General features: G+C 40.6%; 1 protein-coding gene across 2 annotated transcripts; it reads left to right on the top strand.

Annotated features, from left to right (window-relative positions):
* The first annotated feature begins 2281 nt into the window (after positions 1–2281).
* Positions 2282–42968, top strand: LOC131225518 (ubiquitin-activating enzyme E1 2-like). Of its 2 annotated transcripts, none has more exons than XM_058221051.1 (7): positions 2282–2476; positions 2642–3000; positions 4561–4778; positions 38617–39411; positions 39883–40751; positions 41251–41683; positions 42197–42968. In XM_058221051.1, exons 2-7 carry the CDS (start codon positions 2655–2657, stop codon positions 42791–42793), a joined length of 3258 nt encoding a protein of 1085 aa, XP_058077034.1. In that variant the 5' UTR covers positions 2282–2476; positions 2642–2654; the 3' UTR covers positions 42794–42968. The 2 variants fall into 2 exon arrangements, with proteins under 2 accessions (XP_058077034.1, XP_058077035.1); XM_058221052.1 differs by having other exon boundaries at positions 2669–3000.
* Positions 42969–72089: the final 29121 nt, after the last annotated feature.

Raw genomic sequence — 72089 nt, forward strand, 5'->3', positions numbered from 1 at the left:
TATTACAAGTATGATTCAATACTTACCTCCAATCGTTGCCGGGAAAGCTCCGACGATGGTGAGGCGGCTAAAGAGGGAATGAGAGGGTGGATGTGCATCAACACTCACACCCCAAGCTCTATCTCTCTTTTCTTCCTTTTCCTCATTCTCCTCTCCCTTTCTTCATTTTTATCTTATTTCAAGGCATGAAATTCGTATGGGTTGAGGGGGTGCCCAGATAAGGACCTTATATAGTGCTAGAAGTGGTGCAAATGGCCCTAATAGCCCTCTATTCATTGTATTAACCATTGAGGGGGTTGTTTCCCACTAATGGGACCCATCGGACAACATATGGGTCAATCTAAGCCATGTGATATGTGTCCTAGAAGATGATCTATGTCCGAACATAAGCATATGATGATCGGGCGTGCCGATTAACAAGCAAGGCCGTAACTTACATGGTCATTAATGATCAATCGAGGCCGTGACCATACAAATATATGTAGAGAAATATCTTTATTCAGCACCCCAACTTTGGCCATTAATCGACGGTTCGAAAGTTACAACTTTGTGAAAGAATAAATGGGCTAGTCTTACTTAAGTTATAGATTTTCATCTAAGGTATTTGCACAACCTAAGTACTCGCCCTGTGAGTCTAAGTTGAGCAATTCAAAACACGATCTCGGTTTAATGTCGCGTGATGAACATTAAGCCCGCTAAGACGAACGTATTTATATAGCCTTTTGTTTAATGGCCTATTAATAAGCAGTTTAAAACTTATTTGGATAATCAAGGTATTTCTAAAATGAATTGAATAACGAGATTTCGTATGTATGATGACTAGGGTATGGATTACCCAAGTTTATAGCATGGTTTATTCGCAATTAACGAAAATGACGATTTAGTCCTAATCACTTTAAACCGTTGATTTTTAGGGTAAATGAGTAACTTGATTGATTTGATTTATTAATTAAGATATGACCCTTAGTTGTCTCGGTTTTATGTAAGTCTTTATTTATTTACAGTTATCTCGATTATTCAGTAATAGGTCGGCTATATTTGGGACATAAATGAATAAATCACGAGACTAGACTTGAAGTTTAAGTGATCGGGCGGATTCGTTGGCTTCCTATGGTTGATTAATTAGATTTGTGTAGTTTTTTACTGGTACCACCCACATATAGGCTCACCTCGAGCGTCAATGGTTAGTAAGTAACAACATAAGCTAGTTATATAGAAAAATTTCAAAGATTTTTGGAAATTTAAAATAGCGAAAATCCAAGACATTACACTAGGGTTAAAGATTTGGATTAATGTTTGGATCAGAGTTAAATGTATGGATCAGAGTTTGGATCAAAGTTAAGAGTATGGATCAAAGTTTATCTTCAATCAAACTTATCGACCTGAGGTGGCGTGTCTACATTATGAGATTATCTTAAAGCAAGAAACAAAAAATGAAGCAGACCAAAAGCTTAATACGAGCACACATCTACCATTGAAAACTTCTCTAGCCCACATAAGCATTGGATCAATTTAATATTTGCTGTGACTCGGTAAACTCGTTTGATGACAAATAAACATTATGATAGGCTTTGGGAAGGTTTCAATGGCGGAATTATAATCCCCACTTCTTTCCATGGTGTGATATATGTAAGTTTTGGATTTGTGTCAGTTTTGATCTCATGACCTAAAATGTTCTCCTCAGGTGGATGGATAACGTGGACTTGACACAATTACGGTGGGACTCACAAAACTTAGTGACCCCAGCACACCACTGAGGTATGTGGTGTGTGCCACACCAGGCAGTCCACTTCCATATCCGGTGGTGTGGAACACCCCGCGCAATCCTCTTCCACATTCGACGGTCACACTTTCGGCTGTGTTTTGCCCCACTTAAAAACGGTGGTGACTTATTCTATGTGGCAAGGATGTAATCCATCCAGACCATCCAAATTGTGGGTCCATTGAGGATAGGGCATGTATTTAAAACCATACTCATCTAGCAATCCGACCTATCCAATTACTGGATATCAAACGTATAGTTGAATTAAAAAAGCGAGTGGTCCAAATTTAAATGAAAAATCGGAGCTTTAGTAATATCTTATTAGTGAAAAAATTCGGTTACTCTGATTAACAGCTGGGGCCACGAGTTTTATACAAGTCCAGATTTCTATAAAGCTATGCCACGTGTACACATTTGAAGAGTCACCACCATTTTATGAATGGTGCAGAACTAACACAGAAATCTAAACCCCTCACACCACCTTCACCTCCTGCCCTTTTCTTTCTCCACAATCTTCCATTGTTCTCTATAAAAGGAGGGAGATGAGATGAAATGCAAACGTACCGAAACTCCCTTAAATTCTATCTCAAAACCCTAAAATCACAGACAGAGAGAAGAAGAAGAAGAAGTAGAAAAGAAGAAAAGATAGAAAAAGAAAAGAAAGCTCTCTGTCCTAAGAATCTATCCTTTGCTGCACTACACAAGCTGTCCTCGGTAAATTCCTTGCCTCCATTCATTCACTACATTTTCTAAAATAAATTTCAACTTCTTGGTTAAAAACGAAAAACAAAAATCAAAACCGACAGCAGCGTCGCATTTTTGCTTTGAATCGCTTTCGAATTCCAAGATTCTTGAATCTATCGCCGCTGTCTTGAGCAGTTTATTGCACTATATGCTTCCTACTAGAAAGAGGGCGGCCGGAGACACAGCAGACAACGACGTAGACGACGGAACCGAGACCTTACTGAAGAAGCCGCGGGCGGTTGATTGCTCAATCCCTTTGTCGGACAGCAACACCGGGAGCAGCAACAACAGCAGCAGCAACAACAACCACAGCGCCGTAGATCTTGTCCGACCGTACCCGGTCGTTGCCATGGCCCACAATGATGGGCACCCACCTGAGATCGATGAGGATCTGCACAGCCGGCAGCTCGCCGTCTATGGACGGGAGACGATGCGGCGGCTCTTTGCGTCTAATGTTCTTGTCTCTGGGATTCAGGGTCTCGGGGTTGAAATCGGTAAATACCCATGATTCCCATGTCTTGTTATACCTCTCTATTTTATTTGAATTTTGAGAATATTCAGCGGCAGATCTTATTTGATCCGATGGGCGAGTCTGATTTGATCTGTTGTTTGGATCTTCATTTCAGGAACTGGGTTTCGATATATATATATATATATATATATATATATATATATATATAATCTGCTTTCACATTTTTTTAGTTACTGATTTGACTGTATCTTGAAGATCTGATCTGAGAATTTAAAAAAATACAAAAATTATAATATTTTCTTTTCCTGTTTGGTAGATGCCTAAAATCAAGTTTATTTCATTTTAGTTAATGGTAATTATGTATTAGAGATCTTGATCTCTATTATGTAAGGAGTTCATGTTAACCATGATTGTGCATTAGAGATCAAGGTCTCTAATACATTATTACTGTTAATTTTCTGAAAAGACGAGATGGAGAGAATAGCTCTACCGCAATCTATTTTATTATAAAAGCCCTAATCTGACTCAACTGGGTGAAAGTCCTACAATTTAGACCCAGTGGGACAAAACCCAAAACCCATAAACTAGTACTGTCAAATAAAATGAAATGAACTCATTTTTAGGCGTCTACCAAACAGGGCCTAAGTTTTTAATATATATTTTGTTTCACTGAAATTATCAAATTGCAATAATTAATTGAGTTGTTGAAATAGGCAAGTTGAAATGAAGTTGAAGTGATTGATGAAAATAATTTTCCATTTAGAAATGTTAGTTGTCTGGATATCATTGCAATTTTCTTAACAAGCCCTTTTGGGACTGTTTATTGTCTCCGTCTTCTATCACGGACCAGAGAGCCAATCGGCATTAGGAGGATTGGTATTGGAGTCGTCAATTTTGCGGCAGTAGAAAACATAGGTGGGATCAGAATGGAATTCACAGTTTCAGAATCCATTTGAGAATGTTAAGAGGGATTCATGGACTTTAACGTTGCTTTGTTGTGACTTAATGATTGCAATCTAAATTACACCTCCATGTGAAGATGGCCTTGGTGTTTATTTTGTTTTTATATGCTGCGGCTATTGGATAATGAATCTGTGATCTAGGTCTTTTTTTTTTTTTTTGGGCAAATCCGACTGTAGAGACTGTCAATATATTGTATTAGAAGTCATGAAATTTCATTAGAGGAAGAATGAGAATGACAGGAAAACACTTTAATACATATTGTATTTATCATTTGGGTATTTGAATCTGCCAGTCCATGTTGGGATTTGTAGATGCCGTGGCCAATGGACGATTAAGTCATGATCTGGATGTACTTTGTGTTGTTCTTATGAATGCTATTTGATTGGTATCTGACTGCTGAGATTGTTGGCTTGTGCAAAATTATTTGTGTTTGGTAATAACGTGTGGAAATTCATTAGAGAGGAAGAATGAGGATTCTAGCAAAAAAATTGATAATAGAAACATCCCTTTAGCACCACAAAACTGGGTGTACTTTTTTACTGTTTGATTATCTGTGGGTGTTTTCTGTTTCTTTGCCACTATTCTTCTTCAGCTAAGTCTGCTTTTTTGCTTCTTGCAGCGAAGAACCTTATCCTTGCAGGTGTCAAATCCATCACATTGCATGATGAAGGGACAGTCGAGCTTTGGGACTTATCCAGCAATTTTTATTTCTCGGAGAATGACATAGGGAAGAACCGTGCACTTGCTTGCATCCAGAAGCTGCAGGAGCTCAACAATGCTGTGGTGATATCAGCCCTCACTACATCATTATCCAAGGAGCATCTTTCTAAGTTCCAGGTTTGTTTTTTGTGGTTGCTGAACTTCTAATTCTGTTTGTCTGCTTGTTGCATTGCTGCGTCTTTTGTTGGTTTAGCTTTGATTTCATGCTGCATTTTCAAGTTCTTTGTGATGTTTTATTTGTTAAATCTTTCAAGCTACTGCAAGATCACATGAAATAAGCATGATTCTACAATGCATATGCAATATTACTGTTGGTATGCCATCAACCTGCAAGCTTCGCTTAGCGGCTATCCTTGTTACCGTCTCCTTGTAAGAACAAGTTGGGTCATCATCTACCACTCCTATATGTTGTTCCCTCTCCTTGTGCACCCCTTTTGTCAATCTTCCACTTTTGTTGTCCTTTTCAATAAGCCCTTGCTTATCCCCTTTCTTTCCTTTAGCTTTGGCTAGCTCCTCTCTATTCACCTTCGCCGGATTGTACTTCACCCTCTGCACCAACAGTTTCTTACGAACAAAGCTCTCCCCATTCAACTACTTGATTGCTTGAAGCAATTCCTCTTCCAACTTACATTCACAAGCAATTACACATTCAAAGCAGACAAAAGGTGCCCCTATCAATAAGACCTTGGGTGGTGAGGGAAGAATGTCGTTTCTTAGAGGAAATCTTTCCGCAGAAGCGTGCAACTCCTGGCTTTAGGAGGAGGGTCACATTCAAGATTCGGACAGTGTTATCATTCAGGGACTACATGGGCATGGTGTAGTTCTTGCCAATAGAGACTCAAACATGAGAGAAGAATGGAGAATGGAGCTGGTTCAGAAATTGATAATAGACAACAAAAGACTTAATACACTCACATCAACGAATATCCATGAATATCCAATAGAACCTAGGAGAGAGAAGCTCCGCCCATCTACTTGGAGGACACTATGGAATCCTGGGAAGAGCTCCCGAAGACTCTTCCAACAACAGATGGACTGAGGTTGCCAGGAAACAGTGCAGAGCGAAGACAAAGTTTACATTGCATTCCAGGCACACTGGATTCCCGACCCTGTTCATAGCCAACATCCCCATGGGCTGGGATAGCACATGCTCTCTTGACTGTTCAGAAAATGCGACGAAATCAAGGAGATCGTCGTTCCGCGCTGGAAAGGCTCATCTAATCATAGAGGTTTTGCTTTCATTCGTATGCGCTCCAAGGTGGCAACCGCTAAGGCCACCTCTTCCTTGCACAACTCAGGCTACAATGGATAGTGTATCTCAATTCAACATGCCCTTTATGGCCCAAGATCAGAGGAGGATCTCCATCGGGCTTCTAAAGAAAAGGCACCTCTCACCACTTATTCGTGTTCTCAACATCTCGGGTAGGGGACGATCTCTAGCAGTGAAGCAAGGTCATTCAGAGACACTGTCCTTAGCTAGGGAGTAACCCCGCCCAAAGTCCCATCTCTGTGTCCCTCATCATCACGGACGTCCTCCGAGCCCATCATCACGGTCGACAAATCCATGGTGACAGAAGTAGAAGGGGCATACGCCTTTAGTTTGGTCATCCATTGCCAGCCCAGAGCCCCTCTGAGGGCGGTTCAACAATGGCTTCAATAGAACTGTAGACTCAATAAAGGAAGTTATAGTCTTAAACCCCTCAATGACACCTACTTCCTTTTAAACTTCAAGCTGGGCAGCAACCTTGACCCCACGTCGAGGTCGAAGTTTCTTCCTGAGATCACCTTGTGACCTCCATCAGTTGATGGGGAAGTTTCTCTCTTTTTTGGTCCTTTGATGTTTTGATTTCTCTTTAGAGTTCAAATTGAGCTATGGAACCTCGATTTTCTTCCAGCACTTGGTTCATGCATCGGTGAAGTCATCTAGTTCAATCCGACCATCGAATCAGGTTAGGAGCTAAGATCAGCCCGAATCCTTATCAGGAAGAAGAATTCTTTGCTGTTGATTTCAACCGTCTCTGTGGTTGTGGGAGATGTAACATTCAAAGTCTTTGTTTAGGCCGAGTTGGAAACTCTATCTTCCGCAAAAAAAGGTGAAGAGCCTCAGCCTCAGGCACCGGTTGATGTAGGCAAGGACCATGACACTTAATACTCTTGCGAACCACCGACCTCCTCTCCCACACGTGTGTCTTTCAAAGGTGCATGAACGACCCTCTCAAATAACACGTGCCTCCCTCTCTTGCCGGGGAGCCAAAGGGGATGCATGGCACATTCGGATCCTCATATCCATCTCTCGAAAACAATCCACCATCTTAACAATGGGGAAGATCCACATGTGCCATGCGTGCAAGGAGCCTGAAGTGGGAAAAATCTCTCTCGAAACCCTTCATATCAATGCCTGTTAGGTTCCCATCTCCATGTGTCCTCAGAAGAATGCCTGATGGTGGGCTCAAGGAGCCTTTTTTGAAAGGTTGCAATGTGACTCCCCTGCCCGCATCATGCAATGACGTCACTATCACCAACTACTCTATTAGAGTGACATCTGTCCACTCGTTGCTGGGACCAGAAGTGTAATCCTTAGCCTCGGATTTTTTGTTCGTTTCGCCTCTCAGTTTGACACGTTCGCACCTCGATCACCTCCCCAAATTGGAGTCTCTTAGCCCTCACCCCCTCCCTTTGGCAACCATCCCTCCCTTACAACAACTACATCAGCTCGTCCCCTTTCTTGACGGTTGAGAACCCAGTCTCTTGTCACTTGTGTTCCCTTTGCTCCAATCCAGATTCCCACTCTTCGTAAACCACAACCTTGCAACCAAGCTACTCCTCTTGGTTTGCCTTCCCTTACTTCATACCATATGGGAGCGGGGGGTTCCCTCAATTGAACCTTCCATTGGTAGTCCCTCTGCAATCGAAAGATTTGTACAACCCTTCCTGTCCTAATGCCAGCTAGCCCTGTTCCTCCCTAGGTCGTCCGCTTCCTGCCACTTTTTTATCTGCAGATTGGATTGGGCCATTATTCTAGTAGGCCTCTCCACCACCTCTCATGGACATCCCTCCTATCCAGGCTGTTCACGAAGACATGCTTGCTGACACATACCAGACATCCATGAGCCCTAAAACTTGTCGGAACCTTAATTTGATTCTAGCTAAATGCAAAGATCTCGAGAAGCTAAGGGAAGGACTCATGGACTCTGGATTGCCAGTAGGCATCTCATTTGGGGATAAAGAGGAGGATTATTTAGATCTGATACAATTTGTAGAAAATTGAGAAGCTAAGGTAGGTGAAGACGAGAAAAGCGTCGAGGTCCCCAAGGGGTCTAAGGGAGTTGATAAGCCTCGAATCATCCATCAATTACAAAGGAGGTTCTAGCTCTCAAACCTCCAAAAGAGGTCGGAAAGGTAAGTTCGTTTGCTAATGAAGATTATCTCTTAGAACTTTAGAGGGCTGGGTAGTATCACAAAAAGGATCTGAGTAAGGACGTTCTCCTAGTACAAAGCTAATGTAATTTCTCTCAAGGAAATGAAGCTCCCTCTGATAAGTTCTTTGATTCTCAACTCCATTTGGTCCATTCGAAATAAAGATTACTTCTCCTTGGAATCTGATGGATCCTTTGGGGGGATCCTCATAGCCTGTGATTCTTGCCTCTGGGTTTTGGAGGATTCTCTCAGGGCTCATACTTACTTTCGGTGGTTCACTAGTTCTTAAAAACTCATCCTCCAGATTTAAATGGATCTTTTCCTCTATTATGGCCCTTGTGCTCCTTCCATGAGGTACCTCCTCTGGGATGAGTTGAATGGCATTAGATCTAGATGGAGCTACCCTGGTGTATTGGAGGCGATTTTAATGTTGTTCGTTTTTCTTACAAAAAATCTAATGGATCACATTTAACCAGAGGCATGATGATGTTCTTAGATTGGGTTGGGGGGAACAATCTCATTGGCCTTCCTCATTTAGATGTCAAATTCACGTGGCCAAATGGGCAATTCCCTCTGATCCTCTCTCATTTGGACACATTACTTGTTTCTGTCGATTGGTTAGATGTGTTCCCGCTTGTTCTCTAGAGAGGCCTCCCTCACCGTACCTCTGACCACTGTCCTATTCTCTTGGAGTCCCTTGAGCAGAGTTGGGGGACAATTGTTCAGATTTGAACTTTCATAGTTTCAGGTCCAAGGTTTTATGCCTATGGTCTCTTCTTGGTGGACCTCCTTTTTTCAGAATATTGGTAGTATGAGCTTTATCCCAAGTCAGAAGCTGAAAAAGCTCAAATCTAACCTCACCCTTTGGAGAAAGGAGACAATGATAAATCTTGAATTTTCCTATGGTCTCGTCCTGGTGGACCTCCTTTCATAATATTGGTAGTCTGAGCTTTATCTCGAGTTAGAAGTTGAAAAAGCTCAAATCTAATCTCACTCTTTGGAAAAAGGAGACTAATAAATCTTGAATCTGCCGTTGTTAATGCCCTCTCTTCAATACGCCTCCTGGATGTTTAGGAAGAATCAAGACCATTATCGGAGGAGGACAGAGAACGCATAAATTCTCTTAAGGTGGACTATGTGAGCATCAGTTCCCAATAGGAGATCAAATGGAAGGAAGATCTAGAGCTAATTGGTTAAAAGTTGGTGACAAGAACACTACTTTCTTCCATGCTATTGCTGGTGCCTAGGGCTGCACACGAGCTAGGCTAGCTCGAAAAACTCGCTCGGCTTGGCTCGATCTAGCTCGGTTTGACTTAGCTTGAATGACGACTCAAAGCGAGCCAAGCTTCATATGACCCATCTCATTTTAAAAACGAGCCGAGTTCGATCATAGTGGATCTGGATTTGACTTGACCCAATCTTGGCTCGACTTGAAGCTCGAGCTCGGATTGACTCAAATATATATTAATATATATATATATATATATATATATATTATATTTTAAAATTTAAAAAAATTAAAACTTAAACCCTACCTTACCCGTCCGTCCCTTTCTTACCCTTTCCCTTCCTTACCCAACCCGCCGCGCTTGAGCTCCTCTCTCTCTCTCTCTCTCTCTTGTACTTGAGCTCCACAGTCTCTCTCTCTCTCTCTCCACTCGCCCGAGCTCGAATTAGTGTTTGCCCGACTTGTCTCGGCCGTACAGCCTGCACTCAGCCACTCACCCGAGTTCTCTCTCTCAGCAACAACAACAAGGTACCTATATGGCTCTATCTAATATTATATATTATTAATTGAATATTTGATTTGGGAGTTGGGTCGGGTGTGGGTAGGGTTAGTTGGGTCGGGTGCTGGTTGGGTTGAGTCGAGTGCAGGTTGGTTGCTGGGTTGAGTCAGATTGGGAGCAGACTTGACTTGACTTGAGGTAAGCTCGCCTCGACTTGTTCCACTAGCTCGCCTCGAGCTCGACTTGAAAGGTTTGGCAAACAAGCCAACCTCCAATGGTAAGTTCAAGGCCGAGCTTGTGCTCGAGCTCGAGGAGAGCACAGACGAGTCAAGCCAAGCTTGGCCCACTTCAACTCGACTCGACTTGGCTCGGCTCGATGTACAACCCTACTAGTTCTAGAGCTCGATCCAACAAGATAAGTTCTCTAACAGTCAATGGTTCCAAAATTGAGGACCAACAAGACGTAATTGACCCTATCGTCTCCTTTTACTCTTCCCTCATTTCCTCTAACAATTGCTCTAGACCCTGTCTCGATAATCTGGAGATCCCCTAGTTCTCTTCCGAGCAGGCGAACGCCCTCGATTCTGCTTTCTTGGAGGAAGAAATTCAGGTTGTGGTTTTCTTGTTGGGAAGTGACAAGTCTCTGGGTCCTGACGGGTTCCCATTTGCATTTTTTCAAAAATTCTGGAGTGTTGTTAAAAAGGATGTTTTGCTTTCTTCTCTGAATTCCACTCGTTGGGTGTCATTTCTCGAAATATGGGTGCTTTCCTTCATAGTTCTCATCCCCAAGCTTGAAGGAGCCTTTGACCTTTAGGACGTTCAGCCTATTAGTCTTCTGGGAGCCCCCTACAAAATTCTGGCTACAATGCTTGCATCAAGGTTGTCTCCAACTCTCTGTAAAGTTATCTCGAAAGCTCAGTGTGCATTCCTTGCCAATAGACAAATCCTGGACTGTGCCTTGCTTATGAATGCATAAACTCCCGTAATAGGTCTGGTCAGGGAGGGGTTGTTTGTAAATTAGACATAGAGAATGCTTTCGATCATGTAGATTGGGACTACATAGATTACATATTGAGTAGATTTCATTTTGGCCCAAAATGGTGTTGGTGGATTTGGATTTACCTATCCTCTGCCTCTTTCTCTGTGCTTGTTAATGGATCCCTGAAAGGGTTCTTCCCCTCCTCGAGGGGCTTAAGACAAGGTAACCCTCTTTCTCCTCTGTTTTTTGTCATTGCTGCTGATGGGCCAAGTTGTATGCTCTTCAAAGGGGAAGATTTTGGTTATTTTCAAGGGTTCGATGTGGCCTAGCTCTTCTCCCCTGATCTCTCACATACAGTTTGCTGATGACACGCTTTTATTCAATGAGGCTACCGAACAATCCATCATTAGTTTGCGGATGATTATTACTTGCTTTGAAGCTATTTCAACTCTTAAGATTAACCTTTATAAAAGTGAACTGTTGGGCATTAACATATCTCACAACCTCCTCTCCTCTCTTGCAGCTGTCTTCGGCTGCAAAACTGGCTGTTTCTCCTCCAAATACCTCGACCTTCCTCTTTGTATTGGCAATCCTGCTAATCACCTTTGGGATGCTATTGTTGAAAGAGTGGAGAGGAAGCTCGCCCCTGGGAAATGCATATCTTCTGCTTGGAGGCCGTCTTATTCTAATTAAATCCGCTCTCTCTAATTTGTCCACTTCCTCTCTCTTCTAATGCCCCAAGACCATAATCCTCAAAATTGAAAAGCTCTGTAGAAATTTCCAAACATTTGCCCTCTTTACAACCAGTGTTCGAAATATCGGTATCGTGTAATGTATCACACCCTTGGGATATAGATACATATCGGTTATCGCACAGGATATATCGTTTGTATCGCATAATTTATCGCACTTTTTGGGAAACATGGGGAAACATTGGTAAAATGGTTGAATTTTTCAATGAAACTTCAGGGATGGTTAAAAAAGACTTCAATAGACACTTTTATATCATAACATCTCAAAAAAAGGTGCACACAATAGGTTTCCTTTGTATAGGGTCATAAGCCATGCGCTGTCTGATTGAACTAAGTCAACTATATTCAAATATAGTGTATAACATTTATAAATGTAACAAAACATGTACGAAAACATAACTAAGTGGACCCCACCACAAAAAATAGTGGGGACAGTGAACACCCACCGTTGAAACCTTCCTAGGGCCGACCATGATGTTTTTGAGATCAAACTTGTTCATAAGGTTACACAGACCCGGATGAGCTTTCAAAATGGATGGACAGCGTGGATGTAAGGCACACACCCTACAATGTCCCCCATAGTTAGGGATCCAACGAGTGGGACGCAGGTTGCGTATTGACGCTGCTAGTAGCGAGGTGGTTACTGGATAATGCTCTGTGAGCCCCACCATGATATCTGTTTTATCCGCATGATCCATCTATTTTTTCAGGTTATTTTAGGGCATATGGCCAAAATTGAAACAGGTCCGAATCTCAAGTGGACCACACCATAAGAAAATAATGGTGATTAAACATTCACCATTAAAAACTTCGTAGGGTCCACTGTAATGTTTATTTTGCATCAAACCTGTTAATTAGGTCACACAAACCTAGATGAATGGAAAACACAAATATCAGCTTCATCTAAAACTTTTGTGGTCCTCATGAAGTTTTTAATGGTGAGCCTTCAATCACCACTGTTTCCTTTAGTGTGGTCCACTTGAGATTTTGATGTACCTCATTTTTGGGCTAATGCCCAAACATGACTTGAAAAAATGGATGGATGGCACAGATAAAACACATATTATTGTGGGGCCCGCAGGGCATCGACCAGTAGCTACTGGTACAGAGCGTTAGTAGGCAATCACATTGGACTCAATTTCATGCGAAGTCCTTTAGTGGGAAGTTCTTGCGTTGAGATGCTAGGTGAGGCCCACCATGATGTTTCTGAAAAATCCACGCTGTCCATCCCTTTTTCCATATCATTTTAGAACAAGAGATCAAAAATAAGGTGGATACAAAACTCAAGTGGGCTGCACGAGAGCAAAGAGTGGAGATTCAGTGATCACTGTTTAAACATTCGTATGGCCGCAAAAGTTTCGTATCAGGCTTAGTTTTTTGTTTTTTCACTTCATCCCAGTGGAAATGACCGTCTAAACGGTTTAGATGTCATATAAACATCAAGGTGGAGCCCAGGAAGGTTTCAACGGTATGAAACTTTGTCTAGTTTTCCTTCTCCTATGGCCGTCTTGAGTTTTGGATCCACCTGATTTTTGGTCTCGTGTCCTAAAATGATTTGGACAAATGGATGGGTGGTGTGGGTTTTTCAGAAACATCATTGTGCACCCCACCTAGCAATCTAGCATAGAAACTTCCCACGAAAAGCATTATCAGGAAATCCGCATACCACCATTTTCGCGCCTAGCCGTGCTATGGAACTAACATGTGCGTGGGGCCCCGACTATGGCCCTTGCCATTATGTATGTGTTGTATCCACACCGTCCATCCATTTGGAGAGATCATTTTAGGGCCCGAGCCAAAGAATTAGGCCGATTAAAAGCTCAAGTGGACCCTACCACAGATCACAATGGGGGCAATGACACCTACCGTTGAAACTTGAAACCACTTCTATAGTGTCCACCATAATGCTTATTTGAGATCCAACCTGTTAATAAGTTCATACAAATATGGGCCAAGGTAAAACACAAATATCAGCTGGATCGAAAACTTTTGTGGCCCTCACAAAGTTTTTAAATGTAGGGGTTCAATCCCCACAGTTTTTTGTGGTGGGGTCCACTTGGGCTTTGGATTTGACCCATTATTTGTCTTATGACCTAAACTAATCTCTCCAAATGGATGGATAGAATGGATATATAATACATACATCTATATGGGCCCCACCATTTTTAGTGTAGCAAATTGCATTGGATCCACTTTCCGGGCGTGGATTAGGTGTTACGCGGGTAACTGCATAGCCAGTGTTAACCTTACTGTAGGTCCCACCTTTGATGATATGTTGTGTATCCACTCCGTCCATTCGTTTTTACAGATAATTTTAGGACGTTTTCCCAAACATTAAGTACATCCAAATCTCATGTGGACCAACCCACATGAAACAGTGATTATTGAACATTCACCATTAAAAACATATCAAGGCCTACTTTAAGTAGATCCTTAATGTTTATTTGTCATCCAACCCGTTGATAAGGTCAATCAGAACTGGATGAAGTGAATATACAAAGATTAGCTTAAACCAAAACTTTTGTGGCCTATAAAATGCTTTTAATGGTCATTCACCACTTTTTCTGGTGTGGTCCACCTGAGATCTGGATCTATTTAATTTTTGTATAATGTCCTTAAATGATATGAAAAAACGGATGGACGGCCTGGATAAAACATATACATCAATATGGACCCCACAGATCCCGTGACAGACCGTTTGTGATACATCTTGTCCGTCTCTGCCACATCCCTTAAAAAGGGTATGCGAATTGCGTCCTACCACCACCCGTCTCCAGTTGGGAACGGGCAACAACTTTGATTGCCCACCATGATGTATGGGTCTTATCCACACCGTCCATCCATTTTTTGTATCATTTTAGGGTATAAGCCCAAAAATGAGGAAGATCCAAAGCCCAAGTGGACCACACTATAGGAAGTAGCGGTGATAATGATTCTAATGGTTGAAACTTTTCTAGGGCCCACCATGATGTTTATTTTCCATCCAACCTATTCATAAAGTTACGTAGACCTGGGTGAAGAGAAAACACAAATATTAGCTCCATCCAAAACTTCCGTGGCCCCCAAGAAGTTTTCAACAGTAAGAGTTTAATCCTCAATGTGTAGTCCGCTTGAGCCTTGGATATGCCTCATTTTTGGGTTTATACCTTAACATGATATGAAAAAATGGATGGACGGTGTGGATAAGACCCATGCATCACGTGGCCACTCAAAGCTGTTGCTCATTACCAGTTGGAGACGGCGGGGGTAGGACACAATCCGCGTCCTAAAAAAGGCTTCTAAAGCCATTCTTGCAACAGAGATAGGGTTTCGAGGGTTCCGGTCATTCCGGAACCCTAAAATCCTTAACTTTCTCTAAAAATCCTCCAAATCCCCGCGAGTTTTGGTAGACTGCTAGCTCTTGATCGAGTGGCCCACCAAATTCAGCTTCCGATCGCAATCTTCTTCCACAGGTACCGAAATCCCATCTTATGAAAGATTGTCTTCTTTTTTTTTCCCCCGATTTTCCGGTAAATCTACATATACAACACGATAGTATCGCTAATATTGACGATTTCGCAAAAAAAATCGTGCGGTATATTGCACAATAAAAAGAATTGTTTTAAAAAAAATAAATTTCCGAAGGAATCGGATGGGTTTCGTCTCGCTGGGTAGTGATAACGATAATATCGGCCCATAGTATCGATATTAGGAACACTCTTTGCAACAAAGATGCGAGTCAATTTCCCTCCTTTTCCTTCATTGCAGTTTTGCTGCTAGAATTTGGGACAAGATTTGCAGTTTCTTTTCTGTCTTTTGGGCTATGCCAGGTTCTATCCGTTAGTTCCTCCATGCATGGCATCGCTCCTATATGAATAGGGACTCTACCTTAGTGTGGTGTTTGATAGGCATGGGTAGTTCTATGGGGAATTTGGTGTGAAAGGAACTTGAGATGCTTTTAGAACATTCTCTCCTCCTTTGCTTCGGTTTCTTAACGCATCTTTTGGGAGGCGAGGGATTGGTTGCCCGGTCTTCCCCTTGAAGACAGTCCCAACCCCTTTGCTTCCTTGGGTTAAGCTCACTAGCGGTTTGTGTTTTGTCTCGAGTTGTATAATGGTTTCCTAGGTTTTTGCGCCCTTCTTTTTTTCTTTTTTATTTCTTGTTTGTTTGTTCTCTTGTTTTTCTCTTTGCCCTGCTTGGGCCCTCTTTTGTTTTTCCTTCTTTTTCATTATATATATTATTTTTCAATCTTATGCACGTGGTTTGCAGGTAGGGCTGTACATCGAGCTGAGTCGAGTCGAGTCGAAGTGGGCCAAGCTTGGCTTGACTCGTCCGTGCTCTCCTCGAGCTTACCATTGGAGCTTGGCTTGTTTTCCAAACTTTCAAGTTGAGCCTGAGGCGAGCTAGTGGATCGAGTCAATGCGAGCTTACCTCGAGTCGAGTCGAGCCTGCTCCCAATCCGACCCAACCCAACACCCAAACCGCACTTGACTCAACCCAACAACCCAACCCAACCCAACCAGCACCCAACTCAACCCAGCCACCCGACCCAACCTGCACCCGACCCAGCTCCCAAATCAAATATTCAATTTATATATATATATATATATAAAATATTAGATGGAGCCATATCGGTACCTTGTTGGTGGTGGAGAGAGAGAGAGAGAGAGAGAGAGAGAGAGTTTTGAGCTAGCTTGGCTCGTGTATAGTCCTATTTGTGGGTGATTGCGTGCATCTCCATGGAATAGTCGCCCCTTCAAAAGGGGCGGGGACACCCTGTTGTCATTATATATATATGTATATATATTCAATCTTCAAAAAAAATGTAATCAACCCGTTCATATTATAATAAAGAATGTTACCCATTTGTATTGTAATTGTTTGCACAGTATCACTCACGACTATTTTCTAACAAAAACCAAAATAATTTCATGTGATGCCCGAAAAAGTTCTTCTATGTCTGAACTATTCACAAGCTAGACCATTCAAGGAAAAAACACCATCTTCACAAGTTAGGCAGCTGCAGATGATTGCTTTGTCACTCACAAAAGTGTTGCTAGTTAATTGTCACAGTTCTTTCTCATGCCTACATCCACAATGCCATTGAGCAAATCGTCATCATCATCATCTTCCTCATCATCATCATCATCACCGCCACCGCCATCATCATCATCATCATCAAGGCCTTAACCTAACTAATCGGGGTTGGTTACACGAAGCCTATTCTACGTTCCACTCTGTCAAGGACCAATAAGCATATCATGAAGTCTTAATACATAATACATATTTGAGATTTTCTTAGTTAGAAATTTCTATGTTATTAGATGCAATTATTGGTTCCTTTGTAAATATTGCCTTCGATGTTGAAGTCTTCTGTTACAATAGGGCGGTGCTGGAAGTGGAATACATGAAAAAGTGGAATATGTGATTGCTTAATCTGGGTCGGCATGTCTTGTTGTTTCACTGTTCAATCTCATAACCACCATGTTGCTCCTTATCTTTAGCCTAGTTAGTATACCTGCTTTTGTGGCCAAATATTACTAGGCGTCTTCTACCATTTTTTTTTTTCTAAGAGAACTCTTGGGAAGAACTGGTTGTTAATATGATTTAGTGGTTTCCATAGACGAACATCAAGTTATTATGTTTCCTAATCATTTGTTAATGGATGCTGGATTCTTAAACTAGTTAGTGTAGCCACCATTGCTGCCAGAATTGATTGCAAGGTGTCTTCTACTGATTCTTTTTCTAAGAGAATTCTTGGGAAGAATTGCTTGTTAATGTAATTTAAGGTTTTCATTTATAAACAACAAGTTATTATGATTTCTTTTCATTTGTGAATGGATGCTGGATTAAAAATGGCATGGGGCCCAGGTCCACATCTCTTGGGCCCACATTAAATTACAAAGATTTCTAACACTCCCCCTCTAGTTGGAGTGTATACATTGATTATGCTCAACTTGTTACATATTTTAGAACCTTGTGCATGAGAAAGCCCCTTGGTGAATATGTCAGCAAGTTGATCCCTGGATGATACATCTTCCATAGTTATCTCCTTTAGTGTAGCTTTCTCACGAATGAAGTGGCAATCTACTCCAATGTGCATTGTCCTCTCATGAAACACTGGATTTGTGGAAATGTGTGTGGCTGCCTGATTGTCACAGTGTACGATCATTGGTGTGCCCTCAAACAATTTAAGTTCCTGAAGAAGGGACCGAATCCAAATGAGTTCATATACAACGTGCCCCATAGCAAGATATTATGCCTTTGCCACAACACTTTGCTTCTTGCTCCTCCACGTTACGAGGTTCCCTCCAACAAAGGTATAATACCCCGAGGTCTATTGTCTGTCTGTCATAGATCCAACCCAGTCTTCATCGGCGTACTCTTTGATTGTAAGATGTCCAATATTTTTGTAAATGAGGCCTTGCCCAGTAGCACCCTTCAAGCAATGCAATACCCTCTACAGCATCCCAGTGGGTTGTATGGGGTTGGTGCATGAATTGGTTAATCATCCCAACTGCAAATGAGATGTGTAGACGGGTGGCTGTAAGATATATAAACTTTCCCACTAGTTTATTATATTTTCCTGTGTCTTCAAAAAGCTCCCCTTCTCGCTATCCAGTTTTACATTTGGATCTATAGGAGTATCATAAGGTTCATGGTCAAACCCCTATGTCATTTAGCAGATCGAGAGCATATTTGTGCTGAGATAACGTGATCCCAGATGATGATCGTGCTACTTCAATTCCAAGAAAGTACTAAGGGGCCCAAGGTCTTTTGTCTGGAATTGCTTCTGAATGTCCCTCGTGACTACCACAATTCCATCACTGTCAACCTGTCACTACTAGAGATAACAGTGTTGTCGACATAAACGATTAAGATTACCACTCCCTTGGAACTGTGCTTAACAAACACTGAGTGATCAACTTGGCATCGACAAAATCCAAAATCCAACAGAGCTGCTAAAATTTTCAAAGCACACCCAAGGTGATTGCTTTAGACCATAAATAACTTTCCTCAGCTTGCAGACCTTCCCAGTCTCCCTCCTGAGCAACGAAGCTTGGAGGTTGCTCCATATACACTTTCTCAGAAAGGTTGCCATTGAGGGAAGCCTTCTTTACATCTAGCTGACGTAAAGGGCATGACCTGTTTGCTGCAGCGGACATCAAAACTTGAATCGAATTGAGTTTGACAGTAAGTGAAAGGTCTCGTCATTATCTATGCCAGCAGTCTGCATATACCCTTTCACAACATGGTGTGCCTTAAGTTGCTTATAGGCTGATATTTGATGGTGTAGACCCACCTACATCCTCAAAAAATGATACAACCTCATGACAAATTCACGATTTGTGGCGGGGTTCAAACAATGGTACCCCCTTTTGGGTACGGGAGTATCCCAAGAAGATACATTTGATTGCTCGTGAGTCAAACTTGTTAGTGGGAAGACCTAATGTATGAACAATTGCAACAGAACTAAACACACAAGGAGGTCTTGAAAACGGTTAATACCGAGAAACAAAACAGAGAAAGGAGTGGCCCTATGAAGGACAAAAGGTTGTCTGTTAATAAGGTAGCAAGCAGTGAGTATCGCATAACTCCAGAAATGCTTGGGAACGTTTATGTGAGTTAAGAGTGAGTGTGCTACCTTCAAAAGCTGGCAATTCTTCCGTTCAGCCACCCTATTTTGTTGGGGTGTACATGTGCACGATGTTTGGTGTGTAATGCCACAAGAAGATAAATAAGATGTGAAAATAGAAGACGTGTACTCAGCAACATTATTGGATAGAAGACATCTAAGACATCTAATGTCCTTTTGAAATTGATTTTTAATTTCCATGTGAAAGGATTTAAAACATTCAAATAGCTTTGAACGATCATGTAACAGAAAAGCCATGTCATTCAAGAGAAGTCATCAATGAATGTAATAAAATACTGAAATTTATGTAAATTAGGCACCCAAAAGGGGAGGCCCCAAATATCTGAATGTATCAATTCAAATGGAGATGAACTACGGTTTAAAGTATGAGGCAGAAAAATAGAATGGCTATGTTTAGAAAGCTGACATGCGTCACAATTTATTAACTTAAGAGGGAAAAGGAACCAGCCTATGGAGAGAGTCTATGGAGGGATGACCTAGATGAGCATGGAGGATCCGCTCGAAAGGAGAACTGAGTTCACCCTACTTGGGTCAAGATAATAAAGTCCACATTGCTCACCCCCCCCCCCCCCCCCCCCCCAATCGTTACCATAGTTTGGAGGTCCTGCAAAACACAATAAGATGGAAAAAAGTGACTGAGCAGTTCAAAGACTTGATAGGTTTGATCATAGATAAGAGGTTCATAGGAAATTTAGGTACAAACAAGATAATCTAATTCAAAATTTGGACTGGGTGAAGCGGTTCCTTTGCTAGTGACAAAGGAATGAGATCCATCGGACAAGGAGACTAGTAAACAAGAGGTGCGGCAATCAAGGGAGGAGAGAAGGGATCAAGTACCTGTCATATGATCTGTGGCCCTTGAATTGATCACCCAATGTGATGATCCAACAGATGCAATTGAAGCACTACTTGATGGTGCATGAGAGGAGCCACCGACAAGTGAATTTGCAAGAGAGGAGCGGACCAAAAGTTTCTCCAGGTCTGTAAACGAGAGAGTAACCAATGTGGCGGTAGGAGAGTGCTCCCCTTGAATGAGAACTGGGTTTGCTTGAGGAGAGATCAATGCACTATTCTTCTTCATTGGCTCCCAACACTTGTCTTCCGAATGGTTGGTTTTCTTGCAGTATATATGCAAAAGAGCTGCCGCCCACTTATAAGCCCACAGCCATGACCTCCTCCATGTCACCAATTGGGGGGGGGGGGGGGGGGGGGGGTATTGTTAGGAGGGGTGGTGGTAACAGGAGCAGAGGGTGGTGTGGATACACGTAGAATACATGCAAAAACGTCAGAGAGGGTTGGCACATGGTCACTTCTAAGAATTTGAGTATGACTAGGTCTAGATACGGTCGGACATTAGCGAGAAAGAATGCAACTAAGATTTCTTCTTGTTGTGTTGACAAATCTTGGGTGGACGGATGGTGAAGTACGCATCCATCTGTTAGACTACGAAATCGTGCACAATGCTCGTGTAAATTTTCCCCTTTTCTAATCGTCCAAAATTGATAGAAGATATCATAAAGACTTCTCCGTGGAGTAGAGTTGCCGCACTCTATTTCACATGACTGTTAAAAAGCCAACTCATTACTAGATAATCATCTTCTTTCCACTTGGAGCAAGTATCAGATGTCTCACTTGGGCTAATCTTTGATACATGCTTGCATTTTCAGTTTGATTGTAGAGAGACCATGATTGAACGAGTCCAAGGTAAGTAGTTTTCCACCTCGCGTAACTTGATACAATTTGCAAATTCATTGTTTTATTTTCAACACGGGATTCCATCTTCATGCAATCACAAAGGGCCAAAGAAACGAAAAGAAGGGGATACAAAACCGTTTACGTGGTGAATAAAAAAACATCAACTGATTAGAGGCAACCATGTTGTTGTTGGAGACACGGCATAATCACCCAGACATGGTAACCTCGAACACAAGATCCTTCGCAACAATAATGGATGGTAGTGGCAACCAGGTCCACTAACAATGGCGAGGGCCCAACAATGAACGATAAGCATGTTGCAATCACGATAGATGGGCTAGAGATTAGCAATGCGGTGGGCCACCAATACAGCAATCAATCAACAATAAAAAAAACCTTTGGTTCCAACTAATCCTATTATGATCCCAACACACTGCCTGCTTGATGAATGGATTGGATTCAATTAATCTGATCTCCAATGCACAGAGAAGAAAACGCTAATCGTGTTACACCATTAATGGTGGTAAAGGAACCGAACTAGTTCCACAAGAGGAAGAAGGATGAAGAGCAAGGTGCTTCGTATCAGTTACGTCATGGTCGTAAAGGCTGATATGTATAGGTAATGGCCGTGACCATTACGTGATATTGGGGTGAAATGGGATAGTTTTTTTAGACTGTATCGGCCATTACAAGGGCCGTAATGGTTGTTATGGGGCATAACGACCATAACTCCTGCAATGGTAAAAAAACGACTTCTTCTTTTTTTAATAAAAAATATAAATTCATTTTTTCACTTTTCTCATTCTAAAAACTTTCCTATATCATTTTACAGCAGATTTTGACTACTCGTGTTATAGATTTTAGGATTAAAATAGTAGATTGAAACGATTTGGGTGAGTAGAGCTCTGATGGCCATTTTTTTTTTCTTTCGAAAAGTGGTATATATGCTTTTTTTATTATTTATTTATTATTTATTTTTTTTCGATTTCTAATTCTAATGCTTGATTGTGGCGTGTAAACATTAGAGACACATAACTGCGTTCATAAATTTACCAAACAGCCTAATACAAGTCTCTTAGCAAAGAGTGGACCGTTACGCTACCATAAGCATGTTCAAAACAAAAAATGAATACAAATTTGGAATATTTACATTATTTTAGATTTTCTAGATCCACGATTGGAGAAGAGGATGAGATTAGTGGGCCACACACGGGTCACGTAGATTGCTCTGATACCATGAAATCTTGTGAGAGAGTGTGGCTTTAGATTAGTTGAAAGGAGGAAGAAAGAATGAGGAAGGAGGTTGCTGATGGAGGGACATTTCATATGTTGTTGAAAACGTCCCTACCCCATCTTATTATATATAAACCCTAAACAAATAGAAAAAGGCATGGGGCCTAGGTCCACATCTCTTGGGCCCACATTAAATTACAATGGTTTCTAATAATAACAATCAACATTCAGTGGTAGAGTGTCTAGTCCAGATTTGGTCTTCCAAAAAGTGAAGTGGTTAGTAGTGGATGGAGTAGGCAAGGGCTTATGATGCCTTTGCAGGGAGCTCAGTCGAGGCGTTCAGGGTAGCTGGGGTAACTTTTTTATATATATTGATATGATAATCTCTTTTGCATCTTTTTTCCATTTCGTGCAAATAAAATCTTGTTCATCCTGTAGAAAATAAGTTGTGGATTATTGGAGATGCAACTCATCTTGGTGAGCCATGAGGTAAGGTATGGTGTCTTCAAGCGTTTAACTTGAATTCAAGGTATCCCAAATCGGTTACGTATCGGCCGATACGTAACGGTAACGGTGGGGCCCGTTACGCGATACGGGGGCGTAACGGGCGATGTGCCGATATTGTAACCGTAACGGCCGTTACGGGCCATAACGGCTGTTACGGACCCGTAACGGCTGTTACGGGCATTGAAAAAAAAAGAGGAAAAAACTTACCTTTCTTCTTCTTCTTTCTCTTCTCGGACAGCTGCGGCCCAGCTGCGGCTGCGCCGTTTTCTTCTTCGTTTTCTTTTTCTTCTTCTTCGTTTTCTTCTTCGGTTTCTGCTTCTTCTTCTTCTTCTCTCTCTCTCTCTTTGTTCTTTCCCTCTTTCCCTCTTTTTTCTTTTCTTCTCTTCTTTCCCTCTTTTTTCTTTTCGGTTTCCCTCTCTGTCCTCTTTTTTTTTTGGTTGCAGGTGTACCTAAGCTGGTGTAGGTACGTGTCACGCTGAGACGAGCGCTGACACTCCTCGAGCTCCGAGTTGTACTAACGGTTCAAAGGAGATCAAAGTTATATGGGCTCTACAGTGATGTATTTATTATATCTACACCGTTCATCTATTTTTAAATATCATTTTAGAGCATTACCCAAAAAATGAATCGTATCCAAAGATCGTCTGGACCACACCAAAAATAGCAGCAGAGATGATGATTTTCACCGTTGAACAATTCGTAGGCCCACCATAACATTTATTTTCCATCCGATCTGTTCATAAGGTCAAAAAGACCTGAATGAAGAGGAAAAACAAATTTCGTATTGATCCAAAAGTTTTGTGATCCCAAAAAAGGTTTCAATGGTAGACGTTCAATCCCCCACTACTTTTTGCAATGTGGTCCACTTGATAATTAGATCTGTATTATTTTTCGTGTCAAGCCGTGAGACGATCTCATCAAATGAATGGACGGTTTAGATATAACACATTCATCACGGGTGGGGCCCAAAAAACTAGCACAATCCGAGTCCCGCCTAATTCGGGCCCTTAAAAAATTGCACACGAGACATATTAACTTAAAATTTACCAATTAAATTATGAAGTGCAATTGCTAACTCACAATGCCAAAATCAAATTATTTGAATAGTTTTAATTGTTATTTTGTGGACTTTTATTTTTTAAAATAGGGCCTTTTTGATTTTTTTTTTTTTTTCATGATTCACTATCCAATAAATGTCCACCAAGACATAAGTGGGATAATGGCAATAAATTGCATGAATTTGAGGCTAATTTGGGGCATAGATTGGTTCTCCAAGTTAGCCCGAAATTGGCAACGCCATCTACCTGAATTTAATTTCATTTTTTTAAAGAACTATTGGGAGAAAGATATTAAATTGTTAAGTATATAAATTAGATATTTAGAAAATTAAATATATGAATTTTGTAGTCAAATTCAGGTTACCTGGTTCAAAAATTAATCAGACAGTCCGATACAACTTCTCACCAAAGAGTGGACCGTTACACCACCATAAACATGTTCCAATTTATAAATGCATGCATATTTAGAATGCTTAGAATATTCTGGATTTAATCCAATATTTTTTCATATTTTTTTGGCAAAAAAAAAAATTTGCGACGTTACGGGCCGTTTCGCCCCCGTATCGCCGTTACGCCCCTGTATCCGTATCGGTTTTGGAGGGCACCATTACACTAACCGATACCGATACGGGATACCTTGCTTGAACGTTAATGGGTTCATGGGGGGTGGCTAAGTAAGAATTCATGTTCAAATTATTGTTTGACTAACCCATTCTTGCATGATTGTATTGGTTTGATTCGGGACCAGGGTAAGCCACTATGCCAAAACAAGGAGTGGAAAGGAATGAGTCTCAGTGAGTTGTATTCAAGGTATCCCGTATCAGTATCGGTTGGCGTAACAGTGCCCTCCGATACCGATACGGATACGGGGGTGTAATGGCGATACGGGGGCGTAACAGCGCATAACGGTGTAATTTTTTTTTTTTTTGCCGATGGGTTCATGGGGGGTAAATCATGCTTAGCAAGCTAAGTAGGAATTCATGTTTCAAATTATTGACCGACTAACCCGTTCTTGCATGATCGTATTGGTTTTGTTTGGGACTAGGGTGAGCCATTATGGCAAAACAGGGAGTGGAAAGGAATAAGTCATAGTGAGTTGTATTAGTTTTAGTCCGTAGGTGACTTATGTGCCAAAATTGCTATTTAAAACCATTGTTCCAAGAGGAAAACATTTTTTGTTCTTCCTTGCTTTGGATGTTGGTACTTGTAGTTGTTGCACAAATAGTCCCAATTCTGACAATTTTTCTTCCTTCTAAGATCGTTGGTAGTTGAAATGAATTTCTACATAGCTATTATTAGGAAGGATGGAGTCACCCATTTATTAGAATCCTTTTTTTGTTTTTTTTCTTATAATGTTTTGGACCTTTCTTTGTTGGCACCTCTTAATGGATATCACCCATGATAACAAGCTATGTTACCTGGATTCTTCTTAACTTTTAGTTGTCCTTGTTGGAATGGGCATAATATCGCTATGGGTATGGGATTGGTGCTGGATATGGCTTAGCCACACTAGAATGCTTCATAGTATGAGAATGATTTAAGTTATAAAATATATTTAGAAAGCAATAAAAAGTATTTAAATACACATTTTTTTTGAAGATTAACATCAATTATTGAAAAAGAACGCTAAAGGTGAAAAAGAGAACAAGTAAGGTTTGCTATAACCCAAGAGAGAATAAAATACAACAATTAGAGATCGGGTGATAAGGCGACCACTTCGCCACGTCCCTTTTGATGAAGGAGATAGAACGAGAGATAGGAGATGAGGAATTATGTAAGCAGCGATTATTCCTTTATTACCAAATGGCCCAAAGGGTTGCCACAATAACTAGACATCAAATAGCTTTAAGGTCCTTCCCAACGCCTCCCCCATGCTAGGTAAAAAGAAGATCCTCAGTGGAATAAGGCCATAACAACCTAAGGGGTGTGGAAAAGAGCAAGGATGTAGGATTGCACTCCATGGGTGAAAGGGCAATGGATGAAGAGGTAGTTAATCGATTTCTCATTTTTCATGCAAAGCAGACTAATCTTGGGAAGAGACATCCCTCTTTGCTACAAGTTGTCAACAATTAAAATTCTCTACCTACCAAGGAGCCAAATGAAGGCAATGACTTTCGGAGAAACTCTATAGGACCAAGTGAAGGAAGGAAAACAACTCAGGCTACTTGAGGGGGAGTCGCTAAGCAATGAGAAGAGTTGATCGAAAACCTACTCGAATTGCTCATGGACCAAAAAAGCGAGTCATCAACTCTTGGGGAAGGGCGCATGCCTCTCAAGAGCTCGGGAATTTGAAGAAAATATTCCTATGCCGAGTCCGAAAGGTTGATGTTACAAGGGGGAGACCAAATCCCAGTCTCAATGTCAGAGAAGTAGTCGGCTACTGTAATGGACCTATCTGAGGCGAAATTGGATTGTGCATTGAGCAACTCAATACACTTTTATCGTACTGAGTAAACTCTGTTGGGCCCAATGTGAATGTAGGTGGTTCATCTACGCCGTCCATTCGTTTTTCCAGCTCTTTTAGGGGCTAAAGCCCAAAATTGAAGCGTATCTAAAGCTCAAGTGGACCACACCATAGGAAACAATGGGAATAATGATTTCCACTGTTGAAACCTTCCTAGGGTCCACGGTGATGTTTATTTGTCATCCAACCCGTTCATAAGATCACACAGACATGGATGAAGGGATCCACTGCCAAGAGAGAAGAAGCCTTCTTGCATTTGAGGGCCCAATTTGGCAACTTCCTTCCAGATGCAAGAGACTCTATAAAGAGAAGGATTTGGATTGTCACCTTCCTTCACACGTTCCATATTTACTGTCAACAATCTCTCTCCACTAGTTGCCTCATTTTGAGCCAAAGAGTCAGTCCATTTACTAAGAAGTGTTGAGTTCATCGAGGCAAGGCACTGGATGCTCGCGCCACTTTTTGTGATTGGCTTACAAACCTTCGACCAACTTTGGAGATGAAACTTGTAGATATCGGAACGCCCACTCCATTGCAAGTCTCTTATGAGCTTATCCAACCAATCTAAAACAAACTTCGGGCATTGAAAGAGGGAAAGAAAGTAAACAAGCAAAGTTTGAAAGGGCATCTTTAATGAGAGTCAAACAAACCCACCGCCGCCCCCCCCCCAAGGGACAGGGAACGACTTTTCTAATGAATAGCTTCCATGTTACTTGTTTAATGACCACATTCCACAGGTGCTTGGCAGGCTTGCCAATGCATAGGGGAGGCCAAGATACAAGGAAGGGAAGGAGCTAGCTCTACATTCGAAGACAATTGTCATCTAGGAAAGAGCAGGGGCAGAGAGGTTGATACTAAGCATCTCACTTTTAGAAAGGTTAACCTTGAGGCCAGAGATTTGCCTCAAAGCATTGCACAATTTCCCCGAGGTTTTCGACATATACCTCTTTAGTGTCACAAAATAGGAGTATCATCGAAAAACTGAATGTGGATAATAGGGGGGGCTTGCACTCACCACCTTTAAACCACTGAAGGGGCCAGTAGACATGCCTTTATCCAACATTCTGCTAAGGCCTTTAGTAGTAAAGAGTAAAGACGAAATGGAAGCAGGTTAATGATACCCTGCTTGAAACCTTAGGAAGATTGAAAGAACCCTTTGGCGGAACCATTAACTTTTTCTTCCTCGATAGAAAGTCATTTTTTCATTCCAGAGACGAATTGGTTGCTACCGCTGATTCTTCTAGTTTCGATCTTTCGTGATTGGGTTGGTGTATATATAACATGTAATGTGAGGAGTCAAGAGAGTGAAGAGACGATCATATCACTTGAAAATTATTCGGTGCTTTGTCGGATCAATTGCTTAGTGATACTTCTTTGTCTTTACTGGCCGTAACTCTTTTATGATCAGGCGAAGCAATGCCCCTCCATCTTGGGACACAAATCAATGCAGATGCTGAGCCTCCACTTATCACTTGAAAATTATTCGGTGCAACTGCATAGTGATACTTCTTCGTCTCTATTGGTTGTAACTTTTCCATGATTAGGCGAACCAATGTTCGTCCACCTTCCTTCGAGGTCCAGCCGACCGAGATCGACTCTCCTTGAAAGCCTCCTACTTCACCTCCACCTCCAAGCAAGTCTTTCCTGTAGTCGGGAATATGCCCACTGATGAGGAGCGGGCTGCCCGGAGCTCCCCCCACTTTTCATGGCAGAATCGAAGGGCAAAACCTCATCAATGCAGGAGCCAAGAGCTAGCAGGAAATCCTGACTCCACAGCTCTACAAGAATGCCCTTGAAATTGGAACTAGGTGTCCTCTGTATCGAAAATGGACCTCGTCGCCCATCTACACAGAGATCGCTAGGCCATCATTGAAGAGGATTGTCACCATTAGGATATAATCAATGTTCTCATTCGACCTGAGGTTGAGGAGCAACTCATCCTCTCCCAGAGGCTCAAGGACAAAGTCACCTTCCCTAAGGTTACAATAAGCTTCTGACCATACTTCTCAACAAGGGAGCTCCCTTCGTGGATTTGGCATCTGGACTCCATTGGAAGGTGGAAGTAGCTTTCTCCACTATTGAGCGACTAACTATGATCTCATGACTGAATGCTGAACTAACTTTCCAACTTGAGGGCCGTCCTACTTAATGGCTGTAACTTTGATACCAACATCCATGGCTGTAGGGACGTCAGTGGAGGCTCCAACCACCATGTCTCTAAATGATCTATCGAAAACCGCTGTGCCCCTAACCTTCGCTTCTCTCCCACTCGGAGCTTTGTGGTAGAATCTGGACCATATCGAGCAATTTGAACGGAGAGCTTACTACCACTGATGTCCAATTGACAGAGGATACCGATGGCTTGAGCAGCTTCCTCAACAAACTATATGTCCACAAAGGCAAAGCCATTAAATCCTTTCTTCATCGAGATGACCACCTTCTTCATCACCCCTGCCTTTCTAAAGACTGGTAAACTAATATTCGTTCAAGTCATCCTGGAAATTGGTGACAAAGACAATGAGATATTCCAAAAGGTAGGACGATTGGGGTTTCTTCTTTTTTGCTAGAGGTTGCCGCCTAGAGACCTTGGTCGAGCCATGTTTGGTGGCAGTCTCAGGGACAATGCCAACCAGTAGAGGCTACTTCGCACAATTGAGGACTCCTGGGTGAGCTCCTCGACAACCATAATCGGAACTCCTACTTTGTCTGGAAGGTGGGTCTTTGCCTTTCGGAACCCTCCTCACTGAGACTCCAGTAGGGATAGGCTAGGCATCTCTTGCGTCGCGTGTAGAAATTTCCCTCTCAGATCAACTCTCGTTCTCTCTCTCTCTTCCTTTCCTCTATTTATCTCTCTTAGATTCTCTCTCCCTCCCTTTCTCAGGTTCTCTCTATAATAATGAAGATAATAAAATATTGCATATATGGTTGTCTCCCCATACCCAAAGATTTTGGGGATGCAGTGCATCCAACATCTTTTCTGTACCTATTGCACTACTCAGGTAACATATAAGGATGTAAAAAATATGCCCACTATACAATCATGGATGTATCACATTGTAATGTTGAGTTGATTGGAAGGATAACTTGATGTCATCAATATGTCAAAAAAAAAAAAAATAGTCTTCCGTTCATATGGTTAATGCACGATAATTGTGTTAAGGTGTAGTGTGAGTGTTGGCATGCAAGTCGTGTTGGTAATAATCATGTATCTGCTGTTCCCCAGTAGTTCAAGCATGACCTTTCATGTATGTGGTCACTTTGCTTGCTTGGCAACTACCTGTCGATGATCGTACTTCTCTTGCTTGCCCTTTGGGGCATGCATGCAATAGTTGGCTCCATGGGTTAATAATGGGTGGGACCAAGTTGGCTTGTGGGTGGTTTCAGTGTGAGCCTCTGCCAGTACCAAGAGCTTGATGAAAGGTGGAAGGTTGATATCTGGAGGGCAAATGATTGTAATTTTTTTTGGCAATTTACATTTAAGAGCCACCTCCAAATTACTATCCAGCTATGATGATGAGTGATGAAGAATCAGAAGAAATATTTACCTTACCTTGGTAATTGGCTTTGATTGGAATGAATTCTAATATTTTGTCCTTTTTGATATTCAACTTCTAATATTGTCCTTTTGATATTCTACTAATCTCGTGTTCTCATGGAAGGGACTTGGTGATTGCTCTTTACCGCAATATTTGCAAGAGTGAAGGTAGGAAATGATGAAGTGGCTTGAGGGCGTGATGGATATTATGTAAGGGTTATTTTTGTTAGATGTTTCATCGGTTAGTGTCTTAAGTAGGTGCATATACACATATACTTCTTGATCTATGTGCATGTTTGCAAGTGAATGCATACAAGCATGTCAGTCACACTTGCACATGTTGGGTACATCTGTACATGATTTTGATTATTTGCATGTACATATACCACTTAGAGACTTAGGCAAAGGCAAACCCATTTTCCATGTTCATGCATCGGAAGATGAGGAAAGATGGAAAGATGCCTATACTTAAAAAAAAAAAATACAAATTTTACTTAGTGGGGTGGGAAGAGGTCTGTAGAGCATATATGGGTTAAATCATCGATTTGGAGAAGGCAAATATGGCGTTGATGGGTAAATGGTGGTGGAGGTTGGTGATAGAGGAAGATTCGTTGCAGAGAGTAACAATAATAGCTAGATATGGATGTGAGGAAGGGGGTTGGTGGATAATGGAGTCTTCTTTATATAAAGCGTTAGGTTTGTGGAAAGGTGTAGCGAGTTTGAAAGCCAAGTTTAAGGAGAGTATTGGGTTCTCCCTTAGAAATTGGGAGAAAACTCGATTTCTGCAAGATGTGTGGGTGGGTGAGACCCCCCTTCAAAATGTGTTCCCAAGATTGGCGTGTTTAGCCGCGGATAGTGAGACATCCATCTCAAGATGCTATTTGGTAAGTAGAAATGTGATGGTGTGGTTGCCTCCTTGCCTAAGGGATCTAACTGATGAGAAAATTGATGACCTAGTTATTGCTTTTTGATAGGATCCACCTTTATGTTCCATCAGTGGGGGAGATGAACCAAATGGTGCGGTGAAAGGATAGCTTTGGCCAATTCTCAGTTTGTTTGTTCTATAAGATGCTCTTTTCACTGTAGGAGGAAGCCGGTTGTGTCGACTTCCTTTGTATGGGATCATGGGGCTTCCCTGAAAGTGTTGGTTTTTGCATGGTTAGTTAGGAGGAAGTGAGTCTTTACCAGTGACAACCTCCATAAAAGAGCAATGATACTTCCGAATGCCTATGTTATGTGCATGGGAAATGACAAATAAGTGGATCATATGTGTATCCACTGTCCTTTTGCTTGTTTGGTATGGTTTTGTTTTTTCAAATCCTTCAGTATGTCGTCGGTGATGTCGAACTCCATGGCAAGGTTTGCTTATGCCATCGCATGGAGTGCATCTTGGGAAGGAAGAGAGGGTTGCATGGAGATTAAGGTTCCTGACCGTCATTTGGACCGTTTGGGGGAAAGGAATGGGAGATGTTTTAACAATATTAACAATTCAATGATGCAAGTTTTACGTAGGGCGAGGTTTTGTTAGGCAGAATGGGCCTCTTGTATAAATGCTTTAGAGGATTGTAATTTTTTCTTTCTTTGAGCAGGTTGTAGGCTTGTGTGCCATCTCGATACCTTTTCAATAAAAGTTCTATTGTCTTTCAAAAAAAAGTGTAGTGGTAGTGGTAATGTTAGAGAGTTGAAAAATCCTATTTTAAAGCACAATGAAAAATTTATTTAAGGAAAAAACATGGGAACAAAATTGGAGGGAAGCTAAAAACAAGCAACCCTCTCATCACTAACTTGAATATGAGATCACGATGCCTTTGCAATAAAAGTTCCATTGCCTTTCAATAAAATTTCCGTTGCCTTTTCAATCAAAAGGGCTTTGTCATTAGTTAGGTCTTGATGTATATGAAGGACTGGGGTGCTTGAGTTTCCCCTAGGGTTGGCTTGGGTTTGTTGTATTTGTAGTTAGTGGTGGGGGTTTGTTTTTGGGTTTTGTTGTTCTTGTGCTTGTTGTTTTCATTTCTGGCCTTTGGCCCTAATAAATTGCTTCATCTAAAAAAAATAATTTCTATTGCCTTGAAAAAATGTAGCGGTAGTGTCAAAGAGTTAGTGAACAATCCATTTTTTTTTGGTTAAACACGATCAAAATTTTATTTAAGGTAAGAGCAAGGGAACAAAATTGGAGGGAAGCTGGTAACAAGTGACCCTCTCATCACCGATGTTTTCCGTATCGTTATCATGTAATGTATTGCACCCTTGGGATACGAATACATATCAGTTATCACATGGGATGTATCGATTGTATCGTGTAATGTATCCTTGTTGTTGGGAAACGTGGGGAAACATTCGGAAATTAGTCGTAATTTTCAATAAAACTTCAGGGATTGTTAAAAAAGACATTGGTTATCACATGGGATATATTGGTTGTATCATGTAATGTATCGTTGTTGTTGGGAAACATGGAGAAACATTGGGAAATTGGTCGTAATTTTCAATGAAAATTTAGGGATTGTTAAAAAGGGCATAAAGCACAATTATAAATCAAAACATCACAAAAAACAAGTGTACATAATAAGTTTCCTTGTATAGGGTCCTAAGCTATACGCTGTCTAACTTGACGGTTACAATTATATTCAAAGTCAATTCATATAATTTATGAATGTAAGAAGACATGTATGGAATCATAAGCAATACATTCAAAAGAAAAAGAGAAATATATACCTACGAATGATGTGTGTGGTTGTGGCTTAGACCCACATAGAGAGCTGTGCATACATTAGGTGTGGAATTTTGAAGAAAAATTACTTTGAAATTGGGGTTAATTGACTGCCAATTGAAGTGGAATTTTGGAAAATATTCATTTGTTATATATATTTTTAATTAAAAATCATTATTATTTCGTAAAAATCCCCAAACTACCAAGAATTAGTAGATCAGGTTACATACATGTTTGATTTCGTTTTTGGACAGTAAGATTGCAACCAATTTGGGAGAAATTGGGGAAAATTTTGTTTTTTCCACAATTTTTCGCAAATCAGCCCATCTCCCCCAAATTCGAAATTGAAGCTTATCCATGAATTTTCATGCATAAATGAAGAATCATGGATTTGTAACCATTTGACAGTGTTTTCATATGATTTTACATAAAAATGGATTGAAAGAAAAAATGCTCACTAGATAAAAATATGGCCCCAAATTAGCTTGGATCTTGATTCTGACTGAAATTTGTGTTTTCCTTTTGTCGAAATCCACAACAATTATATAGTTAGAAGTGGAGAGGAATCAAGAAAAAGAGATTTATAATGTTTGTTTTTGTTTTTGTTTTGTTTTTTTTTTTTTTTTTTTGAAGAGAGCCCTGGACTTCTCAGGTTTCTGTGGGATAACAGTCGATATCGACCGATATTGAGAATTTTATAAGAAGGGGCTGTCCATGATATCTCGTGTTATCTTGCGATATCTGCGATTTTATACAATACATTGTTAGGATGTCCCATGCAGTGTTTACGGTATCAGTATCGCACATCATATCACACCCTTAGGATACGGATACACATCAGTTATCATATGGGACATATTGGTTGCATCGCAGAATTTATCACACTTTATAGGAAACATGGGAAAACATTGGAAAATTAGTTGAATTTTTCAATGGAACTTCGAGGATTGTTAAAAAAGACATTAATATACACTTTTAAATTAGAACATCACAAAAACAAGTGTGTATAATAGGTTTTCTTTGTATAGGGTCCTAAGCTGTGCGTTGTCTAACTGGACTGATGCAAGTATTTTCAAAGTCTATTAATATAAATTATAAATGTAAGAAGACGTGTGGAGATATAACCAAGTCATTCAAAAGCAAAAGAAGAAATATAAAACTATAAATATACCTGTGAATACTGTGTGTGGTTGTAGCTCAAACCCATATAGAGCTGCACGGTGGCTTATAATCATCATCTCCATCTCGATGGGGCTGGGAATAGTACTGCTGCTCCACAAATCAACAGTACTGTGCCCAGGTCATCGTAGAATGGTAGTATGATACTAATAAAGATACTCTTTGATATAACGTTGGTACTCATCCCCTTCAAAATGAACCAGTACGCCAATTTGTGGGTACTGCGTAATCATTACAATCTGTGGTTGATATGGATCTGGGGTGTGCACATATGTAGCTCCTCGGTATCTATATTGCTGCCCATACCCATTATGTGGATATCCCAGCCTGTATGCGGAAGTGAACTGACCGTAGTTGAAAAACAATGTGTCTTAATTATTGGAGTAGCTATTTGCATATCCACTAGGTTCATATCCATATCTATATTGTAGCATAGAACTCGAGCTGCCCTCTTCTGTCTGTGATTTATATTCATACTGGGGCACTGAACTCGAGTTACCCTCCCATTTCCGTGATCTAGATCTAAAACCACCCCACTTCTCACCAATGCCCATGTCTCATGCATCGCGCTTCTCAAAATTTGATAGCTTCTGGGTATGCTTCTTCTGTAGCCTCTGACGCTCGTATGTCTTATTATAGATAAGGCGGGGCCATGGTTCTCCTGGTCGAGATCCATGGTCAGTATCCTGGGCGGCATGATCAAATCCCTCTCTCTAGTGGCCCGGCTAAGAGGCCTCTAGGACCGACTCCTAGATTGAGTCTCACTGTTGCTGCCACCATTACCATCTTCGCTACTGTCGTTGGAGTCACCATCATCGCAGTCATCATCATCATCAGACCCATCACTCGGATCACTCTGTCTCGCATTGTGTGTTGAATAAAGTCTCGCGATTACCTAGAACTACCCCCTTGCTATGCTCCACTCCACTCACCACGCTCAGACCCCTCAAATGTGGGCCTACTCGCCTCTGCTGATCATACTCCCATTGATCTTGTAAAGACTCCGTGGAGCATTTATAATGAGGATCCTCTTCATTCAAATCCACTACATCCTCACATTTGTATAGTGTTCACATTTGTATAGTGTTCTCCCTAACTCATCCATAATCTCTCCCTAACTCATCCATAATCTCCCTCTCCCATGCAACACGGTCTTGTCTAATATTCATATTGTTTTTTCAACAAATACGTCATTTGTGCTCTCACATCCTTTGGGTATTTAGGGTAGTCTACAACATTTCGATACCCTCCCACTAAATATTCTTTTAAGCAGGTCACCCCTCCACTCTTTGAGATGTGGCTACACAAATTGCATCGGGACCCAAATCGATTATCGGGAAGAGGGGTCCTATACTTTTATCCAATGTTAGGCCATCTCTCTTTTCCTCCTGACATATTTTATCAGTAAAAGAACATTTTGTTAGCAAATGCAGTGTACTACATCCATAACTTTTAACATTTATTAATTATTTTAAAATTAAACTATGAATTATATTAAAAAAAAATCATCAAACACCATTAAATGCTCTAAAAATGCGGTCAATTGACCGCTGCTAGAAAAGAAATTTTAGAAAAAAAATATTTTTAAATATTTTAATTTAAAATATTTTTTTGCTGAGAAATTTCTAAAACTACAAATCATGCCTCATACATGTTTGATTTTGCATTTGGAGAGTAATATTGTAACAAATTTGGGAGAAATTGTGGAAATTTTGATTATTATTATTATTATTTTTTCCAATTTCACCCAAATCAGACCATCTTACCCCAAATCTCAAAATTAGTGTGTATGTAATGATGATTTCACCAAACAGCCCAATTGACAGCTGATAGAAGTGTAATTTTAAAAAAATAATTATTTTAAACTATTTTTTAATTAAAAATATTTTTCTTGAAAAATCTCCAGAACTACATGAATCAGTAGATCAGGCCTCATATATTTTTAATTTCATGTTTGGATAGTAAGATTGCAGCCAATTTGGGAGAAATTGCGGAATTTTCTATTTTTCCCCAATTTCTCCCCAAATCGGACTACCTACCCTCAAATCTCAAAATCAAAGGGCAAAATCCTTGTATTTTCATGTGAAACATGAAGAATCAAACATCTTTAACATTTTGGCACTGATTTGATATGATTTAAACAAAAAGAGTATCAAAATGCAAAAATATTCACCAAATCAAAATCGGCACCAAATACGCTTTGATCTTGATTTTGGCTTGAAATCTTTGTTTAAGAGGATGAATTGAAATCCATCTTAGAGGTGTTTAGAAGTGGGAAGAAACAAGCAAAAATACGAAAAATAGAGTTTTTATTTTTGCGCTTTTTCTCAACACAACTGCGGTTACCTTGTCGGTATTGATGATATCTGTCGATTTTGACAGATTTTGTCTATACAAAAGAAAATTGCAAAAGAAACTATAGTGATATCGACTGATATATTGCGATATCCAGCGATGCATTCCAATACATTTTGCGGTACCTGGGATTTTTGATATTCTAGTGGGGTTTTGTTTTGCTGAGTTGCAATACCGATAATATCGGCCGATGGCCGATATATTGACTGATATTTATCAATATTGCAAACACTAGTCCCATGCATGTGCAGTGTTGGCATGCTTGGCCATGTTAGAGGATCATGCGGGCCTATCAATCTTCAGTCCTTGTGGTTTAAAGGTCCTTTGTTGTATTAGGTTCACGATTTTGTCATCATCATCCAAGCTTTATCCCAATTAACTGGGGTCGGCTACAGGAATCATGTTCTGCCATTCCCCTCTATCAAGGGCCACACCTCCAGTTAGAGCATGGGTCATCAAGTCTTTTCTTACCACCTCTATTCATGTCTTCTTGAGCCTTCTCCTTGATCTTAGAGTCTTCAACTTGTAGCAACTCACTCCTAACCGGCATAGTTCTTGGTCTCTGTTGCACATGACCAATTGTATTAAGTTCAGTTCTATGAGTGAACAATTTTCTCATGGTATTAGGAATGTGGAGTCACATCTTTGTTACTTGTTTTTGTGATGTAACTGGGTTTACATTAGTTTCATTATTGTTATTTTCAGTAGAAGAAAATCCCATCTTATGTTATCGGAAGTTTAGGCCCGTTTGGTAGCTGCAAAACTTTTTGTCCTGGTCAGCCAGTCTAGGTTAGGCATGTCCCAGTCTTGTTTTTTTGGGTCATCTGGTCTTGGATTAATTATTCTCATGTTATTTGTCAATTATTTGGAACAAGGAAGGATTATTTGGCACATGGGGTTCATGTGCACGTTAAAAACTTGCAACATGTGGCACTAGAAAATGTATGGTGTCTCTCCCCTATGGTGTTTCCAAAGTGAATTTCGAGGGATGTTCCTCAGGGTACCAGGGACCACCGGGTGTTGGGCGGATTGTTAGAGAATGAGGCAATTCTTATTTGTTTTGGGGTCCAATTGGGATCGAGGACTCAACCTGTGCCTGTGTGGGTGGCTCTTTTTCAAGCGATAAAGATAATTGTCAACATTAATTCGATACTGGCTTTTGTGGAGGGCGCTTTGAATAGTGCGATTTCTTGGGCCAAGTCTGGAGACTGCCTGTGGAGGGTAGCTGATCTTGTTGAAGAAGCTTTGGAGATTTGCAGGGATAGCAGATCTCCTTTGCTCATATTCGGAGAAGCCAATGAGCCAGCTGATGAACAAGCCAAAGACGGGGTTGGGCAGGTCCCTGATTTGAAGTCATGAAATCTGTGTGATCCTTTTCCTATAATTGCTCTCTCTTACCCAGTTTTTGTTGCTTTGTTTTGATGTAGAATCTTCCCTGCCATGGTGTGGTGTTTCTGAGAGCCTGTTTGTGCCTCTGTTTTGTATTTCTTTAATAAAATTCCATTTACTTTTCAAAAGGAAAAGGGACAAATTGTGGTGTCATGTGTGGCACATGTGGGGTGCTTGTAGACGTATGGTGGCACATGTGGGTGCTAGGCGATGGATACTGTCACATGCGGTGCATGCATTTGCATGAACAACTTGTCACGTGTGGAAAATGTGGCACATGAAAGGATATTAAAGGTTGAATGTGGTACCTTTGCGGTTCTTGAAGACGGATGGTGGCACTCTTAGCACATCGGCATATGTGCACCACAAGAGAATAGCCCGACATGTACAGTAATGGAAAGGTTTTAGGAACAAGAAAGGCCATACAACAATATAAAAAACTTGGACAACTTGTCCTTGTTTTTTGGTTTCTTGTGCAGCAAAAATAATAGACAAATCATGGACAAGAGGCTTCTCCATAACCAGTTAGTCGAGGACTGAACTTCTACTACTAGCAGAGAGCTCCTTAGTCTTTTTGTGAAGTCTTTTGTGATCTTTCCTTCACCAATTGAAAGCAAATCATATTAGAAGGGAGTAAAGGTAAATCTTACAAGATCATTTCATTGGTTACTTGTACATAGAATTAAATTGTATCCCCCTTTCTTTCCAGCATTTCTTAGTGTTCCCTTTTATTCATGCAGATAATGTGATGTAGATGCCCTTACCTTTTTTGGGAACTGATATTTACATCCTTTTTTTTTTTTTTTTGCATACACCTTTATTTCTACATTCAGTGGTTGAATGGTACACTTGGGGCCTGAGTGGATGGGTGTATGTGGTCAAATTTGATACTGTAGCCCATATCTATTTCGCTTCAGGTAGAAGATGATGGAAAAGGTTCTTAAAAATCCATCTTTTAATGCTGTCACGTGTGAGTCATGCCTGCGACCTCCCACCTATTGTTTTCTACATATAAACCGAATCCCTGTATTTTAGGATACATTTTTTTTTTCTGATGAAAAATCTGAAGAAGTTGGGTTCTTTGTCCAAACATGCTCTTATTATACTATTTGTAATTCCGAACTTAGAGAAAATGTGTGTCCATAAATAACAGTGTAAATATCATTTCCTAATTTTCCACCACTGATCAAGCTCCCCTTCCTTTTTACGTAGTCGTGCATGCTTGCTATCTACACTAACTATTTTCTCTGATTTATTTTCATTCTAGGGATCAGAGAACCCATAGGCCATAGCTGACACATATTAACTTTCGTGACATGCAGGCTGTAGTTTTCACTGATATAGGCCTTGAAAAAGCAATCGAGTTTGACGATTATTGCCATAATCACCAGCCTCCAATTTCCTTTATCAAATCTGAAGTCCGAGGTCTTTTCGGTAGTGTGTTTTGTGACTTCGGTCCCAAATTCACTGTTATTGATGTTGATGGCGAGGAACCGCATACGGGCATTATTGCATCCATCAGCAATGACAATCCTGCACTCGTATCATGTGTTGATGATGAAAGACTCGAGTTTCAGGATGGGGATCTGGTTGTATTTTCTGAGGTTCAGGGTATGACGGAGCTGAATGATGGAAAGCCGAGAAAGGTAAAAAATGCGAGGCCGTACTCATTTACTCTCGAGGAAGACACGGCAAAGTTTGGTCCATATGAGAAAGGCGGTATTGTAATGCAAGTGAAGCAACCCAAGGTGTTGAACTTCAAACGATTAAGAGATGCTTTGAGAGATCCTGGCGACTTCCTTCTGAGTGACTTCTCAAAGTTCGACCGCCCACCTTTGCTGCACCTGGCCTTTCAAGCACTGGATAAGTTTATATGTGAAATGGGACGCTTCCCTGTTGCTGGGTCAGAGGAGGATGCTCAGAGGTTGATAGCATTGGCTACTAGTATCAATGAAGGCTTGGGAGATGGTAAAGTGGAGCAGATTGATAAGAAACTGTTGCGGCATTTCGCATATGGCTCCAGGGCGGTTCTGAATCCGATGGCTGCCATGTTTGGTGGTATTGTTGGACAAGAAGTTGTGAAAGCTTGCTCTGGAAAGTTTCATCCCCTTTTCCAGGTTAGACCCCATGGTTTGAACTCCTGAACTTGTATTTGCTCATGTTTTGAATTTTAACTTTGTAGTAGTAGCATGTAATAATTTATTCATGGTGAAATGTATAATCTTTGGGTGACAACTTGCTTATCACACCAATTAGATACATGGGAGTTGGGACCAACCTTTTGGTGATCCAAACTGTTGGTATGGTGGCCTGACCCAGTCATGGATGGGACATCCCATCTGATAATGCTTTCTGATTGGCCTCATTTTTATGTAAGTCATTGGTTTTAAGTTTCATTTTGGAACCACCAGTCAGATGGCAAGGATCACATGGTTAAATACTGTGGCATTTCAGAAGCCATGATCAGTCCAGCCAGATGAACGGTTTAGATTACTGAAAGGTGGCCCCGCCTTTGCCATTTCAGTAGAAGAAGGCATTGTCTCTTTCGATCAAGTTTTTCTAACTTATTGCTATTGGAAACTTGTCAGTTCTTTTATTTCGACTCTGTTGAATCCCTTCCTACTGAGCCGATGGACTTCAGTGACTTGAAGCCCTTGAATAGCCGCTATGATGCACAGATCTCAGTGTTTGGATCCAAGCTCCAGAAGAAGTTTGAAGAGGCCAAAATATTTCTTGTAGGATCTGGTGCGCTTGGATGCGAGTTCTTGAAGAATTTAGCCCTGATGGGAGTTTGTTGCAGTAGCCAAGGGAAGCTAACCATAACAGATGACGATGTCATCGAGAAGAGTAATCTCAGCAGGCAGTTCCTCTTCCGTGACTGGAATATTGGGCAGGCCAAATCAACTGTTGCTGCTGCTGCCGCCGGTTCAATCAATCCTCATCTCCGCATAGAAGCCCTACAAAACCGTGCGAGCCCAGAGACGGAAAACGTGTTTGATGATGCATTTTGGGAGAGTCTGGATGTTGTCGTTAATGCATTGGATAATGTGAATGCAAGGATTTACATGGATCAAAGGTGTTTATATTTCCAGAAACCCCTCCTGGAATCAGGAACTTTAGGTGCCAAATGCAACACGCAGATGGTCATTCCGCATTTAACTGAGAATTATGGGGCATCTCGAGATCCACCTGAGAAGCAGGCACCCATGTGCACGGTCCACTCGTTCCCCCACAACATTGATCACTGCTTAACATGGGCTCGCTCTGAATTTGAGGGTTTGCTTGAGAAAACACCTGCGGAAGCAAACACATATCTGTCCAATCCAAGTGAATACACATCTGCTATGAAAAGTGCTGGTGATGCTCAGGCCAGGGATCTCCTTGAACGTGTTATTGAGTGCCTTGACAGGGAGAAATGTGACACATTCCAAGATTGTGTCACCTGGGCACGATTAAAGTACAGTACATAATCCCTTCAAACCTTTTTCTGATCTTTCCTTTTTTCTTTTTTGCATGTCTGGTACAATCATCTCCATAGAGGAATGCTGCTATGACATGCATGTCAATGAGTTCAACATGTGCTTCTTTTTATGGTGATGAGGACCATTATTTGGTGGGCCATGTCCCAAAAGCAAGGGGATCGGGCTGTGGTTGTCATCTGATGATTGGCCTGAAAAGGGGATGGTTACTCAACAAACGAGCAGCAATCAACATTCACTGGGCAAAACTTGCACCGGTTGCCTGGTCAGTTCTTCAATCATTACAATCTTTAGCCTGTATCCCATCTACGTGCTGGCCCACCCGATCAATGGTCTGATCATGGTACATGTTTGCCACTTGTAGAGTGGGGAAGCATTTCACAGATAGCAACCGGTTGCTGCTATGAACATGGTACATCACAATAGCATTCCATTAAAATGGCTTCTAGCACTGACCTATGAGTTTCATGCAACCAGGTTCGAAGATTACTTTGCTAACCGTGTCAAGCAGCTGACTTTTACTTTTCCTGAAGATGCTGCAACCAGCACGGGGGCACCATTCTGGTCAGCTCCTAAGCGTTTCCCCCGACCTCTGCAGTTCTCATCTAATGACCCAGGCCACCTCCACTTTGTTATGGCTGCTTCCATATTACGTGCTGAGACATTCGGAATACCCATACCCGACTGGGCTAAGAACCCCAGAGAGTTGGCATCTGCTGTTGAAAGAGTGCTGGTCCCTGATTTCCAGCCAAAGAAAGGGGTAAAGATTGTGACAGATGAGAAAGCTACGAGCCTCTCTACTGCCTCGGGTGATGATGCTACAGTCATCAGTGAACTGATTACAAAGCTGGAAAGATGCACTGAGAACCTGCCCCCAGGATTCCGGATGAAACCAATACAGTTTGAGAAGGTTTAACTTTTCCCAGACAATCACATTCAATGATGATGCACCGATTCTGTGCAATTTGGGGCAATTTGGGGCCAAGGTTTGGCAGTCCAAGAGTATCAATATGATGGGTGGTCCCACTGTTGATATGGGGAACACCTAAAAGTTCTTCCAGATCGGTGGTTCCTAGCTGTTCTCTCAAGACCTTGCCTTCTGGGCCACTGCCTGTTTTCTTTTCCTAAAGCATCTATTTGCAGTCCATCAATCCATGGGTTAAGGATGCTCCAATTTGGAGAACTTTTTGCACATCCCCATTCCACCCAATCATATCAAGGGATTGGGTCACCGAACAACGTCTCAGGCAATGGCCATTAAAACTGTCATTTCAAGTAAACTTGAAAGTAGTGTAATTGCAAACTACAATTTGGTTTATTTTGTTATTGTAGATTGCATCCAAATGCCCACTCAGAGACTCTTTCCTACTTGAACCTGGAAATCTAAATTTCTCTTTATGCTTCTTCAAATCTGTTTGTGCAGGATGACGATACCAACTACCACATGGACGTGATAGCTGGGCTCGCTAACATGCGGGCTAGAAACTACAGTATTCCCGAAGTCGACAAGCTGAAAGCTAAGTTCATTGCTGGGAGGATCATTCCTGCCATTGCGACGTCCACAGCGATGGCCACTGGGCTCGTCTGCCTAGAGCTTTACAAGGTGCTGGCTGGTGGACACAAGCTGGAGGACTACAGGAACACCTTCGCAAACCTGGCGCTTCCTCTCTTCTCCATGGCAGAGCCAGTCCAGCCAAAGGTGATGAAGCATCGTGACATGAGCTGGACGGTGTGGGACCGGTGGGTTATACGGGAGAACATGACCCTGAGGGAGCTGCTGAAGTGGTTGAAGGAGAGGGGACTGAATGCTTACAGCATTTCATGTGGGACGTGCCTGCTTTACAATAGCATGTTCCCCAGGCACAGGGAGAGGATGGATAGGCGGGTTGTAGACCTGGCGAGGGAGGTGGCGAAGGTGGAGGTGCCACAGTATAGGAACCATCTGGACGTTGTGGTGGCGTGTGAGGACGATGATGATAATGACATTGACATTCCACTGATATCCATATACTTCCGGTAGGTCCACACACACATGAGCAACTCTATTATCAACCGTCCATTTAATTAGGTATCTAGTAGTATATACATGCAGAGGATTAAAATGTCAGCTAACTTCCATTCTTACATAAATTGGAAGTACAGGGATTTGTGTGATGTTATAACCCCCTCATATCTCATCGGTTTTCATGTTTCTATACACGAGTGTTTGAAAAAGCAGCTGGAAATCGTTGTTTTGGAACTGCCATTTCCAAGCCACATGAACAAAGGTCTGTGAGACGTATACCTTACGTCAGGGCTCTTAGTCTTTGAATTTGGGTCATCGTTCAATGATCGATACGGTTTATATGACAAGTCTCACTTTGTACGGTGGAAATACAACAAAGGGCCCTCAATTGTATTATGTCAACCCTTCGTTAACTGGGCTCTTCAGCTTTGAACGCAAATGGTCACCATCAATGGATAGTAGTATTCAATCTGAGAGCTTTGGGGGCATACCCCATTGGAGGGCAGCCCAAATCAAATCAAATGTCTGGAGTCCCATCCTGATTTATTTTATTGTAATAACAGAGGGAGACTATGGCAGCATGGTACATGCAGGTGAGATCCAGGTTCATCTGGTGGACTCCACAATGCAAGTGTCTGTCCTCAAAAGATTCAGGCCGGTCAATTCAACAGGTTTGGGCTATGGAACCATGTTCAATGTGGACTATTGGTCAGTGTTTATTAACCATGCATTTTTTCTGTACGTGCATGGCCTACTTGAAAAGTGGGCCGGGGTCCATAGATGGTGGGCTAAACTGTTGAATTGGCCTGGATCTTACACATGACACTGGTATGTGTGCCTGCGTGTTGAACTAGAATCCTAGACGCATGAGTAATAGCATTAGCCGGGCACCTTGGCAAAAAAGATCTTGACCTAGTCATTTAGCAATGGCCTTTTTGGATGCTTGAAACTATTCAATTCATGAATGTGGAAGTTCACAAATTCGTTGTTTGGTGTTTTTTTTTTTCGCCCTCAAATTCATGATTTTCTAGAAAAATGTGATGGAACTTGTGTGATGTTCCGGCCATTTGTTGGATGGGTAGGCACGCTTCTGTTGCATGTGCTGGCCCAAATTTCATTACTGTGCTCATCAGGTGGGCCACACTTGTACGAATATCTTTAATTGTTCCTATTTCTCCCTTTGTGTAAGTTGCCACCTGGCAAATATACTCCGTTGGCACATGCAGTGACCTGCTCGATGGACATTCTGGATATCACGTGTAACCGTTTGTGTAACCCAAACTGTGAAATCTGGTGCTCCAGCCCATTTCGGGCCTATAATCCAAAAATCAAGCCTGATCCATGACTCAGGTTGGCCACGCAAAGGAAACAATGGGGGACATTGGGGAGGGTGGTACCTACCATAGGAACTTCAATAGTCCACCTTGTTTTGTATATGCCATCCAAACAGTTTTATCTAAATTCGGGTGGGCTACAACTACGTTGATATATATATATATATATATATATATAAAGTGTTTAGGAATTGCTTCTTGTGGTGTGTCCCACCTGAATTTTGGATCACGATGATTCTTGTGATGCATGGTGTATATGGTGTGTCGCAACATATGTATGGTCTGAATTCCAAATACACATCATAGGTGGGCCCATAGAGCTTGAATGCAAGGTAGCTAATCGTATGTTTTAATCGTTTGTGAAAAAAATTAATAAAATCCCACTTCAACTTTTTGGAAAGCAACAGTGAGAAAGCTGCTCATATAAGGTGGCATAAGATGAAAAAGCCATTATGGTGATAATGATGTTATGTATGCTACACGGTCATATTTTACATTCCTATGACTGCCTAACACCATGTTGGTGGTGTCACTCCAACACTCCAACCATACACATAGTATAGTTGTATGGCAATCTAGACTGTCGAGACCGATGGACCGGTTGTGGATGGATCGAGAAGAAGCTGATGATGATATTATGTTACCATCGGAATGTAGGGAAAACAGCCCCTTCTCCAATAACCCTTGGAGACGATTACCTACGAATCCGGAAATGTAGATGGAGACCTCATTATCCCGAAAAACAAATCTTTTATTGAACATAGACAAGAGGCTTGAATCCGGGGCTGTAGAGAGAGCATAGCTCTTCTTCGTCACAAAACCCATTTTCTCCAAATGAGGAAAGAAAGAAAACCCCAATTGGCTGCTGTGTGTATTTTTTATGGCTCAAACGGCCTTTGCGTTTCTTTTATCTTAAACAAAAGGGTCCAGACAAAAGACCAAAATGCCATCACTTGGGCTCACACTTGGGATTCTTCCACATAGGGAGGGAGTACCCAACAATCTCCTCCTCCCGACACACGAGGGAACCATCCTAAGACAAATGCTCACCTGGCACATATAACAGCCAAGCTTCTACAAAGCTCATGCTTCTCATTTAGAACAATCTTCGTCATCGATCGGCTCTCCGACATGACACGTATCCAATAGTAGTGGGCATCTATGTGTCTGATTTGGGAGTCATATGTGGCATTCTCACTCGGATCCATGTCGCTTTAGTTATCACAATGAATCACATACGTTTTTTTTTTTTTTTTGCTTCAAGCCCAATTCTTAGAGAAATCTTTTTATCCACACAACTCTTTTCTAGCTTCAGTAGTTGCACTGTATCCTACTTCTGTCGTAGAGAGAGCAACACACTTCTGCAGTTTTGATTGCTAAGACAATCTCCCTGCAAAAGTGAATAAATGCCCATAAGTGGACTTTATGCTATGTGTCACCTGCCATGCTAGCATCTGTATATCATTCCAAAACATGATTCGTTCTTCCAAAACACAAACACACCTTAGACGAGCCTTTCAAATATATGAGAATCCACTTGACTGCCGCCCAATGTTCTTTACCAAGGTTAGTGAGATACCTGCTCATGACACCTACTGCATGAACAATGTTTGGCCTTGTGCAAACCATAACATATATCACTACCCACTACTGAAGAATAAGGGATTGATGCCATCTCATCTTTTTTTTTTTTTTTTTTCCAATAGTAGGATAATTTTCAGCACTCAACTTGAAATAACTTACACATGGTGTACCGACAAGCTTGGCACCATTTATATTGAAACTTTTAAGCACCTGTTCAATATATTTCTCTTGTGACAACCACGCTTCTTGACTTTCTTATCACAATTGATCTTCATGCCCAAAATTTGTTGAGCATGCCCTAAATTCTTTATATCAAAAGACTTAAAACTCTTTCTTCAACATGTCAATTTTACCAACATTTTGACCAACAATTAGCATGCCATCAATATAGAGTAATAGAATAATGAAGCTATCATCAGAAAACTTTCTAAAATAAACACAGTGGTTTGCTTGCTTCTATCGTAACTATAAGTCATCATCAATGAGTCGAACTTCTTATGCCATTGCATTGGGGCTTGCTTTAACCCATATAAGCTCTTCTTTAACTTGCAAACCAAGTGTTCCTTACCTTTCACTTCAAACCCTTCTGCCTGCTCCATGTAAATCTCTTCATTCAAATCCCCATGAAGAAAAACCGTCTTAACATCTAGCTGTTCTATCTCAAGGTCTAGGCTTGCAGCTAGACCCAAAATCACTTGAATGGATGACATCTTCACAACGAGAAAGAATATTTCATCAAAGTCGATTTCCTTCTTTTGTTCGAATCCTTTCATAACCAAACGAACTTTATACTTCATTGCTGATCATTTTCATTTCCTTTCAACTTGAAAACCCACTCGTTCTTTAGTGCTTTTCTTCCATTTGAAAGCTTTACCAATTTATAGGTATTGTTCTTTATATATATATATATACAACGAGGCCATCTCATCCTGCATAACTATCTTCCACTTATCATTGTATTTATGAGTTTGAGCTTCCTTGAAGCTTTTGGGCTCCCCCGCATCAGTTTGGATAACATATTCTGTAGAGGAGTACTTCCTTGAGGGTTGTCACTCTCTTTTAGATCTTCTTAACTTAGACTCAGCTAGTGGCTCTTGAGAGGGTTGCTCCCCTTGCTCTTCTTATTTAACATCATCTGTATTATCTACAAAAGAATCATCAACAACCACTCCATCTTCTTGTATCTCTCTCCTATCATCATGCACCATGGGAGGAGGAACTGGAGTTAGATCAGGGGCATCATTGATCACATCCCCCTACTTTTTGATCTTCTCAGGGTCTTTAATAGTTTGATATTCTTAAAAGACCACATCTTGACTTCTTTGAATTTTCTTTCTTTCCAGATCCCATAACCTATAGATGAATTCTTATTCCCCGTAGTCTAAGAATATGCAGGGAATTTCTTTATCACCAAGCTTTGTTCTTTGTTCTTTAGGCACATGGACATAAGCTTTGCACCCAAGCACCTTCGAATGAGAATAAGAAACCTCATTTGCGGTCCACACTCTTTCTAGAATATCTCCCTCTAAAGGAATTGAAGGGGACCTATTAATAAGGTAGTAGGCCATACACATAGCCTCACCCTAAAATGATTTAGGCAATTCGGCTGAAGAGAGCATGCTCTAGATTCTTTCAATAATGGTTCTGTTCATCCTCTCAACCACACCGTTCTATTGAGGATTCATGAGATCTGTCTTCTGATGCTTGATGCCATTCTTCATGCGATAACCCTTAAACAACTTTGATGTATATTCCCCACTATTGTCTGTGCGGATGCATTTTAACTTCTTGCTTATTTCTCTTTCAACCTTAGCATGAAAATGCTGAAAAATTTCATACACCTAGTCTTTGGTTTTCATAGCATAGGCCCAAACCTTCTTAGAAGTGCCATCAATAAATGTAACAAAATATGATGCACCACTAAAAGAATTATACTTCATAGGACCACACACATTAGAGTGAATCAAATCTAGAATGCATGACTTTCTTTCTAAAGATTTGTGAAAAGAAACTCTATGTTGCTTGCCTACTAAACAATGATCGAAGGGATTGAAGATGTACCTTTAATGTCAGGAAGAAGCTACTTCTTCGCTAGAATCTACATGCCTTTTTCACTCATATGGTCAAGCTGCTTGTGCCATAAGTTTGGTGAAGAGGTATCTTCCACGGTACTTATGCCATTCATGCACACCTTTGCTTGAGTTTGGTAAAGTGTACAACATGGTTTTCCTCTTGCTATATAATGGACCCTTTGACAAGCTTCCAACCACTTTTGTCGAAGTAGCTCACATAGCCCTACTTATCTAGCTCATGTTCAAAAATTAAAGTCAAGAATATGTCTTATATCTTTCAAGGTTAACGTGTAACCCACATTTGTTTTGATGTACACATCACCTACTCTCACTATTCTTGAAACAATATCACTGCTCATCGTGACAACAACATAATCACCCGACTAGTATGTTGCAAAAAGATTTCTTTTGGAAGTAGCGTGAAATGAAGTACTTGTATCGACTACCCATTTGGTATCTTGATGCCTACCATAGAGACGCAATTTCACCGTAGATGTGAATATCACAACTTTGCCATCAGATGCAACGACGATAGTATCTTTCTAGTCTTGCTTTTCCTTTTCCTTTTCCTTTCTTTTTCTCCTTCTTGGAATTTTGGCATTCATGTTGTTAGTGGCCTACTTTGCCACAATTATAGAAATTGACATCCTTCTTGGACTTGGATTAACCTCGTGACTTCTCACAGTAACGAGGCTTTCTACTTTTGCTTTTTCCCATTATTTCGATAGCAAGTGCTTGTGAGTGAGTGGAGCCAACCGACTTTCTTCTTGTTCTTCATTGAGTAAGCTACTTGTAACTTGACTCATTGTAACCACAACATCCGAGGATGATTTGCTAAGCGACACCACCAAAGTTTCCCAACTGTCAGGTAAAGAGCTAAGCAATAACAATGCTTGTAGCTCATCATCGAACACCATCTTCATGGTGGCCAAGTGATTTACAATGCTCTACATCTCATTTAAGTGCTTCGCAATAGAACCCCATTTTTTATACTTCAGATTTACAAACTTTCTAATTAAGAAGCCTTGTTCCCGATGATTTTTCTTTCATACAATGCTTCTAATTTTTCCCCATAGGACCTTAGCAGAAGATTCGTTCGACACATGGTCAAAAATGCTATCGTCCAACAATTGTCAAATATGACTAATGGTTTTCTTGTTTAGTTTTTTCCATTCCTCATCCGACATGCCCTTTGGTTTGGCTTCATCAGCATCAACTGGTGCGTATAAATCTTTGCAATATAAGACGTCCTCCATCTTGGCTTTCTAAATCATCCAATTGAAACCATTAAGGTTGACCATTCTATTTGTGGTGCTTGCCTCCATTTCAACATGCACACGATGAACAAAAAACTCTTTAAAAATGACTAAGCTTCCAATCAAATCTCTGATACTAATTGTAGGGAAAACAACCCATTCTCCAACAACCCTTAGAGATGATTACTGAAGATTCAGAGATGTGGATGGAGACCTCACTAACACCCCCCCTCCCTTTTTTTCAAAAGAGAAAAGAAAGAAAACCCCGATCGGTTGCCATGTGCATTTTTGATGGCTCAAAAGCCCTTCTCTTTTCTTTTGTCATGAACAAAAGGGTCTAGACAAAAGACCAAAATGCCTTCACTTGGGATCACATGTGAGATATGTTCACAACCCCAAGTGTAGGGTCGCGATATAGTAATAACTCATGAGAACAAGGTCGAATCCACAGGGATTAAACTTGTACGTAATTTGAAAAGAACTAGAACTAGAACTGGAAGAAGATCTAAATCTGAATTCTGAAATAAAAGAGAGTAATTGTGAATAATGTTTAAACTATTAATTAAAGGTGGGAACTAGGGTGCCAAGGATCCACTTGTAGCTATTAAGATGCTACCTTGCTTGATTCAATAAACACAATTGGAATTGGAGTCCTATCCTATCAAATTGGAAGATAAAACAATTTAAATCAAATCTGAACTTTTCATTGACCTAATTCTCAATGGAGGAGAATTGTGAAGATTGAAAGGGATTCCATCACCCTACTATGCTCAGGAGATGATGGTGAATAATGAGATTTACCAATCTCACTATCTCAAAACAGGAAAAGAAGATATCCAAAATTATCACAACATCTATTGTAATTTGAGTCACAACAAATCATAGAAAACTAAAAATATTCCTTTAATATCAAACTAGAAATCAATGAAGTTCAATAAGAATAAGAATCAAAGCAAAATAAACATCCCAACATGCTACAAGCTTCACCTCTTAGCCCTAGTTAAGAGGTTTAGCCAACCATAGACATGATTGAAATCAAATCTCTTAAACAAAGCATGAAAAATAAACTAGAGAAGAAGAAAAACTCTTTGGCGGCTGTTCTACCATTTTGCTATGCTCCTTGAGACCTTTTCAAACCCTAGAAGATGCTTTGGAGCATCCTAGGGGGTCCTATTTATAGTTGCGAACTCCAACTTTCGCACTGAGTTGGAAAAATTTATAAATTGCCTCAAATTTACCCACTTTGTGTAGTTTTTCAAAATAGACTCAGGGTTTAAACTGCCTCAAACTTAGCACTCTGTGCAGTTTCTAAAAATATACTCAGAGTTTCAGAATATGCTTTCCAGGACAATTTTAGGAATATGTTTGTTTACAGGACAATTTCAGGATTCCTTTTCTTTTCTTCATATCTTTAATTTTCTTCATTCTTCACTTGGTTTTCTTAGATTTTTGGCATGTGAATGCTTCATTAATAGCCTAGAGCCGAATCATATAAGCAATCCATCAAATATGTTCTTTATCGATTAAATCAGAGTATAAGTTCATATATCAAGCTTTTCTAACGTGCTTAGTGAATTCCAGCTTACTTTTCACAAACCTATACTATCATTACATAATATTAGCCATGATCATCACCTCAAGATTAATTGAATAATCAAGTATTGATTCCAAATTTATTTCATTTTCTTTCTTTTTCTAGTTTTTGATTTTATATCGACGATCTCTTTTTATTTATTCATTCTTTTTAGCTTTTTCATTCTTTTTCATTCTTTTACAGTCTTTTCATTCTTTTCTAGTCTTTTCATCATATATGACCTTTTTGTCGATCTCACTATTTTTTAAACTGGTTCTTTTGATCTTTTAAGGTAGATAAAATTCTCCAGACTTAATTTACAATCATCTAGCAATGCTTCACATACTAACAATCAGAAATTCTAATATAATTCACAGAAAGCAACTTGAACGTGTCTTGTGACTTAGATTAACATGATATTCAAACTTTCTCTTAATCAATTGAGTGCAAGAACTGTAAGTGATAGACTACTTAGTTGATCAAACTCCAACAATTCAAAATTCAATCTCAATCTTATCATCATACTCAAAACATTCTTCACATACATAATTTATCATTTTCCAAACAGATTTCAACTTGAAACATTAAAAATTTCATTTTTTTTTGCTCAGAACTAAGAAAACACTGATTAGTTTACCTAATCCACACCCCCAACTTAAAATCTACATTGTCTTCAATGTAAAATAAATATAAGCATGCAATGCATATGAGACAACGAAAGAAATGAAAAGTGATGGAAAGATAGTACCTGAAGAAAGGGGATTGAAGCTTTTCCAAGGTTATCAATGTGAAGATGGGTTAGCACAAAGACTCAAACAAACTGAAAACAAACTATCCTAATCCTAAATTCTATGAAAGTAATAAAAGCTAACTATACCTCCATCAGACTAGGAGATCAATCCTGGTACACAGTATCAATCAGAGGCATGAACATGTCCTTTGAGTCAAATTTCTCAATAAATGGCTTTAAACGATATCCGTTCACTTTAAAAACATGACTATTCATTGGATTCTTTATCTCAATGGCCCCATGTGGATAGACATTAGTAACAGTGAAAGGGCCGGTCCATCGAGATCGAAGTTTACCCGGAAAAAGGTGTAACCGAGAATTATACAGAAGGACTTTTTGACCGGTTATGAATGATTTTCGAAGGATGTTCCTGTCGTGGAACACCTTCATCCTGTCCTTGTAAATTCTCGAGTTCTCGTATGCGTCGTTCCGGATTTCCTCAAGTTTATTCAACTGTAGTTTGCGCAGTGAACCAGCGTTGTCCAAATTGAAGTTCAGATTTTTGATAGCCCAGTAGGCTCTATGTTTTAACTCTATAGGCAAGTGGCAAGCTTTCCCATAGATGAGTGTAAAGAGAGACATTCCAATAGAGGTTTTAAAAGTTGTACGGTATGCCCATAAAACATCGATCAAATGGATTGACCAATCCTTACAGTCAGGGTTAACCGTTTTCTCCATAATGTGTTTAATTTTCCTATTGAAAATCTCAGCGTGCCCACTTATCTGCGGGTGGTATGGAGTGCTCACCTTATGAGAGATGCCATATTTCTTCATTAAGTTTTCAAATGGCCTATTATAGAAGTGTGGACCTCCATCACTAATGATGGCTCGAGGCATTCTGAACCGGGAAATGATATTTTCTTTTAAAAATTGAATGACCGTAGACCCACTTAATGACATAGTCTACTGCTAGAAAAATGTACAAATTTCCAAAGGATTGGGGGAATGGCCCCATGAAATCGATGCTCCAACAATCAAATGCTTTAATGATAAGAATGAGGTTCAGATGCATTATATTTCGACCGGACAATGCACCCAATTTCTGACAACGCTCATAAGCTTTGCAAAACTCATGAGTGTCCTTGAAAATAGTGGGCTAGTAAAAGCCACACTGCAGAATTTTAGCTGTTGTCTTTTTAGCAGAAAAGTGACCACCAAGGCCTGCGAATGAGAGAAGGAGATAACACTTTGGTGTTCATTATTTGGCACACATCTCCTTAGAATTTAGTCTGACCAATATTTTAATAAATACGAGTCATCCCAGAAGAACTTATGAACCTCAGCGAAGAATTTTTTCTTATCTTGCGCATTCCAATAAGTCAGCGTGAAACCTATGGCAATATAATTAGCAATGCCAGCAAACCAAGATAATTGGGAGAGTTTAAACAATTGTTCATTGGAGAACATATCGTTTATAGGTGGCGTTTCAAGAAAATCAGGGAGATCAAGTCTCGAAAGATGGTCAACCACTATGTTCCCTACTCCCTTTTTGTTCCGTATTTCCAAATCAAATTCTTAGAGTACGAGGATCCATCTTATTAAGCGGGGCTTAGCATCATTCTTAGAGAGAAGGTACTTCAACGTCGTATAATTAGTATAGATGATGATCTTATATACGATCAAGTAGGACCTAAATTTGTCTAAAGCGAACACTATAGCTAAAAGTTCCTTTTCCGTAGTAGAGTAGTTCACTTGGGCAGGTTTTAGAGTTTTACTTGCATAGTGAATAATGTAGGGCTTCTTTTCTTTTCTCTGGCCTAACATCGCCCCAATAACATAGTCAGACGCATCACACATAATTTCAAAAGGAATGCTCCAATTGGGTGGCTGTATGAGAGGTGCGGTAGTCAACATGCCCTTGAGCTTAGTAAAAACTTTCTGGCATTGTTTAGTCCACACGTATGGTACATCCTTTTAAAGTAGATTGCATAAAGGATGAGAGAGGCGACTAAATTTCTTTATGAATCGTCTATAAAATCTGGCGTGCCCTAAGAAGGATTGCACGTCTCGTATGCTGTTGGGTTGAGGTAGGTAGAGATGAGATTAATTTTAGCCTTATCTACCTCAATTCCCTTAGACGAGATGATATGTCCAAGAACAATTCCCTTACGAACCATGAAATGACACTTCTCCCAATTTAGTACCAAAATCTTTTTCCCACATTGCTTCAGTACATTTTTCATATTTTTCAAACACTCGTTAAATGATGGACTAAAGATAGAGAAGTCGTCTATGAAGACTTCTAAATATTGCCCCACCATGTTAGAAAATATACTCAACATGCATCGCTGAAAAGTGGCGGGGGCATTACACAGTCCGAATGACATCTTTCGGTAGGCGAAGGTGCTAATGGGGCATGTGTAAGTGATCTTTTCTTGATCTTCAATGGCTATCTCTATCTGATTGTAGCCCGAATATCCATCAAAGAAGCAATAGTAAGAGTGACTAGCTAGCTTTTTCAAGATTTGATCAATGAAGGGCAAAGGAAAGTGATCCTTCCTAGTAACGGTATTCAACTTTCTATAGTCAATGCACATTCTCCAACCAGTAATAACTTTAGTTGGCACGAGTTTATTGTTAGCATTGGCTACGATGGTGATTCCAGACTTCTTAGGAACCACCTGAGTTGGACTCACCTATTGGCTATCGGATATGGGGTATATGATACCTATATCTAACAACTTAAGTACCTTGGCGTTAATCACTTCCTTCATATTTGGATTTAATTAGCATTGTGGCTGTTGGGAGGTCTTTGCATTATCCTCAAGATAAATGTGGTGAGTATGAATCAAAGTGTCAATTCCCTTGAGGTCCGCAATCGACCATCCAAGGGCTCCTTTATACTCAATGAGAGTAGAGATAAGCATATTCTCAGGTTCTTACTCAAGGTGGAAAGAAATCACCACGGGGTATGTCTCATCTTGACCTAAATAGACATATTTAAGATTAGAGGGCAAAGGTTTTAGGTCAAGCTTCAATACTTTGAGGCTAGGCGGTAGAGGCACTACATTAGTTTGCGGTATTTCTTCAAATTGTGGCCTCTAACGGTTAACTTCAAGTACCGCGTAGCATCAAGTATGATATCTATCTTCCTAATCGCGTCATCATCCAAATAAGGGGAGTGGGCCAAGCACGTCTCTAGAGTGTAAGAGTATAAGTCAGGATTGCTCTATCTTCCAAGAAAGAATCTATCAAGTTAATGTTATGAATATTATCAACATCCTTTGACTGTTTGCTCATGTTGAAAAAGATATTGAGCTCCAATGTCATATTTTCGAAAGATAAATTCATAATTCCATTCATGCAATTAATGATTGCATTTGATGTATCAAGGAATGGGTGACCAAGAATGACGAGAATTTGAGTGCTCACATCTATGATGGGTTGAGTATCCAGGACAATAAAATCTACTGGATAGTAGAATTTATCAACTTGGACCAACACATCCTCAATCATCCATCTCGGTACACGAACTGAGCAATCAGCAAGTTGTAATGTGGTCCGGGTAGGTTTTAATTCACTTAGACCCAATTGTTCATAAACCGAATAAGGGATCAAGTTTACACTCGCCCCCAAGTTAAAAAGTGCGTGCTCAATCCGATAGTTCCTAATTATATAAGTGATGGTCGGGCTACCGGGATCTTTGTATTTTTGTGGCACATCTTTCTTGAGGATCACACTCGCTTTTTCTGTAAAAAAGATTTTCTTTTTTATGTTTTGCCGTCTTTTGGTAGTGCATAGATCTTTCAGAAATTTGGCATATAAAGGGATTTGTTTAACGACATCCAGTAGAGAGATGTTGACCATCACTTGTTTAAGTGCCTCTAGAATATCTTGAGTATTAGATAGAGGTTTTGGTGTAATTAACCATTGAGGGAATGACGCAATCGGCTTACTTTGAGGTTCCAGTTCTAACCCATGTGGAGTAATGCTAGGTCTATCATTCTTATCTTCTTCAGAGTCCTTCGGCTTTTCAGCCATTACCAGAATGGATTTGTCAATTGTCTTTTCACTCCTAAGAGTGGTGATAGACTTGGCTTGCTCCAATTGATTTAAAGAGCTTGGGTCACTAATTTCACATTGTGGCTTTGGATTGGGAAGAGGTTGGGCTGAAAGCATCCCTTCTCCCCACTCGCTAAGTGTGACTCAATCCTTTAAATGGACGATGCAAATATTTTCATTATTGTTTTGATATCCTAGAATGCTTGTATCGTATTCTGGTTAAATAGCTCTTGGTTTTGTATGAATTTTTGAACCATATCCTCTTGAGGCCTCTTCTGATTTAAAAATTGACTAAGGGCCTCTTGTCGGTTAGCTGTTTGTCCATTTCTCCAATTGAAATTTGGATGGTTTCTTCAGTGGGAATTGTATGTATTTTAGGTGGGTCCTCTAAAAAGTCTTTGGTAGTTGTTCACGGCATTCGATTGCTCCTTCAATTTCTATTGAAAAGTAGGAATTGTTGGGCAATTCTCAGTTGTATGTATGTTACAAGCACAAATACCACAAATAACTTTCGCAGCCTTATCAGATTTGATAGGTTCTGCCTTCTTAAGTTTCATGGCCTCGACTTTTCTTGTGAGGTTGGCCACTCTTGCACTTATATCATCTTCATGTTTTAGAACATAAATTCCTCCCATTTTCTTTGATTGAGTAGGTTAAGTGTATAGTTTTGGAGAGGTGTCCCATGATTGCGCATTTTCTGCCAATTGATCAAGGTAATCCCACGCATCATCGGCCTCTTTGTTCATGAATTCATCATTATATATCATTTCTGCGAACTGGTGCATTTGTGAAGTTAATCCGTTATAGAAAAAGCTTATTGTTCGCCATACTTCATAGCTATGATGTGAACAAGAATTCGTGAGATCTTTGAACCTTTCCCAGCATTGGAAGAAGGTCTCTTCCTCTTTTTGGGTAAAGTTCATGATTGCCTTCTTTAAAGTGTTAGTTTCATGAAACGAGAAAACCTTGTTGAGAAATTCCTGAGTTATCTCTGCCCATGTACCGATGGATCTTGGCTTTAAGGAGTACATCCACATATTTGCCTTCTCTTTTAATGAAAAATGAAACAATTTAAGTCGCACCGTGTCCTCAGACACGTTTGGAAAGTGTAATGTAGTGACTATCTCATCAAACTTCTTGATGTGTAAATATGGACTTTCAGAATCTAGTCCATGAAACTTAGGAAGAAGTTGCATTACTCCAGGTTTGATATCCACATTTCCTGCATTAAGTGGAAAGACCATGCAGGAAGGTGTACTCACCCCCGCCGGTTGTAAATAATTACGTAGAGTATGAGGTGGGGGTGCATTATGCACCTCATTTTCATCTTGAACTTCCTCAACTAGTGGTTGAGGTTGAGGTTGATTTGCAGCTATCACTTCAATTAACTGAGAGGATCTCAAGTGGGATCTAATCCTTTGATGGATACGCAACCCTTCGACTAATCCTCCATCACTTAAGAGACATTGAGTGTTCTCACAAGCCCATTTGGGCATGAAGCACGCACAACCCTCAAGTAACTAAACAATTAAACCTAAAAAAGAAAACTAGAAAAACTAAAACAAATAAGAGATCTTAAAAATAAGAGAGAGGGTTGGAATAAAATTATTAAATAAGAGTTACTATGTTAGGAATCCTACAAAACAGAAAACAATGTTAGTTTCTAAAAATAATTAAAAAAAATCCTAACCTAAAAATATAGTAGAAAAATAAATCCTAATATTTACTTAATTCTAATACTAATTAATTCCAGAAAAACGTAGCTGCAGTTCCCAGCAACGACGCCAAAAACTTGTTCACAACCCCAAGTGTAGGGTTGCGATGTAGTAATAATTCGTGAGAATGAGGTCGAATCCACGGGGACTAAACTTGTACGTATTATGAAAAGAACTAGAATTAGAAGAAGATCTAAATCTGAATTCTAGAATAAAAGAGAGTAATTATGAATAATATTTAAACTATTAATTAAAGGTGAGAACTAGGGTGCCAAGGATCCACTTGTAGCTATTAAGATGCTACCTTGCTTGATTTAATAAACACAAATGGAATTGGAGTCCTATCCTATCCAATTGGAAGATAGAGCAATTTAAATCAAATCTGAACTTTTCATTGATCTAATTCTCAATAGAGGAGAATTGTGAAGATTAGAAGGGATTCCATCACCCTACCATGCTCAGGAGACGATGGTGAACAATGTGATTTACCAATCTCACTATCTTAAAATAGGTAAAGAAGACATCCAAAGCTATCATAACATCTATTGTAATTTGAGTCATAATAAATCATAGAAAATTGAAAATATTCTTTTAATATCAAACTAGAAATCAATGAAGTTCAATAAGAACAAGAATCAAAGTAAAATAAACATCTTAACATGCTACAAGCTTTACCTCTTAGCTCTAGCTAAGATGTTTAACCAACCATAGTCATGATTGAAACTAAATCTCTTAAACAAAGCATGAAAAATAAACTAGGGAAGAAGAAAAGCTTTTTCGTGGCTGCTTCACCCTTATGCTATGCTTCTTGAGACCTTTCCAAACCCTGGAAGATGCTTTGGAGCATCCTAAGGGGTCCTATTTATAGGATTGAAACTCCAACTTTCGTACCGAGTTGGAAAAATCTAGAAACCGCCTCAAATTTACGCACTTTGCACAGTTTTTTAAAATAAACTTGGGGTTTAAAGCACCTCAAATTTAGCACTCTACGCAGTTTTCCAAAATATACTCAGAGTTTCAGAATATGCTTTTTAGGACAATTTCAGGAATATGTTTGTTTTCAGGATAATTTCAGGAATGTCTGTTTTCAGGATAATTTTAGGATTCCTTTTCTTCGCTTCAAATCTTTGATTTTCTTCATTCCTCACTTAGTTTTCTTGGATCTTTGGCATTTAAATTCTTAATTAATGACTTTCAAATCTTTAAATCTTCATTTAGTAATATTTTAAGTATAAATCTTCTTTTTGACATTAATTTCACCTTAAGCTCTCGAAATTACCTTGTACATGAAAATGTGCATAATTAAATCGATTAAGCACCATCATATTTATAAAACTAAGGTATAAATAAGGAGAAATATGTAATATTTCACACTCAACAGGATACCTCCACATGGGGAGGGAATACCTAACACGGAACTTGGACCACACTCTAGTTTACTCCTCGCCATCCATCTGATAGCCATTAAATGGATAGTGATGACTGCTTAATGATGCAACTTAGGGGGTGGGGCCCTAACAATTGCCTTGGGCCCTACTCCATTCTTTCTCTCTCCGCTTAAAGTTTCTTAAATGACCCAACAGAGCATTTAACACATGAATTTTCCTGATGTGGTCGATGAAGAAGTACACTCCGACTCTTTTAAGTTATCTCCGTCTTGACTAGGTCCGCCACAATCAACTTGGATGATAAAGCGAGCTGCACATGTTTTAGAAAATGCTAGCAGAGCATTCAGGTGGATGTCTCTAACTTTAATAGTAGACTCGATCTCGAATCTTATTGTGTTGCTTCTTTATAAACTATCTTTGAGTGAAAAGAATTATTAGAAGAGAGGAAAGTTAATTCCTACATGTATGGATCAACCATTTAATGTTCATGATGTGTTATATGAAGAAGTGCACTTCAACTCTTCAAGTTATCTCCCTCATGACAAACTTCGCCACAACCAAGGAGTGACTTCCACATGCTTTAGAAATGCTGACAAGAGCATGCAAGTGGATGTCTCCAACTTTGATGGTAGACTCGATCCTGAATCTTATTGTGATTGGGTTACTTCTTTAAAAACTCTTTATGAGTGAAAAGAATTATCGAAAGAGAGAAAAGTTGAATTCTACATGTATAGGTCATCCATTCTATGTTCCAGATGTGTTGATGAAGAAGCACACTTCGACTATTCAAGTTATCTTTGTCAGGACAAACTCTACTATAACCAACCTGAGTGATGGAGCAACTTGCACATGCTTTAGAAAATGCCGACAATAGCATTCGGCCGGATGTCCCTAATTTGATGTTAAACTCGATCCCAAATTTTATTGTGATTGAGTTGCTTCTTTAAAAAATTTATTTGAGTAGAAAGAATTATCGAAAACGAGGAAAGTTAAATTCATTGCAACAAAACTCATAGCCTAGAGCTTAAGGTTGCAGACAATCCGTGCCTAGGAGATATGCCCTGACGCATTGCTATTTTAAAATTAGGATTGTAGTTATTAAATTTGAGGTCAGGTTAAATGCCCTAAAATGACAAGGGGAAGGTCCACGAGTACTGGGATGAATGTAGTATAAAAAATCTAGATGACCTATGGTTTAATTGAATGTTTGAGCTTGGGCTATCAATGGGTCTGACCTGGGGTTGGCTTTGGTTTAGATTTCGAATTGTTTGGGTGGGCCCATTCAAAATTTTAATTTTGACCAGGCAAATCCCGACCCATTGGCAAGCCTAGGTTTGGCTCTTGATAGTGTTGAATGGCCGAATGGGATTCAAGCATCCTATCTTGATTAATTGAAATATATAAGGCCCAAATGATGATGATCTATCTTAATTAATTGAAATAAGGCCCAAATGCGGACGATATTGTGAATAAGCGTAAAAACAAAGAAAAAAAGAAAAAAAAACCTTATATTTGAATATTTCAACCGTTTTATAATTTAACTCTTTTGTTAAACATGGAACTTCATAGACTTTTTCAATCTCGAAGATTATGATCAACTATCCACTTTATGACCCATCATATGCATTGTGTGGACCATTGAAAAATGACCACATTCTTAAAAAAAAGATAGCAATAAATTGAAACGTATTTATAAGGGCCAAGTACCAACTTTGTGCACATTTCATAGGCTTAAGGGAGTGGGTTAAGTGGAGTAACCAAACTCCTCATTGTGAATACATGACTATATTGACTCTAGATTACATAAATATCCATTACTTTGGTAAAGAAGCTCTCCATGTTCTCAAATAATGTGAAGTTTTGGCCATTTCAAAATGTAATTGCACACAATTTCTGCTTGGGTTTGGTAGCAACAACATGTAGACGCGGGATCCTGAGGTGGATCGCGCTCACGCTGACAGCGAATTGGGTGTTTAAGGTATGATTGTAAAAAGGTTTTATTTGATTGGAGTCACCACTAGCTAATTAATTCGATTCAACAATTGGCTAGGCCCTGTAGAAATGTTAGGATAAATAATTTGGGGATTCCCTGCCCTAAAATGACTCTTTGATATGTGGCTGAAAATTCTGAGTAAGGAACCACAGTTACAGAAAGGGAAGGTGTTAGGCACCTACTCTGCCCATACAAACGTACGATCTCTACTTCATCAGATCTCTTGAACTTTTGATGATTGGGTTAGTTCTTATACATTAATGATGTAGAGGTATTTGTAATGTTGTCTTAGATACAATGCCAATAGCAACCTAAAGTTTTGCCTAGATAAATATGGCTTAATTGCCCAATTGGCGAAGCAAGAAACCGACCAGTCTAAGTTTCTAATGGACAATATCTGATTGTATCGGTGAGTCACGGACCATATGTTTGACTTGATCGGGTGCTGAGTGTTATGTATGTAAGAGTATATATAATGTTGTGTGTAAGATGCTGCGTTAAATGCAATGTTAATGACAGGCTGTAGTTTTGGATGGATAAATCCGCCTTGACTGCTCACTTGTTGTACGTAGACTAATTGAATTTTAATAAGCAAGATTTGATTATATCGACAAGCCACTGAGCATACACTCGAATCGATTAGATGCCTAGTGCTATGCAGTGCAATGTTAATGGAAGAGATACGTAGGGGGTGAAATGGGAATAAATGTTGCATGATTTTAAGGTAAGGGTTGACGAAGATGATCTCAAAAGCTGAAAATGTCACAAGGATGGGATTGAGTGGCTTGGATATATGCCTGAATTGCTAGGAAAACTAGGGATCTAACTGGATTAAGACTAGACTTGGGCTAGTCTTTCTTATGATGCTCTTTCCTCTCCTTAGTGGAGGGATGGGATGGCTAAGCTAAGGTGGCTTAAGGGACTCGAGGGATGAAGAGTTGGATTCGAGAAATGGTTTATGATGCTTGAAATGGGAAGGGAAGGGCGCTATTTATAGCCTCCCAGCCCAGTTTTCTGCTAATTCTTGAAAAGTTTGGGTTAGTAAATGCTTGGATGGCTAGGATTCAAGATTGTCATATGACATGATCTTAATGGCTGGATTGGATGACATAAGTTGTGATTTTGAGTGCAAGGGAGGGTCATCGGAGTTAATTCACATTGCCACACGTTTAGATGTTACAAAAGGAGGGAAACCAAGTGTGTAGCGCCCTTGCCAAGATAGAAGACCTACTATGTGGCTGGCGGTCCCCTGGGGGCTACCAATCACAAACGGGGTCTCCTGCTTTGGTAGGTGAGCTCACCTGCACATTTGCTGGCTTTACTTCTAGGGGTGTGGGATTCTAGTTTGCACCAGATTCTAAATGGGCTTGGTTCGTGGTAGACTTTGGCATGACAAGGTGAGTTGATTGGTTAGGCAAACTAGGTAAGCTGACCGAGTGAGTCAACTTAGAGGGCTGACTTGACAAGTTGACTCGGTGAGTTGACCGGGTTTGACTAGGTTTTTTCTAAGGTTAGGTTTTAGGGTTAGGGTTGAATTCACACCCAACTTGATTAGCTTGTTGGCCTAGGGTGGGGTGTTTACAGATGTCCCTCTTTAGAAAAGGTTGCGCGCAACCAAATGCCAAAGCGAGTGGACATCGCAACCTCAGTCAGATTTGAATATGGTCTGGATTCATTGCCTGCTTTTGTATCTATGTCAGTTGATTGTCCAAAAGTAGATTACTCGTACATATTATGAGGATTTTAGGAAAATTTTACGACTGTCCCTGTGCTTTTTGCCACATTACGGGTAACCAATCGCAACCTTTTCACTCCTGATCGGTACTAACATTGAAAGAACTTAATACAGAGAGCCCATGTGCTTTCTGCGGCCTTACAAGGATACTGATTGGATATGAAATGTCCATTGTTTCTCAAATCACCTTAGGAATACTTGTTTTTGCTTGATCATTAAAGTGGTTAGCTACCTTGCGCTTTCTATGGCCTTATGGGGAACTTACTACGTCGACTTAGACTCGATCAATTTTCACAAGTATTCAAAACTAGGCATGTGTGTGTGACTTCTTTTCATGCAATCTGTTGATTTCAATACTTAGGTCACAAATTTTATTTTTTTCATCGGTTTAGATGGTTTCTTGTAATTGAGGTTTGACCTTCTTTTTGGTACGATCATTCTGTCACTGGAGTTCAAACCATCTGTACTTCATATGCATATGGATTTGATAGCTCAAGGGAAATCAAGAGGCGTAAGATCTTATTTGATTTTGCACTGGTCCCCACTAAGAGAAATGGAAGATCTCTTAGTGCCTTGGAAGCCCGACACTCTATTTTTTAAAAATTGCTTTTGAAGTTTTTGTAAAAGGTCATCCCACACTGGGGAGTGATAGTCCATAGGGTTTTTATTGCATATGATTATGCAAAAGGTCCAGCTTGCGCTATTGCCTCCACCAGGAATGCCTATGTGTAAGACCCGTATCCTAGTCCGTACTATTCCATCGACTCCCGCGATCCTTCCCATCGAATTTCGGCAAGCTGCGACGTATAATCGACATTTGCGCGCGACCCTAAGTCGTATCCTATAGATTTGAGTCTGCTTAATCCGAGACTTGTATCATTACGACCATACCGTCGCCGCTGTTCCAACGCCGCGTCTTACATATCGATCCGATACCCTGACAGGAAGATGTGGGCCGACGTTTATTTCAAAGAAATGCCGCGTTTTTGTGATCCCAAGAGAATCTCTACAATATGTCCCATCAATCAATCAATCAATCAATCACCTCATGTTAAGTACAAAGCAACCCATGCTTTCTTTCTCCACAAGTCAAGCAACCACCAAGTCAACTCTCTCTCACCCTCTCTCTTACACAACCATACATGTCAAGTATACATCACATATCACTCACCCTTTCACCCATCACACCCATCCCTCACTTCTCTTACAACCCTTTCTCTCTCTCTCTCTCTTATTTCTCAACACAACTCCCAATCTAGCAAAAAATGCACGTCCAAGCTCTTCCATGAGAGAAAAGTGCATGTATATGGCCCACTTTCCATCCCAAAAATCCATCATCCTAACCCTTCATTTCTCATCCTCTCCATCAAAGTGAAGCATAAGGAGACCGGCGTTCCAACGGACCGAGAAGATCGAACGATGGGTGCTTCTATAGGCTAGTTTTCATGTTTTTATGATGGGCCAAGTGAGGCCTACCGATCAATGGCATGGATCTCGCTTTGGACCCTAAGATGTGGCCGATGGCCCACCTTGATCTTCATGATCATTCCATGATGGGGCCATTCTCCATGGACCCCATCATGATGTTTATTTTCTAGCTTGAAAAGGGGTCATCTAGACCTTCTATTTCGGTGGAGAAAGGATCTCCACCGTTGATTTTGATCGGTGGGCCCATTTGAAATGGGACCCACTTGATGTATGTAATAGATCATGAAAGGGAGGGCCCATAGTGCCAGGGTCCCTCCATCATCACATGTCTCTCTTTCTCTCTCTCTCTCTCTCCCCCTCTTTTTCATGTTTTCGTGTGATGATATGGCCGTGTGACCCACCCGGATGGACCCTATGATGAGGCATGTTTTTTATCCAAGTGATCCATAGGTGGGGGCCCACTTTATATGTACTGTATCCACACCATTCATCATTTGGTGGCCCACCTGAGCAAGACCCACCTTGCTATATGTGTTCTGCACAGACCGTCCACGTCCAGGGACGTCCCTGGACGTGAAATGAAAACACAAATATGAGCTTGTTTCAAGCTCTTGGGAAGGGCCACTTGTATAGGCCTCATTTGATGTATGTTTGTAATCCAAGCCGTCCATTTCATTCCTTAGATGATTTTAGTAGTTGAGCCAAAAAATGAAGCTGATCCAAATTTCTGATGCGCCATAGCATAGCAAATAGTGTTTTCTACCGTTGAAATTCACCCTGATATTTTTATACGCCGAAACACATCGGATATTGGTCTCGTTTGGACAATTATGAGCCATAAAGTGCAATGGATGGGCTGGATTCAGCTGATGCGGGCCCCACGTATGAAAAACCCAGGGATTTCAGTTTTTCAAAAAAAAAAATAAAATAAAACATACAACTGCAGCATTACTGCTGCTGCTCGTGGGCGGACGAGCAGGGACCCATGGCCCCTAGTCGTGGGCCCCACCATGATGTGTGTATGTCATCCAAACCCTTCATTAGGTGGGCCCCTGCTTGAAGTGGGACGCCTCAAAAAATCAGCCACATCCAAAGCTCAGGTGGCCCACATCAGAGGAAACAGTGGGATTGAACGTCTGCCCTTGAAACCCCTTTTTTGGGCCACAGAAGTTTTGGATCAAGATGAAATTTGTTTTTCCTATTCAGCCAGGTCCGTGCGACCTTATCAATGGTTGGATGTCAAATAAACATTATGGTGGGCCCACGTGGGACCCACAGAGATGTATGTGTTTCATTCCCATCGTCCACTGATCGTGGACAGTGGAACCCCTCCCTGATTTATGTGTTCTATCCACACTGTCCACACTGGAAGGTGGGACCCACCCCACGTGTGGGACGGTGTGTGTGTGTGTGTGTGTGTGTGTGTGTGTGTGTGTGTGTGTGTGTGTGTGTGTGTGTATTATATTAGATATAATATTGTATTATATTATATATAAAATTGTATATATTATATATATTATATGTAGATTATATATTATGTTATATATAATATATACTTGATGATGGGCCTTCATGTGGACCCCCACCATGATGCATGTGATGCATCCAAGCCATCCAGCCCCTTTGAAAGCTCATTTGATGGCATGAGCTAAAGACTGAGTCATATCCATAGTTCATGTGAACCCCACCCTTGATACATGTGTTGCATCCAAACCGTCCAACCACTTGGCGAGCTTGTCTTAACAGGCTTGAGACTAATAATGAGTCAGATCTAAGGCTCAAGTGGACCCCATCATTGAAAATAGTGGGGACAATGACATCCACCGTTCAAACTTCTTAGGAGCCACATTAGCTTCCAATTAAGCTTATATTTTGCTTCCACTTCATCTAGCTCTATGCTAACTTATGAATTGGTTGGATCTCAAACACATCACGACGGGCCACTTTGTGATATGAGCATCCATTAAGGCCCACTTTGATGTGTTTTGTGGCCATTTGTGAGGCCCACCTTGATGTACTTTATGGCCCATCCGTCAGGCCCACTTTGATATATTTTTGTGGCCCAATCGAGGGGCCCACTTTGATATACATGTGACTCATCAGGATGTATCTTTGACCCATGAGCGGGGCCCACCTGTTGTGCTTTTGAGGCCCAGGTGCAGGGCCCACCTATCTTGTATTTTGGAGCCCATAGGTGAAGGCCCATTGTGATGTATTAGGGCCTATGGGTTGAAGGCCATTGTGATGTAATTGGAGGCCCATGGGTTAAGGCCCATTTGAGGAGGCCCACCTTGATATTTATGAGGCCCATTTGATGTATTGGAGGCCCATGGATCGAGGCCCAATGGGATGTACATAAGGCCTATTGTAATGTGATTTCACCATGGTTTATGTAATGATGTTTATGGCGGGCCATGCCTAGGGAGCAATGTTGGTTTGACGTCCACATTGTAAGGATGATGTTGGTTAAATGTCCGCATTGTCGCTCTCCTTAGGGCCCATTGATAGGCCCATACTTATACGTGTAGGCCGTTTAGGCCCATCTTTGTTGCGAGGATAGTTCATCACTTTATAACATGCTTAGTATAATTCCATGCATCATGCCATATGCATCATATGTATGCTTGATATGAGGAATGTTTGATCATAGCATAAGCCATTGGGCTGAGACATTTACGGGACTCCTTATGAGACAGAGCGCTCCACATGAGCGCATGATATGCGCGAGATTGCTGCATGAATGTACGGTGTGACTCATGCATCTCGCATATGTGTGACTTAATCATTATACACCCTAGCGACATCAAGGCCGTAGCCTCCACAGGCACATCGTGGATGGCTAAATGGGACACCAGAAATACTTAGTTCTAGCACTGTGGGCACTTAGGACATCCTTGGGTAAAAATTTCAGAATCTCTGGGGCCAGGAGGTGCCCCAATGTCTAGACCGAGTGGAACATGAGCGCCCAAGTGCTAGATACGAGTAGGCCGCGTCTCCCACTGTGTTGTGGTCGGTTGGAAGGGGGTGTGGCCTTATCTGCCCGAGTGAGGGGGCTATAAGCTAGGCTGAGTATGACCAGCTCATAGATGGGTCCACTATCGACGAGCTGGGTAGGTATTGGCAGACTACTGGTCAGCAGATAGTGAGGTCTATTCCGCTCGCTGGGCTATGCAGCTAGGGAGGAGGCAGTCGGTGTCGAGTGTAATAGACCTCAGCGATTTCCCCAGAGAGTAATAGTACTGATATGTGGACTTATTGAGTAGGAATTGCATATCTATTTATTCATTCATTCACTATCCACTCGGGCTGGTGGTGCGTAACTATTTGTTACGTGTACCTTCACATGGCTAGGATTTCGGTTGGGCATGCGACTAACCTGAGATCAGGAGTTTACCACATTGAGTCGGACTATCCAAATTTAGGTATGGAACTGATTTGGATAGAAGTCCCTTGTGGTGGACCCTGTAGCCTGTGATACTACGTACTATCATCCCGACTTCACATTCCATCATGGTCATTTCCTTCGCACCGCATATTACATTACATCTGCAGTACTTAGCATTTTTGGTTACTATATTTTTGCACTTATATAACCTAGATGAGGTTGATGGTATTCATGGCTCGTCAGGATTTGCATACTGCATTGCATCCTCAGCATCTGTTATTATCTTTTTATGTTTCGCATCGCATAGCCTTGGTATAGCTGATAGCATTCATGCCTTGCATCACATAACTTTGGTACAGCTGATAGCATTCATGGACTTACCGCATATTTTCGCATTACTCTGATATTGTATGATTCATGATCTTGTCAGTATTTCTGCTTATTTCGATGGTGTATGATTTATGGGCTTTATTATATACTTGGCACTTACCTTACACACACTTTCACCACCTTCTAAGCTTTCTATAAGCTTATGCACGTGCAGGTAGCGTTAGGTTGCAGCAACGTTGAGCTTGCAGCGTGCAGTGGTCTTCTGAATTTTTGATTTTCGACATATGTATTTCCCTTTCAGCATTGTATTCAAATATTTATAATAGTGGATATGTGATGATGATGTTGCCTTTGTGATTTGGGTAAACTTGTGGTTATGCTCCATACAAAAAAAATCATACTGAAAATCCTCCTTGTAGAATCCTAGGATCGGAATCTGGCACATGCGCGCTGGGAGCCGAGAATGGTGTACTACGGAGGCTGTCAGCACCGGATTTGGCGATCGAAAATTTTGTGAGCCCGGTTTCCGAGTTTGGGGCGTGACACTATGGGTACGTCGAGTTGGTTTTTATTGAAAACATATAAGGGACCAATTTGTCTTTTCATGGTCGGCTCGCTAAGGTTGGGATTTAAAACAACTGGGATAATGATTAAATGTGTTAATTCAGTCTGTCTTTTTATGTATACCAACTATAATCGAGATCAGTTTGGCAACCACGATTAAGATTCTGATCTTTTGGACAATTGATCAGTTCCATCATCTCAAAGCTACAGTATGATTCCTTGGGGATTATTAAGGTTTACTACTCCACTGGAGATTTTATTAAAAGAACCTAACTCGCAATTGGGACTATGGGTATTTTTGAAATAATTAGGAGGTGGTTTGCTAGACCATGCTTAAATGTTCGAGATCGATGCCAGTTTTTATTGAAATATTACTTTTTAGAATTTTCGATAAGGATTCGGTTCATCAAATCGTGAATCGACGGTCGCGATCGATACCAGTTTTTATTGAAATATTACTTTTTAGAATTTTCGAGAAGGATCCGGTCCATTGGATCGTGAATCGACGGTCGCGATCGATGCCATTTTTTATTAAAATATTTTTTAAAAATTCGAAAGACGATCTACTCCATCGGATCACAAATCAACAGTCGCGATTGATGCCAATTTTTATTGAAATATTTTTGGAGGTTTAAAAGATGATTCGGTCCATTAAATCGCGAATCGATAGTCGCAATCAATCTTGGTTTTATTAAATATTTTTTGGAAGTTTGAAAGATGATCCAGTCCATTGGCTCGTGAATTGACAGTCATGATCGAAGCTGATTTTTATTGAAATATTTTTTAATTTTTAGAAGGATCCGGTCCATTGAATTGTGAATCAATGGTTGTGATTGATGTTGGTTTTATTGAAATATTTTTAGAAGTATAAAAGATGATCCGGTCCATCAGAGCACGAATCGACGATCACGATGAATGCCGACCATGAGTTCTTGGCTCTGATGGTTCCTGAATGTCCCTTGTTGGACTGGTTATAGTGAGGAAATGCGAGGGACAGGTGCCCCTTAGAGGACTACTGGTTTAACCATCCGGGGAGGAGCCTGGTGTGTCCCTTGTAGTATAAGAGGTGCATTGGTACGTTCTTATGAAATGGCGTGGAAGTACTATATCGGAGAGAAAAAGAAGTCAATGTGCTCCTTCTATATAATTAATGGCAGGGTTGCCTGATGAGCTGGGGCCTACTTGATGTTGTGGTAGAGGATCTTAGAGAATGTTAGAGGGGGCAATAGGAGCTATTCTGGAAGCTGAGATCACAATCTTTCAACTATCAATTAGATCTTGGACCGCATGATTTAGCAAAAAGCATCTATCTGTGGTGTGACCACGATCTTGGTGTTATGCGTAGTACTAATTTTCATTGTAGTTGTGAGGTAGATGATTCATAGGTGGCCTAGGTTGTAAGGGAGAAAGGAGTTGCTTATGCACTAACGTAGCCACGATCTGGCTATATATTTGTTTGAGCGGGGTGAACTTCTTAGGTTCCCTTGCCATCTGCCTATTTTAGTAGGGGTGTTATGTATTTCCCTTCAACTACTGCTATTGTTGTGGTTGTAGTTACAGTGGTGGTTGCGGAAGTTGTTGTGGTTGAGGTGGACGTGGTTAATATCTCTATTGGTGCTGCTGAGGTTGGTATGACTGATGTTGCCAGCGACCCTGTTGGGGAGCTACTGGTTACCTTGAGTAGTGGCAACGAGGTTGTTGACTTTCATTAGGTGCTGGGCGGAACCACTTCCATTCGCATTCCTTATGGGTTTTCCTTCGATTTTGTTCCATTTTTCTGTGGCGACTTGATGAGGCCAAGAGGAGATTGTCCCAGCTCTTATTTCGGCTTTAACTTGCTCCCCTACATGAATTAGTTGAGTAAAGTTGGCATATGAGTATGAGATCAAGTACCCAGATATACTCGGATTTGCCGAGTGGATGACCATGGAGATCTGCTCCTCGTCGTCGATGGGAGTTTGCATTAGGATGGCTATAGCTCGCCAACGTCCAACGTAAGTGGATAACGTCTCATCACTTCTTTGCCTTAAGGTTGCCAAGTTTGCTCTCCGGGGAGCCATATTGAGACTGTAGAAGAATTGATCAACGAAAGCTTGGGAAAGTTATTCCATGTCCTGATGTGGTGACAATATAGAGAAGTTTACCAATCTAAAGCATCACCTATCAGAGATTTTTAAAACAGGTGGATGAGGGCTCCATCATTTTCTGCTGCATTTAACTCTCTGTTGAAATCCTTGAGGTGTGCCACAGGACAACCACTACCATCATATCTCTTGAATTTGGGTACCTTAAAGTTATAAGGTACCTACACATCTGGGAAGGGACATAGGTCCCTAAATTTTATGGAGCGTCTGTCTACCCTTGTTGTTTTTAAAGATGATTTTGCATGACTTGGAGATGCTCCTACAACTCGTCCATTTTGGTTTGGCTCGTTTGTAGGACCAACATCTTTCATGGCAAGGCTTGTTTTGCTTCTTTGGTATCGTGATCAATTTCTTCGATCTTATGGCTCCCACGAGGGGGAGCTTATTGGAAGGTAACTGTATTCCTGGCTGAGGGAATTGTGAAAAATTGAAAGCACTCTGGGTCGGGGAGTTTGAGATGTTGGAAGTGACCCCCCTGGTGGGTATTCGTCACTACCTGATAATTGAATCAAACTTGACACAGACCCCCATTGTGGGAATTTTCCAGTGCTGGTCATGGGCTTCTGGTTGGAGAAGCTGTTGCAAATTGATTGAACATTTGGCTGTGGGATGAGCTGAAAATTGAGTAAAAACCTTGACTATGAGGTTGGCTGGAGATCCTCAACTGCGGGATTTTTTTGAAATTGACTGGAAATCTTGGCTACGGGCTTGTTTTGAAATTGACTCCCAGATGCGGGAGGGTATTGAAAGAAGTGCCCCATAGTCAAGGGTTGTGTTGACTGGTGCCGGGAATCCTTTGTGCAATTTGATGTTTACGCTTAAACTGAGCTAACTACTGGAAAGAAAATTGGAGTTGGTGCTTGTTGTTGCTGAGTTAGGCCAACTTGGTTACTGGCTGAGGTGGCTTGTGCTTGCATGAATTGCAAGAACATTTCCTGCATGGGTTTCATTTCTTATGTCAGTTCCTAGATGCAGTTCACTGACATAAATTTTGCTTGATGTAGCCGTGCGGGCTGAACTTCTGTAATGTCGAGAATGTGGAAGGATTGGATGTCCTCCTCGTGATTGGCCATGACTATTGGTGATCGAGTTTAAATTATATTGTGGAAAAAAGGATTTTTTTTAGGGACATCTGGTTTGAAAAGGTACAATGGTTTTGGGATTTATGTTGTTTTTAGGTTTTATGGTTGGAATGAATGTTGAATCCAAATGTGAATGCACAAGTGCTATTGATTGTCAAGGATTCAAGAGATCTTATTTTTCAAGTTGGGTTGCGACTAGTGGGACTAGCAATTCCCTAACGGAATTGCCATTCTGTGGACATTAGATCTCGGGATAGATCATGCTTATGCTGACAACAGATTGGGTGTTTAGGGTATGATTATAAAGATGTTATATTTGACTGGAGTCGACACTAGCTAATTAATCCAATTCCACTGTCAGCTAGACCTTATAGAAATGTTAGGATAAAGAATCCGAGGATTCTCTGCCTTAAAATGACTCCTTGATCTATGGTTAAATATTTTGAGTAAGGAACCAAGGTTACAGAGAGGGAAGGTGTTAGGCATCCACTTTGCCCATACAAACGTATAGTCTTTACTTCACAAGATCTCTCGAAACTTTTGATGATTGGGTTAGTTCTTTCACACTAATGTAGGGGTGTGTATAATGTTGTGTTAAATGCAATGCCTATGGCAAGCTATAGTTTTGACTAGATAAATCTAGCTTGACTGCCCACTTGCCAAAACAATAAATCGATCAGTCCAAGTCTTTGATGGACAAGATCCGATTGCCTTGGTGAGTCATAGAGCATATGTTTGAACTGATTGGGTGATGATGCTATGTATTCAAGACTATCTATAATATTGTGTGTAAGATGCTATGTTAAATTTGACGCCAACGACACACTGTAGTTTCACCTGGATAAATCAGCCTTGATTGTTCACTTGCCGTGTGTAGACTAATCGATCGGAGTTTTTGAGAGGCAAGATATGATTAAATCGGTGAGCCGCAGAGCA

The sequence above is a fragment of the Magnolia sinica genome, chromosome 14, assembly GCF_029962835.1.
Source record: "Magnolia sinica isolate HGM2019 chromosome 14, MsV1, whole genome shotgun sequence".
Taxonomy (NCBI): Eukaryota; Viridiplantae; Streptophyta; class Magnoliopsida; order Magnoliales; family Magnoliaceae; genus Magnolia; species Magnolia sinica.

Bases quoted from the DNA above. Each gene is read 5' to 3' on its own strand.
- LOC131225518 (XM_058221051.1), top strand. From the start codon at position 2,655: ATGCTTCCTACTAGAAAGAGGGCGGCCGGAGACACAGCAGACAACGAC. The intron at 4,779-38,616 runs GTTTGTTTTTTG...CGTGACATGCAG, and splicing joins AGCATCTTTCTAAGTTCCAG to GCTGTAGTTTTCACTGATAT. The intron at 39,412-39,882 runs GTTAGACCCCAT...GAAACTTGTCAG, and splicing joins AGTTTCATCCCCTTTTCCAG to TTCTTTTATTTCGACTCTGT.